Source organism: Camellia sinensis, chromosome 14, assembly GCF_055761805.1.
Source record: "Camellia sinensis isolate YWXY chromosome 14, ASM5576180v1, whole genome shotgun sequence".
Taxonomy (NCBI): domain Eukaryota; kingdom Viridiplantae; phylum Streptophyta; class Magnoliopsida; order Ericales; family Theaceae; genus Camellia; species Camellia sinensis.
The window spans coordinates 57719098-57791186 of NC_138974.1; the positions used below are offsets into that span (position 1 = coordinate 57719098).

At 35.8% G+C, this 72089-nt stretch overlaps 4 protein-coding genes across 7 annotated transcripts; 3 read left to right on the forward strand and 1 right to left on the reverse strand.

The window, feature by feature from the left end:
• Window positions 1-414: 414 nt before the first annotated feature.
• On the forward strand, window positions 415-8872 carry LOC114301597 (transcription factor RF2b). Its single transcript, XM_028246554.2, has 4 exons — window positions 415-1392; window positions 7271-7403; window positions 7587-7671; window positions 7957-8872. Exons 1-4 carry the CDS (start codon window positions 872-874, stop codon window positions 8520-8522), a joined length of 1305 nt encoding a protein of 434 aa, XP_028102355.2. The 5' UTR covers window positions 415-871; the 3' UTR covers window positions 8523-8872.
• Window positions 8873-9346: 474 nt separating this feature from the next.
• Window positions 9347-21576, reverse strand: LOC114301595 (uncharacterized). Of its 4 annotated transcripts, none has more exons than XM_082906051.1 (6): window positions 20674-21568; window positions 12633-13099; window positions 11198-11382; window positions 10748-10814; window positions 10575-10658; window positions 9347-9643 (listed from the first exon to the last, which is right to left on the reverse strand). In XM_082906051.1, exons 1-5 carry the CDS (start codon window positions 21377-21379, stop codon window positions 10617-10619), a joined length of 1467 nt encoding a protein of 488 aa, XP_082762177.1. In that variant the 5' UTR covers window positions 21380-21568; the 3' UTR covers window positions 9347-9643; window positions 10575-10616. The 4 variants fall into 4 exon arrangements, with proteins under 4 accessions (XP_082762177.1, XP_028102352.2, XP_028102354.2 ...); XM_028246551.2 differs by having other exon boundaries at window positions 11183-11382; XM_028246553.2 differs by lacking the exon at window positions 9347-9643 and adding an exon at window positions 9718-10196 and having other exon boundaries at window positions 20674-21576.
• Window positions 21577-22650: 1074 nt separating this feature from the next.
• On the forward strand, window positions 22651-42244 carry LOC114301594 (Insulinase (Peptidase family M16) family protein). The gene is made up of 19 exons (XM_028246548.2): window positions 22651-23222; window positions 23340-23415; window positions 23989-24035; window positions 24242-24354; window positions 26941-27014; window positions 27144-27239; window positions 27324-27443; window positions 28721-28954; window positions 30767-30915; window positions 32385-32541; window positions 33422-33574; window positions 36556-36929; window positions 37479-37628; window positions 38065-38247; window positions 39028-39231; window positions 39347-39453; window positions 39780-39933; window positions 40619-40740; window positions 41383-42244. The coding sequence occupies exons 1-19, from the start codon at window positions 22899-22901 to the stop codon at window positions 41624-41626; spliced, it is 3081 nt and encodes a 1026-aa protein (XP_028102349.1). The 5' UTR covers window positions 22651-22898; the 3' UTR covers window positions 41627-42244.
• Window positions 42245-66804: 24560 nt separating this feature from the next.
• LOC114301589 (expansin-A8) lies at window positions 66805-69159 on the forward strand. Its single transcript, XM_028246539.2, has 3 exons — window positions 66805-67707; window positions 68241-68553; window positions 68684-69159. The coding sequence occupies exons 1-3, from the start codon at window positions 67560-67562 to the stop codon at window positions 68985-68987; spliced, it is 765 nt and encodes a 254-aa protein (XP_028102340.1). The 5' UTR covers window positions 66805-67559; the 3' UTR covers window positions 68988-69159.
• The last annotated feature ends 2930 nt before the right edge of the window (window positions 69160-72089 follow it).

Here is a 72089-nt window from a genome sequence, read left to right on the forward strand (position 1 = left end):
AGTCTTGTTTGGGAACATATTATTTTAATAACTTTTTGACTTTTTATGAAAAGATATACAAAAAAATAGAGAGAGTGATATGACAACTTATAGTGACTTTTTATTTTTTAGCTAAAATATATAATTGACAAACGAGACCAATTTAAAAATTATATATACCATTGATGGAAATAACTCTAATAAAATATCTATCGATATCCGATTAATATGATTTTTTATAAGAATAACATACCCAACAAACTTTACAAATTGAACGATTTAAATTATCAAAAAAAGGTCCAAATCAAGGCCCACAATGACCACACAATGCCATCCAATTTAATAACTGAATGGAGAGAAGCCAATTTCAAAACACACCACAACCCAAAGGATGCCATTGTTTAAATAGAAATTGTACTCACAGTTGTCCAATTTAGAACATGAAAAAATGCATAAAATTATTAAAAATTATTTTTGAAAACGACTAATCCTCTTTTTCCTCAAAAAAAAAAAAAAAAAAATTAAAAATCAGAGAGTCAAAAGTTAAATATGGAATTAGAGTATTTTTAGTGTATTCAAATTTCCTTTTTTAGAAAAACAAGGTCCCCCAAAATTGTCCCTTTATCATTTCTTTTGACTCCGTTTTCCCTCTATCCAAACAAAATCTCAACGTTGATGCATCCCATTCGTCTCTCTACCAAAACTCCACGATTGTGATGTAAAACCGCCCCGCCCCAGTCCTTCCCCTTCTCCCTGCTCGTCTTCTTTCCCTCCCATCCCCCCCGCGCAGAGCAAGAGGGGGAGCTGCGCGGGGGCACCAAAAACCTCTCTCTCTCTCTCTGAGCCCATTCATTTGGGTCGCCGACAATCTACCATGTGATTGCGATCCTCCATGGAAATGCAAGGCCCACCAAGCCCTAACCCCACTTCCATTTCTCCTCAGCATGCTTCCAACAACAACCCATCTCCCACCACACCCTCATCCCCGTCAATCCCAGTTTTGTTCGGAAATTCTGACTCCGAAGAGCCCTCCTTGTTCAAGGGGGTTCACCGGAGGGCTCTCTCAGATGGGAATTTTCAGACCACCGGAGACGACGAGGTAGGTCTCTCCGGCGACCCTGTCAACGGGTCGATTGTAGGGAGTATGGATGAGGATGATCTATTCTCTGCATTTTTTGATCTCCAGAAGTTTGCGAGGAGTGAGGATGATGGCGGCGTTAGGGATTTTATGGATCAGGAGGACAGTGGCAGCGGCAGTGGTGGTGGGGTTGTTGAATCGGAGAAGACGTTAAAGTTTCGGCATAGGTATGGGAGTTCGTTGGAGGGGTTGGGTGATGCTAATGAGGTGAAGAAGGCTATACCTCCTGAGAAGTTGGCTGAGATTTGGGCTGTTGATCCCAAGCGTGTCAAGAGGTCTGAATTTTTTATTTTTATTATTGTTATTTTAGTTTCCATTTTTCATAAGTTGTTTCGCTCCAAGACAAAAGAATTACATTTTTTATTTTTATTTTTTAAATCCGATTTGGATCATCACCATCCTTTATACCGCGTTGTTTAATTGGTTTTTAGTTTTTATGCGTTTTTTTAATTTTTTTTTTCTATCATAAAAAATCAGAACTCATAGTTTTTATGGGTTTTTTTTATTATTAGCCTTCAATTTTTATTTTTATTTTTTTTATTATTATTACCAAAAATCAGAACTCAAAATAAGATGATTGGTTTTAATGTTGATATACTCCTCATCATCCTTTTTTTTTTTTTTTTTTTTTGTGGGTTTTTTTTTTTGTTTATATTAAAGGAAGCCGGTAATGTAAAAATTAAAATTTGTTAAAGTATACAATACAACACACACCAGCACACACCCACTAGCATCACATGTTCTGTTAATACAACACACACCAGCACACACCCACTAGCATCACATGTTCAGATCACACTGTAAAGCACACACCAGCACACAAGAAAGCTTAGTTTAATGTATTGTAATATACACTTCGGTCACCTTCTCCTCTCTATAAATAGAGAGAGCTCAGTCTCTTGTAACATATAGAAATACAACAGACACTGAATATACATCACTGTCATTTCAGTCCTTCTCCTCTCTTTCATTTTAGTCTTTATTTATCATGGTATCAGAGCACAGAAATACAACTCTGGCATTCTTCAATTTTGGTGCTTAGTCCCATACACAGTGGAACTACACCAAATTGTTCGGAATCTCCTTACGATTCCAACGGCACCAAGCCCATCACCAGAAACCATCACACGTGCCCTCACGCGCCGCTCTTTTGCTCGGCGCGTCGCTGCTACCGTTTCCACGCGCACACGCGCCCTCACGCGCCTTCCATCCTGCCCTTTCGTGCGCCGCGCCTGCTACCGTGCACTGACGTGCGCCATTCTGCTACCGTGAGCCGCGCGTGCGCCGCTCCGCTATTGTGCACCCGCGTGCGCCGTTCTGCTACCGTGCGCCGTACGCCGTCTCTGCTAACGTGCGCCGCTGACATCATTTTTCACCCTGCTGACATCATCTCTACGCAGCCCACCTTTCCTAGCTATTTTCGACCTTCCGGACTCACTGGTGCACTCTGTTTTCCCTAATTTTGCTCCTACAAATCTATCCCTATCAATTTAGCCCTACTCAACTATATTATGGATCGTCCTGATACCTCTCATCCCATTTCCGTTATTTTGGATGGATCCAACTATGTTCTATGGGCCCAAGCCATGTCTTCCTTCCTCAAAAGAAAGAAGCTCTGGCGAATTATCTCTGGGGACATGACTCAACCGGGCAAAGACACTGCTGAAACCACTGTTTCTCATGCTACTCCTACATATGAAGATCGCCTTGAGGAATGGGACAGTAAGAATTACCAAATCATTACCTGGTTTCGGAATACTTCTGTTACCTCTATCAGTCTTCAGTTTGGCCGCTTTCAACTTGACTCTGTCACTACTCCTGCAAAGGACATCTGGGAATTTTTGAAAGAACGTTACCAGACTATTGGTCTTGCCCATCAATATCAACTTCAGAGCCAACTTCATCAGATGCGCCAAGCAACTAGTCAGTCCATCAATGACTTCCTTTCTCAAATGTCTTCCATTTGGGACCAGCTTGCTCTTTCCGAACCACCTTGGCCTCACCGAGAAGATGCTGTTTTATTTACTGCTTATCGTAATCAGCAAAGGTTGGTGCACTTTCTCATGGCTCTCACTTCCTCTTTTGAGCCCGTTCGTGCCTCTCTTCTTCATCGCCATCCCTTGTCCACTCTGGAACAAGCTATTTCTGAGTTGCTATCAGAAGAGACTCGTCTTGGTACTCTCCAAACTCATCATGTGGACTCTGTTCTTGCCACTCCCCCGTACCGGCCATCATTCACCCAGCGGACCACTGCCTGCCTCTATTGTCAGAATCGGGGCCTTCCCTCAACACATCTCCTGGTAAATTGCCCGGTCCGAACCTGCCGATACTGCAACAAACTTAGTCCTGGTCATCTGCAACAGGATTGTTTTCGCAATCCATCCCGCTCATCCTCCACCAGCCACTCTTCTCGCGGTGGTGCTTCTCGGGAGAGCTTTCCTCGTTCCCGGAATCAGTCTCATTCTGGGACTCAGTCTCATCACACTGCCACTGCTGCTGCTGCCGCTGAGGGTTTTTCTGCGTCTTCTGCTCCGTCTTCCCCTCTCTTTTCTCCAACGGATGTCGAGGCTATGTTCAAACACCTTCTCTCCCCTTCTGGTACACCTCCTCCTACTGCTTTGTCTGTAATTCCAGGTAACTCTTCTTGGTATTTTGACTCTGCCTGTTGTAATCATATGACTTCCTGTTCAACTATATTTTCTTCCCTCTCTTCATCTTCTCATATTCCCTCAATTCAAACTGCTGATGGTTCTCTCATGACTGTCCGTCATATTGGTACTGTTTCCACATCTTCTTTAACTTTACCTCAAGTTTATCATATCCCTGCTCTCACTTTAAACCTTATCTCTATTGGTCAATTATGTGAACTTGGTCTAACTATCACCTTTTCCGCTACTCATTGTTTGATGCAGGACCCTCAGACGGGGCAGACTATTGGGATCGGCCGTAAGCAGGGACGTCTCTATGAGCTCATTCACCTTCATGTTCCTGACTCTCCTCAGATCGCTGCTCCTGCATCTGCTTCCTCATTATCTCCTTTTCATCTTTGGCATTGTCGCTTAGGGCATATTTCTATTAATCGCTTAAAGTCTTTGGTTTCTAGTGGACAATTGTGTCATGTCATTCCAGATACTTTCGATTGTATACCCTGTCAACTTGCCAAACAACCTGCTTTATCATTCAATAAAAGTACTTCTGTTTCATGTGCACCTTTTGATCTTATACATTCGGATATTTGGGGCCCTTCCCCTACTACTACTATGGGGGGATCTCGTTATTTTGTTGTTTTTATTGATGATTTTTCACGGTTTACTTGGATTTTTCTCATGAAAACTCGGTCTGAACTCAAAACCCTTTATTATTGATTTGCTCAAATGATCCACACCCAATTTTCCAAAACCATCAAACTTTTTCGCTCTGACAATGCTATGGAATATCGGGATTCAGATTTCCTTTCCTTTCTTCAGAGTCATGGTACACTGCCTCATCGTTCCTGTGCTGGCACGTCCCAGCAAAATGGTCGTGCTGAACGGAAACATCGACATATTCTTGACACTACTCGAGCTCTTCTTCTCTCTTCTTCCTGCCCTGAAAGCTTTTGGGGGGAAGCTGCCCTCACTGCTGTCTACACTATCAATTGTGCTCCTTCCCTTGTCATCCATAATCAAACTCCCTTTGAACGTCTGCATGGCACTCCTCCACCCTATACTAATCTTCGGGTTTTTGGCTCTGCCTGTTTTGTTCTCCTTCAATCTCATGAACGCACCAAGCTTGAACCTCGTTCTCGTCTTTGTTGCTTTCTTGGGTATGGAATTGAACATAAAGGTTTTCGCTGTTGGGACCCTCTCTCTAAACGTCTTCGTATCTCTCGCCATGTCGTCTTTTGGGAGCACCGAATGTTTTCCTCCCTATCCTCCTTTCACTTACCTGCACTTTCCTCTACTGTACTGTTTACTAATCCTTCCATAGATCTCTTCTCTGATGAATTTGATACAGGTTCCTCCTTCATTGAGCCGCCCTTGCTCACTTCTGCTCCCGACCAGACTGCTCTCCCTGAAGGTCCACCTCTCCCTGCACCACCTTCTTCTCCACCGGTTCTTCCTCCCACCGATCCTCCTGCGGGTCGACCACACCGGGTAACTCAACCTCCTATCCACCTTCGTGATTATATTGTTGGATCTGCTGCCTTTTCTACTTATGAGCCTACCTCCTATCGTGAGGCTTGTACTAATCCTCTTTGGCAGCAAGCTATGACTGATGAACTTCAAGCTTTGGACAAAACTCATACTTGGGATCTTGTTGATCTTCCTCCTGGCAAAACTGCGATTGGCTGCAAATGGGTTTACAAAATCAAGACCCACTCTGATGGCTCTATTGAACGCTACAAAGCTCGTCTTGTTGCCAAGGGTTTCAACCAGGAATATGGGATTGATTATGAGGAAACCTTCTCTCCTGTTGCTCGGCTTACCTCTGTTCGCAGTTTACTGGCTGTTGCTGTTGCTCGCCACTGGCAGCTCTTTCAAATGGATGTCAAAAATGCCTTCCTCAATGGTAATCTTCTTGAGGAGGTCTACATGCAACCTCCACCTGGGTCTACTTTTCCCCCTCATAAAGTTTGCAAACTACAGCGTGCCCTCTATGGCCTCAAGCAAGCACCCCGCGCTTGGTTTGCTAAGTTCAGCTCTACTATTCATGACTTCGGGTTCACCTCTAGCTCCTACGACTCTGCTCTTTTTATACGGACCACCCCTCATGGTATCACTCTTCTCCTTCTGTATGTGGATGATATGATTATCACTGGTAATGATGCACCTGGTATTCTCCACCTCAAACATTTTCTCCACCGTCAGTTTGAGATGAAAGACCTTGGTACTCTTAACTATTTTTTAGGCCTTGAAGTCTCTCATGATTCTACTGGCTCTTATTTATCTCAGGCCAAATATGCATCCGATCTTCTGGCTCGTGCTGGTCTTACTGATTGCAAAACTACATCTACTCTAGTTGATCCTCAGATTCGTCTCACTCCTCTCGATGGGGCTCTCCTCACTGATGCTACTCTTTATCGCCAACTCGTCGGCAGTCTTGTCTATCTCACAGTGACTCGTCCTGACATTGCCTATGCTGTTCACATTGTTAGTCAGTACATGTCGGCTCCTCGCACTCCCCACTATACTGCTCTACTTCACATCCTTCGATACCTCAAAGGCACTCTGTTCCATGGCCTTCACTACTCTGCTTCCTCCTCCCTGGAACTACGTGCCTTTTCTGATGCTGATTGGGCTGGAGATCCTACAGATCGACGCTCCACCACAGGCTTCTGTTTCTTCTTAGGGGATTCTCTTCTTGCTTGGCGTAGCAAAAAACAATCCCTCACTGCCCGTTCTAGCACCGAAGCTGAATACCGAGCTCTTGCTGATACTACTCAGGAACTTCTCTGGCTTCGCTGGCTCCTCACTGATATGGGTGTTTCCTCTTCTGGCGCTACCTCTCTTTATTGTGACAATCAGAGTGCCATTCAGATTGCTCACAATGATGTTTTTCATGATCGCACCAAGCATATTGAGATTGATTGTCATTTCATTCGACAGCATGTTACCCGTGGTACTGTTCATCTTCTCCCTATTGCTTCCGCCGATCAGCCTGCTGATATTTTCACCAAGGCTCATCCTCCTGGGCGCTTCCGTGATCTTGTTTCCAAACTCAACTTGGTCGATGCCTACCCTCCTTGAGTTTGCGGGGGGCTGTTAAAGTATACAATACAACACACACCAGCACACACCCACTAGCATCACATGTTCTGTTAATACAACACACACCAGCACACACCCACTAGCATCACATGTTCAGATCACACTGTAAAGCACACACCAGCACACAAGAAAGCTTAGTTTAATGTATTGTAATATACACTTCGGTCACCTTCTCCTCTCTATAAATAGAGAGAGCTCAGTCTCTTGTAACATATAGAAATACAACAGACACTGAATATACATCACTGTCATTTCAGTCCTTCTCCTCTCTTTCATTTCAGTCTTTATTTATCAAAATTGATGCTTGCATAGCATATTCTACTCATTTTATGAAATGTTCTTGCTCCATTTTGATTTCAATCATTTTGGAGTTTCCATTAACAAAGTTAGTTGTTAAATTCAGGATTTTGGCAAATAGACAGTCCGCTGCTCGCTCAAAAGAGAGGAAGGCTCGCTACGTAGTAGAACTTGAGCGAAAAGTTCAGTCTCTTCAATCAGAAGCAACAAATCTCTCTGCCCAACTCACAATATATCAGGTTCGTCCCAATGGATTTCTACTTGCATTTTTGGGCTCTAGTTATTTATGCGTGATCTATCTTTGATTGCATGAGCTTTAAAGTAAGCAAGGAACATCCGTTTTAAACATAAATATATGAAACACATTTTTATTAGCTACACAATAACGTTATGATCCGATTCTTTCTTGTTTTCCTATTTAGAGAGACACAACGGGCCTGATTACAGAAAATGCTGAGCTCAAAATTCGGTTGCAAGCTATGGAGCAACAGGCTCATTTGCGTGATGGTACGTTTCATCCTGGTTTGTTTTGGTTGTCGATGATGGTTGTCTGAGTATGTGCATACGTAATTAATTAATTAATTACTGCTAATATTTTATGTGTATGAAAAATCACACTTCAAATTGATATTCAAATGCTGACCTTGCATAAGTAAACCTAATGAATGGCATTTCACTTTGAAATTTGATCAAATTGTTCGTGTCAAAGTATTTTTCCTCTACTTAATCCTAATATGCATTATTGGGTAGTCTTGATATGACTCGTGCTTGTATGCCATTTGTTCTGTATAGCTCTAAATGAAGCATTGAAGCAAGAAGTCGAGAGGCTCAAGATTGCCACCGGAGAAATAAAAACTCCCTCTGAATCGTATAGCTTGGGCGGGTGGCGTATACCATGCAGCCCAGTGGCTTCCCCATCAACGATGCAACAACCCATGCAGTACAGCCCATTAGCCTCCCCGTCAACAATGCAACAACCCATGCAATACAGCCCATTAGCCTCCCCATCAACCTTGCAAAGCATGTCTTACACCTCAGTAGCAGCCTCCCCCTCTCCGTCAACCATGCAACTGCAAAACATGTCTTACAGCCCAGCGGCCTCCCCATCTCCATCAACGACACCGAACCTTTTTCCACTTCCGAAAAATTCAGTTCCCGTGCTCTCCCAGGTCCCGCAATTCCATAATTCCCGGTCTAGCCTATCAAGTCGCCGGCTTCGTCCTGGGCAGAATGAGTCTCTCGCTCGTTTACAGGGGTTTGATATGACCAGTAACAGAGGATCAAATCTTGTGAATATGGAAGGTCCTCCAGTTTCTGGCAGTGACAGTAGCTCCCCAACACAACTGTTGACTCCCTGATTTGTCAATGATATGGACCTGCATGGTATGTTGTCTATGAACTGTCAAGAAATTCAACTAGAAAGGCTCATAATCGGTTATCTAATTCTTTTATTTCATTGGTATCCTATTGGGAATTTATTCTTGATTGTTTTGTTGATAGCGTAACCCCAAAAATGACACATATTCACGGAGTCCTTTCCGGTTTTCAACATGTAAATTGTTGTCATAACATAGAGGTATGACAGGTCAATGTTAATGGATGCAGAGATGCTGTGTTTCCATAATGCTGAGCCTTGTGTATCTCATTATGGCTAATTTGTATATTTTGCATTGCCAAAAATCAATCACATGTTATTTTTGTTTTGTTATTTTCTTGTTGGTCTTTGGTTGTGTTCATTACATGGGGAATGAGTTTACTCTGTATTTCGAAAAGTGTTTATGATGATTGACGAAGGTTTAATTTTTATGTTTCTCTCTGTATGGTCAATGTCTCATTTTAGAGTTAAAAAGAGTCTAAAATACATTTGTCAGTTGCGTCATTGCAGCCACTGAAACCTTTCTATTTGTCTAAATCCTTCCCATTCCCATGTTTGAACACAAGAACCAGAAGAAAAGGCATTCTGTATAGTGAAGTGGTATGTGCTACATCGCTGGAATGTGAATTGAAAGTGATATATAGCAGAAAATATCAACTAAAAGCAGGTCCACTGCAACATACCGATTGCAGTGATTTGTAATCTAAATCTCTGCTCAGTGTCCCTTCTCCTCAAGTACACCCTCCATAAGACAAGTTAAATGTGCTTGATGGTCTATATGGATTAGCACACTGATGAAATACCATATTGGTCCTCATAATCTAATCTCTTTATTTTGACATTTTCTCTATAAAATTCTTCCACTAAGCATTGATACAAAAATGGCCTTACTATCTTTTGCTCATAAAAAAATAAAATATTCCTTCCTCTTTTTGAGGTCCACAAGAAAAGAAAGACAGGAAATACTGCATAGCTCTCTCTGAAAATGTTATTTCCTTCCAAGCATTATTGTTGAAAAACATTACACTTGAAAGTCACACCACCACCACCACCAAACAAGGCCTAATTAGTCCAAGCACTTTGAAAGTCCTGCAAATTGCATGTCTTTGTAGAGAGGGGTGGTAAGTGAAATAGAAGGCAATTGCCAAATAAATTTAGACAAAAAGAAAAAAGTCCAATTGTCAATGCAACACGCAACAACATAACACAGTCCTATAACCCATAAAAAAAAAAAAATTGTACTATATCAGTATATACATAGTAAAATTTTAACTACATCAATGGATATACAGAAATTTGCCAAAATAATTCATAATTCTAATTGCAAAAAGCTACATATTGAGCCAATGAGAAACAAAAGCTCAACTTCTGCTTTGGTTATACAGTTAGCCTGGTTAAGGAGCTCAGAAAAGCAACCATGGACTGGATCAACAGCTGCTAGAAATAACTTCCCTGCTAATCTAGACTCAACAAGCTCGAGCTAATTTGATTGTTGAAATGACTTGGACCTAGCTATATAAAAGCCTCAGCCAAGCTACCCATAATTAAGCATCCAAAAAGTTCATGCCAGTACGCTACTTCGGCTTCTTGATTTAAGTTGACTGATAATTTGATGCCATGCCTGTGGATATAAGACCTAGCATAACTACACTCCAATCTGCCCACCCCGCAGAACACATTCAGCATATGCCAACAAAATAGAAATGGAAAAAAGAGAAATAGAATATATAAAAAAAAAAAAAAAAAAAAAAAAGCCTTGGGTTAGAGTGTCTGATGCAAAGTTACTGTGTTCAAGCAATGAAGACAAAATCAACCTTCAAGAACTATCCTCCCAATCATTCTTTGAATATTAGCATGTCAGGATATTGACTACAAGTATAGAACATGATGTACAAATATCATATAAAGTCTACAGAAATCTTTGAAACGACTCTTTAAATAAATTTGAATTTATTGCCAACCCTTTATGTTTTAAGAACCTCACTTAAATGAACTCAGGGGTATGCAAGGAGAAAAGCAAGATAAAAGGGCATACCTCAACTATAATACAAACAACTGCAGAATCCTTTTATAAGAGTCAATATCGTATCATGTTTCTCCACTTGTCCTTCAAATCAACCTAAACAATATAACCTCTGATATTTAGCACAAAGAAAAAGAATGCCAAACCAAACAAAGACACTGACAAATGATCATAACACTTCTCACCTCGGTTCTCTGTTCAAATATGTCACGATATGAATCTAAGATAAGCTTCCAGTTCCCCATACCGTACCTTCAGAAGAAAGATACACAAATGTATAAGGAAATTTAATTACTGAAAAAGATTATTATTCATTTCTTAATTTTCTCGGAGGACATGAAAACACCCTCAAAGAAAACAAAAACAGAACATTCTTCCCCAATAGTTAACTCATATCCCTTTGGGTGGAAAAACTGGTGAAGTGTTTCCAGACCAAAACAGTCATGGACCTACGAAAATTGATGCTATACCATAATATTACAATTTTTGCTTTTTGCTATTTTCATTTGAAGACTACAAGAACAAAGATAATACAAACCTTTACCGAGGTGAAAACTCTGATGAATATAATTAAACAAACTGGATAAAATACAAGTTCTAGAATAGCTTGCCCTACATACAAAAGAATCACATACTTCTGCACACCAGTTCTCAAGGTGTCTTCTTCCAGGGTACTCCATTTCTTATGTTTTCTCCTCATTCCAATTTTTTTAATTTCGTACTTCTTCAAAGGAGAAACAAGCCTTCTCTTTGGGGTAGGCAAGTGAATACTCCCACGGCCAGGTGACCCTTCAGATAAGCTGTCAATAGAATCGTCCCACTGCAAAGACAGATTACAATTCATGATGCATGTGTAAAGTTACATGTAAACACAATATTGAAGGGGAATTTGTTACATTTCTCCATCGTCATTAAACTGGAGAATTAATCATCACATGCTTTCCAGAATACATACAATCATGAAGTCAAATGTAATCGAAAGTCTCTGTAATATGCTTGTGAGAAATCAAACACATGGGCTTCAAAAGTTCCATGCTGACAATTCAATATTCAAACAAGTGTTTGACAATGGTATTCAAAAGGACACGTAGGGGAGGCAAGCAAACCCTTTTAAATAGAAACAGGTGACCACCACACTTCTTCCGTGGTGACCTGTGAAGCACTGGCACTCCATCTCAGTCACTGTACCCGTGTTCAATACGTGACGGATACAAACACGCCTCGAACACACCAAAATGTGTCAAGCATGCCACGCAGTGCGCCAATATATATATATATATATTGCACAGTTAATGTTTTGGAAATTAGATCTTCTATTCTTTGCCATTTGGTGTCTTCTATTTCCAATAATGGCTTCTCCGTCTTTAATCTCATAATGACTGAAGGTCCATCTTTGCCCAATCTTCTGCCATTCAAACTATAAACCAGCTAGGTGAAATGCCACAATTTTTTGGGTATTTTAAAAAGTTAGAATGATGCATATCCAAACTATGTAGCTGATTGAGATCAAGGCACTAGTAAGCTTGGTTACTTGATGGGATTCCATATATGCTACAATGCAATCCATCGTGTTTCTATTATACCATTGAGGTCATAAAATTAAGAATGCTTCTAAAGAAACTGAATGAGTGGTTCAATTCTTCTCCCTATGTTGCTTATGTGAAGATGAGCCCATTCTGTGGACCCATACTTTCCCAAGGACATGTAAATGGACACATGAAACGCACATGCAAGCAGCTATAGCCTAAGATTTTGCTTATCTCTTGGAATCAAAGTCCAAAAGTTCAAATTCAAACAGAAATGTAAACAAAACTGAGATCTGTATACATGTATGTACTCTAGAAGAAATTAGTGCCAATTGGACAATCTAAGGACATCAAATCAAATCACAGCAATCAGAAAATGACTAACATTACACAAGCAAAATATAGCCATATATGATTATTGTGTACTTCTGTAATTTTGTATGCTTGGATAATAGAAAACTAAAAATCACCTTGAGAACCCCATTTACCATTAAACTTAACAACTAATTTAAGAGATAAGAAAAACATAACATGAAATCATTACCTCACAAGTGTGGGCGGTACTATTGCGTGCCATTAGGCTGGGTTTAGGCACATTATTCTGATGCCTGGAACATTGATTTCCGAGATTAGCCTCATTGGCCTGAGCAGCCTCAGCACTCCTGTCAACAGAATGAATGGATATTTCCACATCTACCTTCTGTCCTTCCACGGAAGGCTCCTGATTCATATCTTCTCTTCTCATGCTAGATATTACGTTTTCAGCAACCTGTAGTGCATCAGGAAGGGGATCTTTCACTGCTGCACGTAGATCCAAACGACTGGTTCTGAGTGCTTCTTGTACTTTATTAATTTCAGGAGTAGGTAGGCAGCCATAATTGTTTGATGATTTCCCTATGTCCAAATCATCTGAATCAGCAATCTTAACTCCTCTAGAAGTCCCAGAGCTCACTCTACCTCGTTTGACAGCAACATGCTTGCGTCTGGGCAGCGCAATACCCCTCTGCATTTCTAAAATAATACAATCCTTAATTAAAACAGACAAATACAAAACCCATATGTTTGACCTTTGAAAAAAACTTGAGCAAACAAAATGTTTAGTCAACTAATTGCATAAGGAGAACGAAAATAGATAGCTGATTGATGTAGCTTTGACATGAATGGAAGAATTATATAACCATGAAAAAAGAAGAAAGCAAACCCTAAAGAGAACATAACCTTTTCCTTTTACTTCCCTGCAAAAATCTATATCCAGAAAAATATATTATTGTGTAAGAGGGATTAACTTGAGCCTACTAAATTAATTGGATCCAATCGAAGCCCAATTGGAAAGCCCAAAATTTGGTGAGCTTGGAGAAACTATTGTCAAATGGGCCAAGTGAATTATATTAAACCAGCCCACAAGAAAGTCAACAAATAGGGCTGAGGAGGATACATTTCAAGCATATATCTCCAAAGAAAGCCCAACAAGCCCATTAGAGGAGGTCCAGATCATACGAGTGTCCGAGGAGGTTAACTGTTGCTTTCAGAAGATATGAAACTCTCAGAGGAGATCTATTCTCCAAGGTATTTGCTTAGTCTTGAAGGGGTTCGAAACCACGAACCTAGAGACCTATTTGAGCTCAGACTCGAAGGGGTTCGGATCTATGAACCTAGAGATCCAAAGCGCTTGGCTTCGAACAGATTCGGACGAAATCCAGAAGCCGTTCCATTAATGAATCCCAGAACACTTGCGAGCTCGGAATTTTCCGGAATCTACGTACCAGAACTATAGGTGTGACTGAGTCCGAACAAAGGACTCGATCCCAAGGACGGTGAGTGGAGATAAATTCACTCTTCCGTTAAGCTAGCATATACCCGAGTCGAGGTGGCACGATCTAAGGGGTCCCTGAGACTCGGCAATATTTACGGCAAGGCGTTCTCTTGAACTACCCCTGACCCTTCTGCAACAGGGCGTCCTCTGGGACTATCCCTGACCCTTTGAGATGATTGGGGATCATTGGTTAAGTGTGACCAAGAAGAAGGGTTCGCCGAGAGGTTGATCTCCTCTTCAGGGTTTTCCTCATCCTCGGAGAGGTCACCTCCTCGAACAAGGTGGTTAGAGAGAATATTCCCCATGTGCCTTACACATGGGCTCCATCCTACATCATGAGGTGCTTATAAATAACACCCACCCATAGCTTTACAAGGAATGGATTTTGGAGAGATAACTCTTGGGAAAGAACTAATTTCCCTTCTCTATTATGTACCTTGCGAGTGAAAATGGAAGATCCATGAGAGAGTCTTGCCATTATTCTCTCTCTAACTACTTTGGCGCCTTCTCACTCAATCTCTTATCTCCATCATCTCTTTGCTATTGTGTTCCTAGTTATGACTATTAAAGAATCTAAGCCTCTCATCATTTCTAGAGAATTCAAGTGTTCTTTAAAGATCTTCGAATTTCTAGACCACATTTTTGAACCCTTTCATACATTTGGCGACTCTGCTAGGAAGGCATATTGGTTAATGGTCTTAACAAGATCCGGAATCTACACAACTCCGGAGAAGATGGCGGGAGAAGAAGTTCATCAACAAGGCTCTTCCAATGGTGGTGATGAGAGGACTCAAGTTCAAGACCCACTTCTCATCCTTGAAGCCATTCAAGGACTCCAACACACTCAACAAGAGATTCTCATGACCGTTCAAAATCTCACCCACACTATGTTGGTGATAGGTTCAAATTCGCACCACCAGCAACAAATGGAGGTCAAGTCAAAGCCGGCGCCAACGCCAACGCCAACAAGCATCAACAACTTCATAGTGATGTTGGAAATGCTCAAAACCATCAAGACCCACCCCCAATTCTCCCTGAAGTTGCTCAAAATGGTGTGCAAAATCAAGTGGTAGGAGAAACAAGTCATGGCCAACCTGTGGCCCATGGAGCACAAAATTACTCACCTGGAGGATTGAGCCATGGTCCAGCGATGGTTGGAGTTTCCGGCGCAATGAATGGTGTTCCAGCGGCTACGAAAGTTCAAGGAAGGCCCATAGAAATTTCTTTACAAAATGGTGCTCCATCCATGCCTAATTTTGTTCCACCGATTGTAAATTCTACTCATGTACTGAGCGGGTCTCCTTTGGCTCCGACAACGGCTTTCCAAGCTCAACTCGGCATACCCATGGCATGTAACGGAGTTTATGGAACTTAATTTAACGCTCTATCACGGAATGTCATATCCATAGATGCCAATGGTCAATATCACAACGTTTCTACACGGATAGTGAATTCTTAACACCCAAATAGCCAAGTCGCTCTAGCCTCGGTCTTCAAGTCTACAAGCCAAGTTTCGGGAATACCACTATCAAGTTCTCTCCCTCAACAATCTCTCACTCTCGCCGATGTACAAGTCATGTTCGATCTTGAACGGGGCAAGAGGACTTTACTCTCTTTGCCTAATCCGGATGCCAGGCCACCATACCCTATCGAGATGTTGAGTTATTCATACCCGGAGGGGTACACAATGCTGAAGTTCATCAAATTTGATGACAAACAAGGAAATGCTCAAGAACATGTTTCGTTCATCGAGACTTTGGGGATTCATAGTTCAAATCATGTCCTTCAACTGAGAGAATTCTCCAAGTCCCTTATCGACCGAACATATAGTTGGTATGTTAACTTGGCCCCAAACTCTATCCAAAATTGGGAGGAAATAGTCAACAAATTCCATGCCAAATTCTTTTAGGTGGCCGAGAAAGTGACCACACTTACCCTGTGTAAGGAAAAGCAGCGGGAGGGTGAAAACATTCTTGAATATATGAAGAGGTTCCAAGACAAAACCGTGGACTGTCACGAGGCAGCCTCGTGAAAACTACTTGGTCCAAATCTGTGTCGAAGGGGCATTGAACGAGTACAAGATGCTTCTTGTTAATCACAAGCTACCCACAATCTCGGCACTAATTGAAGCATCTCGGAACATCAACATACCTCGGTCTCAGGAGATTGGGTTCGAGACTAGTTATAAAACCAGCTTCAAGACATCCCAAGGACCTTCTGTCACTACGGCTTCTACGCCTTCTACCCGAAAGTAGCAGGGGGAGGAATTCAGAGGTCAGAAGAGGAAAAACTGCGAAGATAACACTCATTTTCCGTATAGTGTTGAGGAAGTGAAGGCCTTAGTTAAAGAATGGGTGGCAAACGGGGAACTAAAGTTGCCTCGTATCAAAGAGCTTTTACCAAAGAAAGACTGCAAGGGCCCTAATTATTGTGTTTTCCACCGATCACTAGGACATCTTACAGAAAAGTGTTGGACGCTTAAGAAGATCTTTAGAAAGAAAGTCGAAGCAGATGAGCTAGAGTTCAAAGAACAAGGGCCCCAGGATATCTTAGAAGGCGTGGCTATGATGGCGTATGACGGCCACAACCTGAGCAACTAGTGAAAGTTTTCCGAATGACCTTGCAACTCTAGGGTCAAATGTCGACATTCCGTAGAAGTCTATCTGTGACATTTACATTGTATTTACTGCATTGTCCAAGAAGTTCTATCTTTCTTATGTTATGAAGAAATTTATTTCCTCCATATTGTGTATCTCCATTAGAAGTTTATTTTCTCTATATTGTGTATCTTCATTGTGTTATGTTGCTTGAAGACTGTTTTCATTTGTCACCACTCGACGAAGAAAGAGAAGTAGTAGACTCGATTGCCCACCAGAAAGGATCTTTCTTGTTAGAGTAGAGTGTGTGCTCCCACTCGGACTTTTGAAGAACAACCTTGTTTCTATCAATGCGAGCTTCGAGGATCTATCTTGTTGAAGTAGAGTGTGCACTCCCACTCAGACTTTCGAAGAACGGACCTCGCTTCCATCAATGCGAGCTTAGAGGATCTTTCTTGTTAAAGTAAAGTGTGTGCTCCCGCTCAGACTTTCGAAGAACAGGCCTTGCTTCCATCAATGCGAGCTTTGAAGATCTTTCTTATTGAAGTAGAGTGTGTGTTCCCACTTGGACTTCCGAATAATAGCCCTCGAGACTCGATTGCCTGTCAGAAGGGATCTTTCTTGCCGAAGTGGGGTGTGTGCTACCATTCGGACTCCTGAGGGACAGCCTTACTTCCGTTTGGATTTTCGAGAGACAACCCTTGCTTTCATTAGTGTGGGTTCTGAGGACCCCGGGGTCGTGGAGTTTTCTTTTTTACAAGAATTCATTCACCTCAAATAACAAAACCGACAAACAAGATGAACAATATCAATTTTAGATCATGATTCAAGCATTATTAGAATGAGACAACATCAACAAATAATAATGATCTACTTAAGCCACAACAATTTTATGCCTCCGAGCAAGTTCATGAAAATGTAACAATCAAGATCTTGTTTATTCGGGTCGATTCCTCTCGAGCCGACGTAAAACAACAATGTGCAAACATAATTTCAGCATCAATTATTTATTTCTTTAATTATCCACTTGATCAACAAATTCATCCCCTCAAACATCAAACTCAAAGGTTGTAATATGCAAACAACATTCAACATTAGTGATTCAACTTATGCATGATTATTAACTCCGATTTTTACTCTACAAAGTGTGTAACGACAAGCTCAGAAGTTCGACTGTCAAAGGTTCATCTCCTTTGAATCAAAGAAAATAAATAACTGAGTATGATAATGCTTTATCATTCCCAAATCAACAAAACAGTGCTGTGAGTACTAATAGCAACAATAAATCAGTGGAGATAGGCAAGATTGCAAAAAATTCCAATTATGTATTTCACGAATCTAAGCTCATGAGCATAAAAGTCCATCAAAACAAGAAGGGAAAGTGGGTTTGAACAGAGCTAACCCACAGATCTGAAAAAGCAAGATCAAATTTGAAGCAACAATGAGCAAGAAAGAAATTGAGAGTAATGTAAGCCGGAATGGGTGCGGGCCACGACTGGAAACAGCGGCAACACCGCAAGTATGAGACGCACAAACCCAGGATCGGCGCGCGCAGTGTACACAAGCAGTAGGCGAGAAAGGTGCTGGGCAGGCCAACGTCGCACTGCGTGGGCGACGTTGTCGGCTTTGGTTAGTTGCAACTGGAACCAGTGGCAGTAGATTTCAGTGGATGTGAAACAAGACTGAGATATGTGTGTTCGAAGCTCTGAAAAATGCAGCTGAAATGGAACACCGATGGCGAGCTGGGTTGGTGTCGGCGCAAGATGATAGGGCTAAGGGATTACGCCGCTGGGCCGTGACACCGACGTCGCTAGGTGAACTGGAACCACAGTGTAGCTATGGCGTGATATGCCGTTAGTGGTTTCTGGAGTAGGATGGAGCTTTGGTTCACTGATTGCAGAAAGGAAAATGCTGAGCTGTTGATTTTCAAAAACAAACAAATGGGTTTCAAATTTCAAGGAAGGAAAACAGTGAGTCTCCATTTATTTTACAGAAGAGAAAGAAAGGGGATAAGGGCAAGGGTTTTTGTCCTTGGCTTGGAGCAAATAAAAAAAAAAAAAAGTGTAGTTCGGTGGTCTCTCAATTATTCTAAGAGCATATATATATATATATATATATATATTTATAAATGGGTCTGTTGTTAGTTGATTTTCTTTTGACTTGGAAGAGAAAAGTTTGGATTGGTGAATCAAATAGTAAAAGGATTTGAAAAAAACTGGAATCAAAATAATGAAGAAAAGTTGTGTGGGCCCAGGTAATACACAAGGAATTATCCAATGCATCTAGGGCATAACACCTACACATTTCACCAAAGCCAAGTTTTTAAATATTTACTGGAGAGAAATATAACACAAGGTTGACGCAACATGATGCAGGCAGATATTCCTAGGTATTGGCGAAATATTCTCTATTTTTTTTTTTAAACTATAATATGACTCCGAATTTTTAGATAATTATGGTATGACCCACCTCTCAGGAAAGTATTTCAGTAAGGTTTCCAAAAATGCAGCAAAGGTTTATCCTAACTAAACGGACCGTTCAGGACGCAACTGCAACTGCAACGTAGGAATGGTGAAATTCTAAACAATTTTTTAAGATTTCAAAATAATCTAATAACACATGCCCGAGGAAATGAAGCAAAGCATAACTGAAAAAGTGAAAATATGCATGTCTGAGAAATTCAAAATTTCCCATACATGCACGGGCCAAAATATAAGAGGAGTTAACTTGAGCCCACTAAATTAATTGAGTCCAATCGAAGCCCAATCGGAAAGCCCAAATTTGGAGAGCTTGGAGAAATTATTGTCAAATGAGCCAAGTGAATTCTATTAAACGAGCCCACAAAAAAGTCAACAAATAGGGCCGAGAATGATACATTTCAAGCATATATCTCTAAAAAAAAGCCCAACAAGCCCATTCGGGGAGGTCTAGATCATACGGGTATCGAATGAGGTTAACTATTGCTTTCAGAAGATATGAAACCCTCAGAGATCTATTCTTCGAGGTATTTGCTTAGTCTTGAAGGGTTCGGAACCATGAATCTAGAGACCTATTTAAGCTCGGACTCAAAAGGGTTCGAATCTACGAACCTAGAGATCCGAAACGCTTGGCTTCGAACAGATTTGGACGCAATCCAGAAGCCGCTCCATTAATGAGTCCCAGAACACTTGCGGGCTCAGAACTTTTCGGGATGTACATACTAGAACCATGGGCTTAATGGAGTCTAAACAAAGGACTCGATCCCGAGGACGGTGAGTGGAGATAAATTCATTATTCGGTTAAACTAGCCTATACTCGGGTCGAGGTGGTACGATCTAGGAGGTCCCTGAGACTCAACAATATTTACGGCAGGGCGTTCTCTTGAACTAACCCTGACCCTTCTACGGCAGGGCGTACTTTAGGACTATTCCTAACCCTTTGAGATGATTAGGGATCATTAGTTAGGTGTGGCTAAGAAGAAGGATTCGCCGAGAGGTTGATCTCCTCTTCGGGATTTTCCTCATTCTCAGAGAGATCACCTCCTCGAACAAGGTGATTAGAGAAAATATTCTCCATGTGTCTTGCACATGGGCTCCATCCTACATCATGAGGTGCCTATAAATAACACCCACCCATAGCTTTACAAGGAATAGATTTTGAAGAGACAACTCTTGGGTAAGAACTAATTTCCCTTCTCCATCATCTACTTTGAGCGTGAAAGTAGGAGATCCATGAGAGAGCCTTGTCATTATTCTCTCTAACTACTTTGCCTTCTTTTTCACCCAATCTCTTATCTCCATCATCTCTTTGCTATTGTATTCCTAGTTGTGACTGTTAAAGAATCTAAGGGTTCGTTTGGGATGTTCTAAAAAAATGCACTTTTTGACTTATTGGCTTATATGGGTTGGATTTGGGTTAGGTTTAATGTGATGTGTTAGAGAGGTGATGTGATTTAAATAAGATGATGTGACTTAAATAGGATAGTGACTTTTTAACTTTTTGTATTATTTAGGTTATGCCAAACTTGGCCTAAGTCTCTCATCATTTCTAGAGAATTCAAGTGCTCTTTAAAGATCTTCAAATTTCTAGACCACATTCTTGAACCCTCTCATACATATTGTAACTTGAAATATTTGAAAACTGTAAGAAAAAGGGACATGACCAATATTCATATGAACAATGAGAATGAGGTTTACCATTATTGCCTTTACCAGCAATCAAATCATGACTCGAATCCGGCATACAAGCTGCTATCTCTCCAACTCCGTTGCATACTTGGTTATTGCCCAATCCCAGCACTTCCTTCATTGTGTCATCACTCACTGTCTCAGCCACCAAGTCAAGAAACGACGGACCCATAATCTCCCAAACTTCAGCAACATAGGTTCTAACCGCCTCCAATGCATCATTCCGTCTATTCCTCATTTGCACATTTTCACAAACACTTGCATCCCAAACCACCGCCTCAATCTCGTCCTTCCAACTCCGCAATTCATCCGAAACCAATCCCACCGCCTTCTCCGACCTCTCCATCTTCCATACCCTACCCCTCCAAATTCTCTTCACGGCATCAAAATACTTAGCTTCTTTGTCCTCACTCTCATCAAGAAACCTTACAACACAATCCACTGCCACTGCGCAATACGCCCCTTTCATTGCCTTCGAAGCCTCAACGCCTTCTTCACAATCCAACTCTTCGATACGTTCCAATAGTTCGAGAATTTTCTCGGAAACCAAACACTTTGCAATCTCCGACTCTATTCTTCGCAGTAGCATTGCTTTCTTCAAACTCCAATTGTCGTTCGGAAGAGGAAGAACTCGAATCAGAGCGTTCAGCAAGCGGTCGTCCACCGATTGCCGAAGAATGAAATCGAGAACCCATCGAGCCACATCAATGTCCATTAAAACTGAAACCTTCAATAAAAACCCTAACTTGTGAACAAATAAAGTTGAATTGGGGTTAGGGTTCCAACTCTTTTGTTCTACGCAATTCTAGGGTTCTGTAGTTCCATGTCTGATGCTGTGTATGAATCGATGCAATCACCTTGCTTGGTCTAAAAACAATTTTTCAAAAAATTTCCTTTCTTTTTCGTTTTTTTTTTACTCAATTTTTTTAATATTTTAAATAATTTTTAAAATTTTTAAACATAACTAACATAAAGGTCTATTTTGATAAGTGAGTTAAAAGTCATTTCTTAATTTTTAATTCAATTTTCTTTTTCACAAAAAAGTCAAAAAAATAATTTGTAATTATCTTCTCAAAACACTCTAAACACATTTAAAAAATATATATATATATATATATGGTGTGTTTGATTTGTGTTTGTAGAGCAATTTTTTAGATAAAAAGTACGAAAACTTGTTTGCTTCCCTTTTTTCAGAAATAATTTTATAAAATTATTTTTGGGAGAGGATTTTAAAAAAAGTGATTGATTTGATATGTATAAAAGAGAGAATGATTTTAGAAAGTAAGTAACCAAACAAAATTTTGAAATTTTTTTTAAAAAAATTTGTTTGATTTAATTATTCTTGAAAATTTATTTATAGAGAATTTTTTTTCAAAATTTTTTTCTGAAAAACAAACCAAACAAACCTATAACTTTTATAAAAAAAAAATTTAAAAAATTTACTAAATATCAAAAGTATAAAAAAAAATACAAAAATTTAATATATTTTTATGTATTTATTAATTTTTTAAAATATTTTTTATAAATATTTTATTTTTTAAATATATTTAAATAAAATATATCTAAAAAATAAAAATACTTAAAAATTTAAAAATATTTACTAAAAATAAAAAATAATAAATTTAATTTTCAAATGTTTTTTTAATGGTTTTACACAACAATACACAAAATCTTTCGGTGTAGACAGATGCACAGGTAAATATCTGAGCACCCAATATATATTTGACACGTCATTAAAAGGCATCGCGTGAATGTTACGTGAGGGCGTAAATTTACAATTACGTCCATATCATATATACCTAGCTTAGTTTTATGAATTGGTGGACAAGCTATCATTCGGTGTAAACAGCTACACACATAAATATCACAGATCCAATATATATTTGCCACGTCATCAAAAGATGTGGCGTGAATGTTACTTGAGAACGTAAATTTACAATTATGCCCAAATCATATGCCTATTTTATGAAGTGGCGGACAAGCATTGGTTGTCTGGATGTACGAAGAGTCATGAACCGGTCTTTGTTCGGTGAACTGTAGACGATCGTCCCGGTCTGCAAGCGAAGCGAAGCATCATCTATAAAGAAGAAGAAAGAAGCCCTATTTCGAGTGCAGACACCATAACAGACCTGAGGAGAGAGAGTGAGTGAGTGAGAGAGAGTTCATTTATATATATATATATATATTCGATTGGCTTTCTCTCTCTCTCTCTTCAATCTGATACTATAGAAGGAATGGCAGTGGGTGGTTGTACTTCGTCGTCGGACGATATCGTGATAAAGTCGCCGACTGATAGGCGGTTGTACAGATACGTACAGCTTAAGAATGGACTCTGTGCTCTGCTCGTTCACGATCCAGAGATTTACCCTGACGGAGCTCTCGAACAATCTAAGATTGCCAGTGAAAACGAAGACGAAGAAGTAGAGGACGAAGATGAAGACGATGATGAAGGTGAAGAGAGTGAAGAAGAGGACGAGGACAATGAAGAAGATGAAGATGAAGATGAAGCCGGTGAAGCAAAAACAAAGGCGAAGAAAGGCGCTTCTCAGACTAAACAGGTTTGCTTTTTGTTTTGTAATAGTATGTTGCTTTGGGATAATGAGATTGAGATTACATCGGAGTTGCAATTAGCATTGGAAGTTGAAAGCTTTCTTCCAATCTGTTAATGTATGCAGGCAGCAGCAGCATTGTGTGTTGGAATGGGTAGCTTCTCTGATCCTTTTGAGGCACAGGGTCTTGCGCATTTTCTAGGTCTGTTCACCATCAAATCCTGACTTGAATCTGGCAAACTTAATTTTTTTAAGTTTCAACTGCTTACATTTTATCATTACTGTTGTGATGTCTTCAATGGTTAAGAAATCCTAATAAATTACTAAAACTTCATATGAGCGGAAAGGTGATACTAGCATTAATTTAAGTACTATATGTTTGAAGAGGTCTGTGGGGTGGGATTTGATTAAACTTGCCCTTAACTTAATGGGCTTTAATGTGGTGTTGCTTGGTGTAGCTCTTTGGATTGAGCCTCTTTTCTTGTAAATACAAATCAGAACAAGAGATAGAATGCTTTGGTGTTTTAAAAATTCTTCTTCTTAATCTAAATACATATTCACAACAAGAGTGGGAATGTTTTGGTGTTTAAGAATTCTTCTTCTTCTTGTTCTTTAAGTGGTCATTTTACTTTTTCTTTTCTACACTCTACTTTCTTATGATTTTTTTTTTCTCATGAATGTATAAATACATATTCAGAACAAGAGAGGGAATGATTTGGTGTTCTAAGAATTTTGATATTGAATCGTTATTACCTAAATCCATATATTTTTGCAGAACACATGCTCTTCATGGGGAGTACTGATTTCCCGGATGAAAATGAGGTATGTCAGTCTTTATTTTCTTTAACATTCTGCGTACAAATCATGCAAGAGATGCTCATAATTTTATGCAGCTTTATGTGTGTTTCACACTAATGTTCATCATATTTGTGAAATCATATCACTGTATGGATTAAGATGATATTGATATATGTAGGTGGTGACTTAATGTCCATTCAGCCTCCCATTTTGACTTTTTTCTTTGCTAGTATGATAGTTACTTGTCGAAGCATGGAGGTTCCTCAAATGCATACACAGAAGCTGAGCATACCTGCTACCATTTCGAAGTTAAACGGGAGTTTCTCAAGGGTGCCTTAAGAAGGTAAACTTAGATATTATTTACGTGTACATATGAAGTGTGTCTACCTAAGTCCTGTGTATCCAGTTGCCAGTCCCTTTATTCTTATGTTAATTAAATATGGTTGAACTATATATTGCTGCTGTGCACTTTTGCCTGAAGTCTTATTGTTGTCTCTTTGCCTGAAGTCTTATATTAATTATGGTTGGAACTATACATGGGAGTTTCTTATTGTTGAACTATAGAAATGTTCAGGATTTATGAATCTACATTTGGAATAGACATGCATTTTGGTAATGAGAAAATCAACTATTTTGTTTTGGAAAAAGGTATTGACACCTAATCTTTTGCTTCATAAACTACTCTTCGCTCACATGTGGAGTGATGCCCACATCATCACATGGTGTTGGTTCCACTCCCATGTGAGTGAGGAGTAGTTTATGGAGTAAACCATTAAGTATTATCCCTGGCAAAGTTGTTTTGTTTTTCATGTCTAGGCCAACAGTGTTTGATTAGCTACATCATTAGGAAATGTTTTGACAAAGGCAAGACTTTTAATTCAATGATTTTTTTTTTGTTATTTATACTTTTAATCTTATTGAACTAAATAAAAACACTCCATGAATACCAGGGTCAGTTGTTGGAATGATGGTAAAGCAAGAGGTGTTGAGCTTGTAAGATCATAGATTTTATTGAAACAGCACAACATGGTGTCCTACTTTTGTTTTAATTACTTTTGAATTTGAAGTTCATGGCTCAATAAATTTCAATTTCCATTTCATATAGTAATTGTCATTTAGGTCTAATTAAATATATAGTACTTAAACTAAATGAAAATTTAAGGTAATCAAATACTTTTCCACATTTAGTTTAGGGGTATGATAAAGGGGTGTGTGGGATTAAAGACTAAATGGACAAAAATTCCTTTTAAACCATTTACATAATTCTAAACAAGTAATTATCTATACTTTATTGCCAAAAACACTATATATATTTACATTTCACATTTATATCTTTTTGGAATTTTGGATTAAATTTTCATTTTATATCCAATACGTAAACCTGAAAGGGTGTTTCAGCCCAACATTAAGGCTTGCCTTTAGTGTTCCTGGTGGTGCGGATCCAATTATGACGACAACCTCTCTAAAATGGAAATAAGGCTGCTTACATCTTGCCTTACCCAGACCTCGCTTTAGCGAGATCCTCTTGCACTGGGTTATCCTTTTTATCCAATATGTAAACTTAAACTCACAGTTGGTTTCGCACTACTGTTTAATGGTCACTGTATTATTTCTTCTTAAGCAATAAATAATCCTAAATAGGTCATAAAAAAGATGAAATTACCATAAATTTTTATTATTTGTTTATATCTATGCCTTTAGTTCTGTATTGAATTATTATCTATCTTATTTTTAAACTGGAATGTAGAAAATACAAGTATTGAGAAAAAAAGTGCTAATGGAAGGGCTGGAATCAAATTTGCTTCTTCTTTTGGGTGGTCCTTGTAAGATTTCCTTGGGGCCCCATTTGTTTTCAGAGGTAAAATGGAAGAGATTGCTAGTGAGGGGATTGTTAGTGAGGGGATTGATTGGGAGGGGATTAAGTAAAATTGTATTTGTTTTGATAATAGTTGTTAGCAAAGGAATTGTTAAATTATTTTTATATAAAATAATAAAAAAAATACAAAAAATTAAACATTAATGTTCAAAAAAAAATACCCAACATGTAAAAAGTAAAAAATTTGTAGTCCGGCGGATTATTTTTCTAATACCACATCCACCTCCTCCATCCCAATCCCCCCTTCCAACCTCCATCCTAATCTCCTCCTCCATCTCAATCCCTTCCCCAACTCTACAAACAAAAACAATACTAAATGGATCCCACCTCCATCCTAATACCATCCCACCCTCTACACCCCAAAACAAACGGGGCCTGAAATGGAAATACAAGTTTACCCACTGAAAATCAATGCCATTTCAAAATGTACTTTTTTGTGTGCTTTGTATAGTTAGGAGTCGGGTGTTGTTAGTTAGTCCAGTCCTCAATCAATTTTTGGACTTTTTTAGGGTCTTTTGATTCACAAGGAGGTTTATGGGTGACTTTTATGATTTTGTTAATTTTCTTTGTACATGGGTGGAGCCCCTTGGATGTGTTTTTGAATAAATTTTACTTGTTAAAGGAAAGATATATTAATTAATACCATTGAAATGCACGATTAACATCTATAAATTTTATTGCTCATAAAAGCAAACAGGTAGTTCTACTTGACCTTTTTATTTCTGTTGAATTTTGGAATGCCTGCAATGTGGTTGAGAGAATGAGAATAAACTCATAATCTTCGAACTTGAAAACCCATAAGACTTGAAGGGGAAGTTGAACAATCAAAGCAGTGAATTTTGGGTTGCTGGTGATGCAAAGGATGTTGGAGACAAGATTCAGTGGTAACACTACACCCTAAAAGTTGCTTGCTTGATGTGTATGGCAGATGATGTGTTGCAACTTGCTAGTGGAATGAGAATTGCCAAAATCTTAATTTTATAAGCTCTTTTTCCCCTTCCTACGTGTATAAAAAATGGCGAAGATATTTATATGGTCCATTTTGTTCCGCAGATTTTCACAGTTTTTCATTTCACCTTTAGTGAAAGCTGAAGCCATGGAACGAGAGGTTCAAGCTGTGGATTCAGGTGTGTCAAACTAAATTAAACCACTGATTTCAATTGTTTCACTTAGCAAAACACCATGCTCCTTTTTCATGCTCTCGGTTCAAGCTTGTGGAATGTTATTTGACAATGTGAAACGAAAATGAATCACAGAATTTAATCAGATTCTGCAAAATGATTTGTGCCGTCTTCAACAACTACAATGCCATACATCAGCACCTGGCCACCCTTTCAACCGATTCTTTTGGGGTAAGTTTGCATAAATCTTAGCTTCTTTCTTTTTTGACCTTGATGCATCTTTTATACTGAACAACTTCTTTCTTTGATTGGAAGGGAACAAGAAAAGCCTGGTTGATGCCATGGAGAAGGGAATTAATCTGAGGGAGCAAATTCTAAAATTATACAGTGATAATTACCATGGTGGGTTGATGAAGCTAGTTGTGATTGGGGGAGGTATGTTCCTTTTGTAGCACATTTGATGTCATTTAATTGCATTGTACCTCTTTGCAGGTTTGCATCAGAGAGAGAGAGAGAGAGAGAGAGAGAGAGAGAGAGATTAATTTGTTGAACTAAGTCTGTTAAGGTATTGATTTTGTTGTTCCAATAACTATGTTTGAGTCAGTCCTGTCCTCTTGTAGCATGGTGCTCAATGATTGAATTGATGCAACCCACAAGGTTAAGGTTCAAAGATGCGCAATCATGGATCCATCACCGAAAGAGTTGGCAAAGGTAGTGATAGAACATGGTTGTGATGGAGAGAGACTGAAAAGTGATATGTTGGTGACGACACAGTTGTGGTGGTGATTGCATTACCAACTCAAACAATAAAATAAAATAAATTAAAAAAAAACTGAAGGTTGTGATTGTCGCTCTGTGTTTTGGAAGTAGCATACAATTGTATGCTAATACTTTTGTTAAAATGCCGGTGCAGTTGCTTCAATATTAGCTGATGCAATGATGGTATCATGGTAGTAAAGGTATGTAGTGATAGGTGGTAAAGTTGATGATCAAGTTGGAGGTGGTGGAGGCTGTTGTTGTGTGTTGGCATTTGCTCTAGGGAGAAAGGTGGCTAGAAGCAATCAAAGCTAATAGTTTATGTAATGAAATGTTCTTCAAGGGTATTTAAGTGACTATTTCTGGCAAATTTCCTTCAATTCAGTTGTTTAATCAACAACTCTTTCTGCATCCTAGATATCTCCAAAGTGAACACCTCCTTGAGAGGATTTTAAAAATGGAACTTCACTTCATACTTGTTTCTACTTGAGATTTGAAATTCATTTGTGCATGTTTTTTCTTGTTTGTTTTTCAATTTGAAGATTTTATGAGAACCTTGTAGGGAAAGGAATTTTTCCTCGTATATTGAAACAAACCTCTGGGATTCTGTTGCTGAAATCAATTTGATTGGATAATGACAATCTATGATTCACATTTTGAATATTAACAATTGTCTCAAATTATAACAATTGGCATGATCCAAAACTTGTTCAACAATAGTCAAATTATTTCGTTATATACCAGTAATGATTAATTGATTAAGAATTTCACTAATCAGAAATTATGTTTGCTGCAGTTTGTTGAATACTCAAATTTGAAAGGCTTACAAATGAACATTGTTTGTATGAGTTTTTCCAATCAGTTTTGTGACAATGATGTAATTGACATTGTGACGGAAATGAAATATCTATGAATGTTATGTACTTATGTTAATGTTGTTCTTTCAAATGTTGCAGAGACTCTAGATGTACTTGAGAGTTGGATTCTCGAATTATTTAGCAATGTCAAAAATGGTCCTCCCCTAAAGCAAGAGGCTAGGATGGAAGTTCCTATCTGGAACGCTGGTAAACTTTACAGGTTAGAGGCAGTTAAAGATGTTCATATCCTCAATTTGTCATGGACATTGCCATGTCTTCGAAAAGATTATTTGAAAAAATCAGAAGATTACCTGGCTCATCTCATTGGGCATGGTAAGATATTATGTGCTCACATCTTTTCATGTTTCATTTGAATGAAGTAAAATGTGTCTTTTATTTAGACAAAGGTGGACATGCTTCTTTAATGGTTATTTGGTGAATGTGTGTGTGTGGTTTTTTTCTATTCGATTTGGTTGAGCCTGCCCAACGTATGACCAAAGTTTTATCATCTGACATTTGTCCTATTTAAATTTGGACACACTTCTAAATTCCACCAAATTTACTAGAGAATTTGGAAAATTTTAGAACATGAAAACAATTCATCTATCCTTGCATTGCTTCTTCACTATAGGAGGTTGCTGTGATTTTCTCCCTCGTACCTTTTTTTTTTATTAGGTCTTTGCATTTTTATTTTTTTTTATTTATATTCAATAGCACCTTTTGGAGATTTCCTTGTTTTTTAGTGATCTCTCAATCTTAGGACTTGTTACATTTTCATACCATTCCTCGAGAAAGTTTGCTTAAGAATTAGGTTGAATGCTATTGGTCTGAACACTCTCTTTGATGTAAGATTTCAGTTGTCAATAGATGTCGCAATCCATGTTTCATCTACACCTAAGGCTGTATTTGTTTTACCGAAGAATACGGGAAAATTAATTTCCAAGATATTCATGTAATAAGGTTGTTTGTTTAGTTTGGAATTTCAAAATTTTAGGGAATGATATTCCAAAATTTAAGACATCCAGTCATAAAAAAAAAATAATAAGAAAAATATTGGAAAACAACTTCCCATACTTTAATCCAAATGTTATTTTTTAGATTTAGGAAAAAGTTATATAAGGAGTATCAAAACAAGAGTCATTGTTGTATTATGATATTTATAAAAACGAGACTTGGTTGAAAATTTGCATCTGATTAATTTCATTATCTAGCTCATGCTTCATACTTTCATAAGTCAATACAAAGGTTGCTATAAGCATTGTTAGATAATTTTTTTGTTTTATACAAATAAATGGGCGAAGTTGATCATGTTATTTACATTTGTAACAAATTTAATGTCAATAAATTCTAAAAACTTGAAAAATTAATATTAAAAACTAATTGCCCTCTCCAAACCCCACTTCAGTGAGAGCCTCGTGCATTGGGTTGCCCTTTGTTATTGATGTCTTACAACACTTGAGAAAATCCAAACTTGCCTGTAGACATAGCCCATGAAGCACAATATTTGCATAGGATACATTGCAATTTACAATATCTTGTTTCACTTAATATTCTGATTTTTTAAAGAAAATCACTCTTGTATCCAAAATACCTCAACGGATCCCATCTAAGTGATCTTTACAATCATGCCCCTATTACATTGGATCTGTGTTCCTGTTTTACATACCAAGGCAAGTGATCTTCTAGGTTGTATTGTTTGCAAAATAATGAAAGGCTAGAGGCTTTGGGTGGAAGAGTGCAAATTCTCTATCATAGTTGAGAAATTCAATGGATCTTTAGTTATTGGGCCATCTCGTTAAACAAGGATTTTGATGGGGATGTTGCTTAGCCATTGCACTCATTCTCCACTTTGTTTTGGGCCTCGTTTTCCCCCTACTTCTATTGATTGATATTCTTGTCAAATGAGAACAAATAATACAGTTAACTTTCATTGATTTTGATAATTATTATCTTTTAGGATCTTGTGCCATGTTTTAGTGTAGTTGGTTTATATCACATGTAAAATGGTATACTTTCAACGCATGTCTTGTAAGCCAAAAGGTCTCTGACAGTATGGTAATTGCTTTTTCTGGTCCATATCCATTGCTTGTCAACATGTTTAGAGCATGAGTTTTAATATCTGAAGACAAGTTAATATTTTTCCAGAGGGCAAAGGGAGCTTGCACTTCTTTCTAAAAGCTAAAGGGTGGGCAACTTCCATATCAGCTGGTGTTGGGGATGAAGGAATGCACAGATCTTTGATAGCTTATATTTTTGGCATGTCTATACACCTCACTGACTCTGGCTTGGAAAAGGTAGATACTTGTTCTTACCCCTTACTGATTTTTGTGGTATAGTCTGCTTTCCTTTGTAATTTATTGCAACTCTTATGGATGGATCCTTTGAACTGATAGAAAATTGCTTTAGAGTTGTGCACATTTAAGGTTACTGCATTCCAGAATTCGACTTATGTCGATGATTGGTTCTTAATTCTTATCTTTTACATAATGACTATCTTGGAGAAAGGAGAATTATTGGAAATATATGGTCAGTGTAATACATATAAAATCAACCACCTTTTTCAGGGAAGGAAGAAAGGTTGGTATGTGTTCCACTTGTACATTTTCCCTTTAAAAACACCTTTATCTTAATATGTGGAAGATATAATCGTAAGCATGCAGTTGTCTCTCTTTCCTTCCCAATCTCAACCAAATGTACTTGGGGAAATTTTTTTCTCAACCTTGCTTTTACCGTTTCCATCCTATCTTTCAATTGCCAAACCTCTTACACATCAAATAACTACAAAATCACTCTAGTGGAAGGAAATATGATCAAGCATTGTTATTTTTTATAGATGGAAAGCACTCACCAAAGGAAACTTTTGTTCTTCTTTTCTCTCACTTTGTTGTAAAGGTTAGGTTTGTACCTAGTTCCCCTTGATTGATAGTGACCAGTTTTGACTAATGGCACTTTTCATGATGTTTTTTGACCAAAGAATCTAGTTGACATTTTACATCCAAATAAAATAGGAATAGGATCTACTATAGCAATTGTCAGCTCAAAGATATAAATTAATGATGGGATGTATAATATAGCAATCAAATGAACAAATTAAGGCTCAAAGATTTGAGGACCATTTACTTCTTTTAACCTTACTGCAAGTGTAGACTAGGAAGCATGAACACTTCTAAGAAGGTGGTGTGGCTTATCGTACACCAAATGAAACTTGTCGGATACTTCCCCACACTTTTTAGACACGTTTAAACATATCCTACTATTTTTAAAAATTTCTAAACTCAAACACGCTTAAGGCATTTGGGAGATATGTGTTGCTTAGACACAAATGAAACACTTTATAAGTTTGAATAAAATGACTTTGAATCTAAGGATAAAAGAAAATGTAAATTTATACATATTCTTTTCTCTTTGCCTACGGTGTTCTGCATCAGCAACGTTTTTATCAGCCTCGGAGAATCGATGGGGATTAGGGAGGAGATTCCTTCATGCATATTATAGGTGAAGAAAATGGAAAGACAAAATCACTTTTAACGCATGATTGATGACTGAGAATTTTTAAGCATACTTGTGTTCTCTCTTCAGGTTTCTCTTACTTCTCATCTCTTCTTCTTCTCCTTCTTTTAAATTGTCACCATTGCCTAGCTAGCACAATGATACTCAGTCGTCACCCATTACATACCTGCATAAATCTTTTTTAGATGTACTTTTTCTTTTTTCAACCTGTTTTACTGATGTTTTTGCTTTGGTATGTAATGCTGCTATGCAGATCTTTGATATCATTGGCTATGTTTATCAATACCTTAAGTTATTGCGTCAAGTTTCTCCCCAAGAATGGATATTTAAGGAACTCCAGGATATTGGAAATATGGAATTTAGATTTGCAGAAGAACAACCTCAAGATGATTACGCTGCAGAGCTTGCAGGTTATATTCTTTTTGTTCTTTTTACCTCTTGTATCTGCTTTTTGTATTCAATTGACAGTCCCTTAGTTTGAGGTGTTTAAATTGCTTGAGTGCAATTATTTGCGATGAGCTTGGCCTCTTGCTGCTAGCTCATAACAGACTTCATTCACTAATTCATTTGCTAGCACTGGTGCCTTCTTCTATCATATGTGGTCCATCATTTTGACATCCTAAGTGCTTTTGCACTAGGAAAGTTGGTGATGGAAGTTGTTTGGTTACTTTCGAACCAGAAATGAGATCAAGAACATATATTTTGCCAATGGCAGAGATAATTATTATGGAGAGCTTTGACAATAAGCATGAGATTAGCCTCTTGCTGCTAGCTCAGAACAGACTTCATTCACTAATTCATTTTCTAGCAGTGGCGCCTTCTTCTATCATATGTGGTCCATCATTTTGAAATTCTAAATGCTTTTGCACTAGGAAAGTTGGTGATGGAAGTTGTTTGGATCCTATCGAACCAGAAATGAGATCAAGAACATATATTTTGCCAATGGCACAGATAATTATTATGGAGAGCTTTACAGTTTGTTTCCTAAATCTTGTGTTTTATCAAATTCAAATAAATTTATGGAGTTCTCAGAATCTCGATGAACTAATTTTCTTCTGTTAAAAAAAAACAATGGAAAAGGACTTTCTTTTCACCAAAAAAAAAAAAAAACACCAGAATAATAACAATAACAATGGAAAAGGACTTTTTTTCTATTTTGTGTTTCTTTTCTTTGAGGTAGTTTCCATGTTTAGTGTCAAATAATCTTGAATGTTTTGATTTATTTATGTAATATAGTTAGATTTTTTTGAATTTTCTCATCAAGCTAGCAATGGATATTGTTTCTTGCAGATAATCTGCTGGTTTATCCGCCTGAGCACATTATTTATGGGGACTATGCATTCAAGGTATGGGATGAGGAAATGATTGAATATGTTTTGGGTTTCTTCACACCGAAAAACATGAGGGTTGATGTAGTATCAAAGTCTTTTGCTAAGTCACAAGGTAACTTGCAATTTTTTTTGTTTTTTGTTTTTCCAGTTATCACTTTGTGTGTAGCATCATATTTATTTTCTTCAATTTTCCTATGCAAGATATAGAATTGCTATGACGGTAAAGGATCTTTGGATAGCTCCTGAGGTCATGGTAAAGGATGAAAAGATTTGTACAGATTGATTTGATTCACACAATAGCCATGATTTATTCTTTCTAGATAATAGCGGCACACACGACACACATGTTTTGAAACACGTGTGCCCTAGGGGTGGCACCAACGAGGTCAAGTGCTTCTTGGGATTCTAACTCGTGACTAGGGATGGCAATGGATAACCTACCTTGTGGGTATCCATGGAGACCTATGAAGCACGGATACTTCAAAAAGGGTGACGTATCCGTATCGGATACTTATCGGATACTGATACTCTTCGGATACTCGCGGATACGTATCGGATACTTCTTAAAAGTATCAGATACTTCTTAATTAATTTTTTATTAATTTTGAAGTATCGGATACTTAATTTTGAAGTATCGGATACTCGAAGTTATATATTACTTATAATATTTTGTTTAGTTCTTTGATAAGAGGAATCTAGTGAGAGTTAAAGTAATAGAATTTGTCAAATTGATGTATCCTTGTTGTCTCTCTCACTTCTCTCTCGCTTTTTCACTCTCTCACGTTTCTTCTCTCTGCTCTCATTCTTTTTTTGGTGTTGGCATATAAGGATGATGTTTAATTTGCATTTGCATTTGCTTTTAGTTTTGGATGTTTTATGAATGTTTGAGTACTTTTAGGTTAATAGGAATCCCTCTCCTTATTTATTAATTTACTTTAAGTTTTATTTTCATACATATTACATTATTAAAATTATATAAAAAAAAAATTATGAATGTATCCCCGCTGTACCCGTATCGTACTTTTTCAAATTTTGACATATTGCCATATCCACATCCCCATATCACCATATTCGTATCCGTGCTTCCTAGGTTATCATTGATGACTTAAAAAAGTATATTTGCTGAAATTTTTATTTAAGAATGGTTTTTTGGTTTTAGCTAAGGTCTTGTGATATTTAATGATGAAGGGGAACAAGTTGAAGCTATTGACCTTGAAGACTCTTAGTTTTATAGGAATCTTTCTTCTTGATCAAGTTGTCTTTTGCTTTAGGTTTTATTTTTATGCATACTGCATTACTAAAAATTGTTAAAATAATATTTTTTACGAACGTATCCCCGCCGTACCCGTATCCTAGTTTTTCAAATTTTGTCGTATCGCCGTATCCGTATCGTATCGTATCCATATCCCGTATCCGTATCCGTATCCGTGCTTCCTAGATGGAGACCCAACCCAAAAACATGGGTTTTCTCCTTTTTTTTCTTATCCATTGGGTAAGATAAGTGATATTCTTTAAATATCCACAGGGGATAGGTTGGGGATGGGTACCCACTAATTTCCCCATATGTTTTTTTTTTTTAAGGATTCACAACCAAAACTAAATATACATTCAATCCCTTTTCTTTTATTTATTTTTTTTTTTTTTCAGGTTCACAATCAACTTTTTTTTTTTTAGACCCACAACCAAAGCTAAATATACATCCAATCTTTTTTTTTATTATTTTTAAGGTTCACAACCATTTTTTTTTTAATTTTTAAGATTCACAACCAAAGCTAAATATACATTCAATATTTTTTCTTTTGGTTTTTTTTTTAATTTTTAAGGTTCACAACAAAAGCTAAATATCATTCAATCTTTTTTCTTTTGTTTTTTTTTTAATTTTTAAAATTCACAACAAAAGCTAAATATACATTCAATCTTTTTTCTTTTTAGAGGTTTTGCCTATTTGACTATTTTAGTAAACTATTTTAGTTTTTGCATTTAAGAAGATGGGTTGGATTTTTTGTTAGATTGATGTATTGAAAAATGTGTTTGAAATAATGTAGAGATAATAAATGACCAAAATGTCCCTATGTGTATTATCGTTGTTGTTGTGAGTTTCTCAAAAATTAAAAAGGCAAAAGCGTCATTTTACCCTTTGTCCGTTACAGCTGTGTATCATGTGGGAAGACAGCAACAATACTTTTTGAATTTTTTTCTTGAAGAGGCTAAAGTGATCTATAAATTTCATTTCCAAACGCTGCCATAATTAAATGCATAAATCAATTTTATCTTCATCATTTTGTAATTATTTTTATTTTTGATTTTTTTGATATTCTCCAAAAAAAAAAAAGAAAGAAAAAAGTGAGATCTTAAAATTGTTTCAGTCAATTTTTTTTTTCTTTTATCAATAATTTAGTTTTTAAATAAAAAATAAAAAATTAGAAAGAGAGAACATGAGTGGAACGAGGCCGGTAGAGGTGGAAGAATATGAGAGAGAGAGAGAGAGACTACATTAGTAGGCGTCATGCGTATTTTGACCTTTTTTGATACTTGAATTTTAAAAAAAATAAACACATTAATAAATTATTTAGCTTTTGTTGTCAATCTTAAAAAAAAATAAAAAAATAAGTTGTTAACATTAAATATATTAAAAAAAAAAGAAAAAAGATTGAAGGTATATTTAGCTAAAACCTTAAAAAGAAAGAAAAAAAAAAGTTGTTAACATTAAATATATTAAAAAAGAAAGAAAAAAGATTGAAGGTATATTTAGCTTTTGTTGTGAACCTTAAAGTGGTTGTTAACATTAAATATAAAAAATAAAAATAAAATAAAAATGGGGATTAAAGTGGGTTGGGGAAAATCCAAACCCATTAAGAAATGGGGAGAGTGGTACCAATGGGGAATGGGGAATGGGAAAAATTTATTATAGGGGAATGGGGATGGGGGATTAATATCCACCCCATTAACCCCCATTGCCATCCCTACTCATGACTTACATTTCCTAAGGCACTTATCACTCAACTTGCCACCTGGCTAACCCTTGGGGTTTTTTATGCATGTCTTTGATTGAACTACTTCAAAATTTTCTCCCTTGTTTTCTTACTGTTTCAGATATTCAATGTGAGCCATGGTTCAAATCAAGATATACAGAGGAAGATATTTCTCCATCACTGATGGAACTGTGGTACGAACCGTCAGAAATTGACATATCCTTGCATCTTCCTGCAAAGAATGAGTTCATTCCATGTGATTTTTCCATTTGTGCTAATAAGGCGTCCAGTGTAGATACATTTTCTCCAAGATGTATACTTGATGAACCATTAATGAAGTTATGGTACAAGCTTGATAGGACTTTCAAACTTCCTCGTGCAAATACATATTTCCGCATTACATTAAAAGGAGGATACAATAATGTGAAGAATTCTGTGTTGACTGAATTATTTATTCATCTTCTAAAAGATGAGCTGAATGAGATTATATATCAGGTTTGTTACTTCTCCATCTATGCAAATGATTTTGTAACTTCAGTGAGAGCAACAATTTTGTTTGATCTAATCTAATGCATATTTGGTTGGTAGGAAACAGTAAATTTTTATTCATTTTTGAACTTATTTGCAGAAGACTTCATTTTTTTGTATAGAGACTTGGTCACCCATAATGGGTTCTCATAGGCCATAGCCCTGACCAGAAAAATTAGTCTACTTGATTGAATTAGTTATCTTTATTTACAACTGAATTAATAGATTGAACATTCTGCATATTCGAAAAATGGTTTATTCTTTCTTCTGTTTTTTGTGTCAAAGGATTAAAAGACACATTTATTGTAATATATTTACCAATAAAATATGATTATGCTTCATTCTATCATACCATTCACAGAACTAGTGTACTATTTATTAGTTCTTTGGTTATGTAATGCTACTTCTGGAATTATGTACATTTCCAATCTGTAAATGGCTGCACTTGACATGTTTGGTGCTTCACTAATAACCGTTGTTCTTTTTTTTTCTTTTTTTTTTGCTTTTTTTGTGCAGGCCAGTGTAGCGAAGTTAGAGACTTCTGTATCTCTTTTTAGCGACAAGCTGGAGTTAAAGGTCTATGGTTTCAATGATAAGCTTCCAGTTCTTTTATCTAAAGTTTTGGCAATCGCCAAATCTTTTTCACCAACTGAAAATCGCTTCAAGGTATGTCTGCAGCATTTGCATCTTCTACCTCTTTATTATGCGTTTTACCATATTGATTTGAAGTTTATATTCTCCACTGTCAATAAGTGATCACATTATAAGCTGTCTTATTGTAATATTCGAGTTCATGAAAAATTGGAAACCATGCGTATGCTATTTTGATGTGCAGTTTCATAATTTGCTGTAATGGTTAAATATTGAAGGCTACAGCTCATTTAGTAAGCCATGCAGTTGGAAAGTGCAACCTGGAGTTTGATATGCTTATCATTGTATAGAATGATTAAGTATTGTGATATTTGTAACTGTATTGTACTTGTCTATTTAGACAATGATGTGTAACCTATGAATCTGATTTTACATATATCTGGAGTTAAATCCCATCAGTGAGTCACTGATTTTTGGTTTTTCTATGGCACAATGGCTGTGATTTTGACAGGTTATTAAAGAGGATATGGAGAGAACTTTAAGAAACACCAACATGAAGCCTCTTAATCATTCATCATATTTGAGACTGCAAGTACTCTGCCAGAGTTTCTGGGATGTAGATGAGAAACTATGCTTGCTAAATGATTTGTCTCTCGCTGATTTGAAGGCTCTTATTCCTGAACTTCTTTCACAGGTGTGTGAGTGACTTGATAGTTGGAAATGCGATAAATATTCACAATACATAACTCTTTGCTGACAACTTGAGGACTACACTTTTTCTGTCCTCCTGTCTTTATTCTTAATCTATTTTCCCCTACCTAGTAGTTCTCTGCATTGAAATACACTTGAATTGAGGTGGTTTTAATTAAAAGTGGTAAGCTTATAGCATACAAACAAACACCATACTGCTAACCACCTTGCTCTATACTCTCTGTGTAAAGCACCCTTCAGACCATACGACTAACCAACTTGCTCTACACACTCCATATAAAGCATCATTGAGCTGCTCCCTACGATTAGCATGTAGATTATTTGAATGCCACACATCCTCTAATGGCCCTCATTTGATGTTGACTTCCAACCATAATGGCACGGTTCTTTGCTCAGTACCTGTGAACTGTTTCACTGTGGTGCAATGGATGAACTGTGATGCAACATCAAGCTAGAAAACTATGTATTGTCATATATGTTCAGAACTATGTATTGCAATTCTGTGAGCTTTGAAAGAGAAGTTCAGTATTGGAAAAACTCTAGGGAGGAACTATGGTGGCATGAACTAGTAAAATTCCTCAATCTGTTTTTTCCTATAGCATGAATATGTATTGGATGATGCTATGAGCAAGCTATAACCAGACATTGTAAGTGAACCTAGTTATGATACTTAGGGTTTTGTTTTTAGTTGTTTTTCATGTTATGGAATTCTGTATGATTGGTCGAGTAGCTATATTTTTCACTTTTAACTGCCCTTTCACAGGTATATATTGAGGGCCTTAGTCATGGCAATTTGCTGGAAGAAGAAGCAATTAACATATCTAATATATTTCGAAGCAACTTCTCTGTTCAACCACTCCCATTTGAGATGAGGCATAAAGAGTATGTAATGTGTCTTCCTTCTGGTGCTGACCTTGTTAGAGATGTCCAAGTGAAGAATAAACTAGAAACAAACTCTGTGGTTGAGGTAATAGATTAATGGACTTAATTTTTTATGTTAATCTATTTGATTCCTATTCAAGCTCTAATTTTCCTACTATTTATTGCGGCGTAATTGTTTGGTTTTTTCATCTCCCTTGCAGCTTTATTTTCAGATTGAACCAGAAGTTGGGCTGGAAATAACTAAATTTAAAGCCCTGGCAGATCTTTTTGATGAAATTGTGGATGAACCGCTTTTCAATCAGCTTAGGTACAACTACACTGAAAATTTTCAGAATATTTCCATACTAGGATTAGGTCTTTATTTTGTTCCTTCTTTTTGTTGCGGGGAGAGGGATGGTTTTGTTTATTTAACCCTTGCCTCGAATGTTTGCTGTCCAGAAAACAACTAGAAAATGTCTCTCTAGTCACATTGTTAAGCATATTGGTGCAATACTGTCTTGAAATGAAAGGGTTAATTAAGTCATCTGTCATTTGACTCGTTTTCAATATAATATATATATATATTGAGGGTTAAATTAAGGTATCCGTCATTTGACTCACTTTCAAGATGTTTTATTTTTTGTTTTACTATAGGACAAAAGAGCAGCTTGGTTATGTTGTTGAATGTAGCCCACGGGTAACGTACCGCATTTTAGGGTTTTGTTTCCGTGTTCAATCGTCGGAGTACAACCCTGTCTATTTGCAAGGGAGAGTTGATGATTTCATAAATGGCCTGAAGGAGTTGTTGGTAAGTAACCATTTTCTTTCTGTCTGTCTTCTCCTTCTCTCTTTTTTCCTTTTCTTGTTTTAATCTGATAGAGTTTGGTTCTAGAAGGCTTGCTAATTTTTTTGTGAGCATTTAATGGGTTGCACTGTTTTGTTGTTCTTGAACTGTGTATTTCATCTCTCTAATAAGAAAGTTTGCAATTGAACTACAATTAACTTCAAGCAATCTGTACAACGGCAAATGTATGCTCAGGTGACATGCATCCTGGAATTCACATATTTAACATACTGATAAATGTTCCATATGGAATATTAAGTTGATTGGTTGATCCTGACGTCTCTTGTCAGATCAATGAACTATAGATGCGTTGGGCATTAAAAGAATAACCATAAAATATAAGTCACATTACATAAATAGGGCCATTTTGGTGGGATTTCTTGTTCACCCATTTGATGGTAGCCCAAGCACAGTTAATTGTGTACATTCTACAGTAATTCTCTGGACAATCCTTCTAATTAGCTATAACCAAAACAGTGTCTCTTATTTATCTTGTTCTGTTCTCACCCTTAGGATACTTGTAGAGACTGCTACAGGCACGGGAAATAATATGATTGTTTTAGTCCTTTTCTTTTCAGATGACTGCTTTCTATATGGTTATTTTTTTCTGCACAAGCATTTCTGTGTTGAAACTTCATTGGCACTGCAGGATGAACTCGATGATGAATCCTTTGAGAATTACAAAAGTGGGTTAATTGCAAAGCTGCTGGAGAAGGATCCATCTCTCCAACATGAAACGAATCGGTTTTGGAGTCAAATTATAGATAAAAGGTACTATCAATATTCTTTGTTCTTTTTTTCAGTTGCACCTTGGTTGTTTTTTATGTCCTGACATGAGATCTTTGAGATTTTCTATGTTTGTAATCTGGTTGTATCACAGCATCCAGTTTGAATGAATCTTTCCTTACCATTTAGATTTTTATTTTTGCTTTTTGGCGTAATTTCAAAGATATTATGGGTGACTGATCAGCTCATTTGTAGGCTGATCATGCATGCGAAGAAAGTATTGTTTGCCAGCACCATATTTATTATCCATTGCATTTTGGTCCTAATAAATGTAAAAGATGAGATTTTCTAGGTAAAGATCTAATCGTTTAGAATTGTTGTCTAATTGGTGGAATGCAGTTGGACAGAAGCATGATCATCAAATGATAAAATGTGTTTTCCAAGAGTTTCTTTGTATAAACTTAGGTGTTACTTTTTGGCTATAACTGCATGGTCTGAATTCAGGGAAGATTTTTCATAATCTGATCAATTTTTAGATTTTTTTTTTTTGTTCTCTTAGCATAATATTTTATGGGTAAGGTTTCTTCCGTTTGAGCAGTGATGGTTATCATAGCTTAACCTGTTTTGCATACGCTTAGCATCTCTTTTTATGTATCTTACTTTTAAAATACATGGTCAAATTTTCAGGTATATGTTTGACTTTTCTGCAAAGGAAGCAGAGGAAATAAGCAGCATCCAGAAGAAAGATGTTATTGACTGGTACAGTACTTATTTGAGACAATCATCTCCAAAGTGTCGAAGGCTTGCAGTTCGAGTATGGGGATGCAATGCTGAGTTGAAAGAAGCCAACACGCAAGCAACGTCTGTGCAGGTCATTGAAGACCTCACATCCTTCAAGATGTCATCTGAGTTCTATCCAAGCATTTGTTGAAGATCGGTAACCATTGGTGAACATGCCATAAATTAGTGTGTACCTTAGAAACATAGTGGACCTTGGTTTGATCAAAGGATTATTAGGTTGTTCCATTAGATTTACCTTTGAAACAAGGCATAGATATCAAAAACATGAAAACAAAAATATGGAAAGTTTAGTTATACTCTGCCAAAAAGACATTCGTTTTTAATTATTGATGTATCATTGATGAAGATACCATAAATGGTCATTCTTTTCTTTGAGGTTCACTAATGCTCAGAAGCTTCTCTTGCTGAATTTTTGGGTTGATGGGCATGTAACTTGGACAGACATTCTTTCTCGGCAGAATGTTCTCTGAGGAAATAATAAAGGGCCTGGCCTGTTTTCTTCTGATCAGAAATTAGAGAGGAAATTGAATGGCAGTCGCTGCAACATGCCGGTGCTATAGTGCAGGTTCAACCTCATCTTACTTGAGAACTTTGTCATTCTTTCCAAACAATATAATTGTTACTATCATTATTGATTGTTAACTCAGATTTGTTAACACCATCTAGCCTTATTTATGCATTCAAAAAATGTATTTTCATCTGTTGTTCTAGCTGAATGAAGAATACCTAGAATATTCAATTTTACAAACTAGAGTCTGGTATTTACTATCCTTATATTATGGCCATTCTCATTATTTCTGATGTAATATGTAATGATTACTTTGCATCATATACTATGAGGTTAAAAGGTAATTGATTATGTAACAATCTGTGTATGCTTTTATGTATTCTATGCCTTTACACTTAGTTCTGTAGTAATTCTCAACTTTTACAATGTAAAATAATAGTTAAGCTCAAAATCCACATTTAGGGCTAACTTCAGCCGTTTGAGGAGTTGAGTTAGAAATCCCTTTGAACCTTCCCCAGGATTTGATGCAGTTGATTTGGGCTGATTCATCATGAGTCACTGGAGGCGGTAGTGCTGCTCTCATTTTGTTTTCCCTCTTGTAACCAGGAAAAAAAAAAAATATATATATATATATATATATGCATAATGAAAAACTATTCAGTATTCCAAGAGTACCATCGTGGCATCTACAAGTGGTGCTCTCTTCCAATGAAGTTGCACCTTGTGGCTTAGGTTGGCTCCATTTATCTCCCACCTATTGTTCTGGGAGCACCTTGTTAGTTTGTGGAGTTGGTGCTTAGGTCCACTTGTATTAGTACACATATATAATAGGGAGGACAACAATTGATCTTGGATCGTAGTTTTCCCCATTAAGACCTTGAGCTGAAGAGCAGAGTATCTAGGAGAAGCAGTCTTGCCACAGGATGAAGAAAGGTTATTCAGACATGAAAATGCACTGAAGATGGAAATCCTTAGAACTAGGAGGTTTAAGAAGGGATAAAGATAGTTGCAAACTATGTGGAATGCATATAAAAAGCAGATTCCATAATGCCTCCAATAATTTTCAATATAGCTTTGGAGTGAAAACAGAAGTGAGTTAGTTAAGCTTGGAGGTGACTGAAGAAAGAGGTAGGTCCTCCAATGTTATTCGAGATGAAGGCATTGAGGTCGTACGAGTCTCGAATCCATGTGATTTCGGTGAGAAAAGAAAGGTAGATATGACTCAACAAGGAGGAAGTGACTTTAGTTGGACCTAAATAGTGAAATTTCAAATGTTGGCCCCCATTACGCAGCTGTTTGGCACCAGTTTTTTTTTTCTTTTCTTTTTTGGGGGGGGGTGGGGGGCTTTTAGATTAGACGGCCTAAAAAACTAAGGACCAAAATGACAATTTAAGAAGAAAATTGAATATTTGTCTTGTTTGACCTTATTCAAATTTAGTCATTTTTTATTATTTTTAGGGTAGTTTAGTCTAGTAGGATTTAAAATTTAAAAATTTTGACAAATTTTTAAAAAGTTCACGAAATAAAAAAATTAACAAAAAAGTTACTAATAAACATTTGCCAAACCCTCAATAATACAATCTTGAATATAATTGGAGAGACAGGAAAAGATAGAACTCGGGAAGAATGGAATGAATTGGGGGAATTAGTAAATGGTTGAACAAAGAAAGTTGTAGTTATGCCTTGATAAAATGGCAATAGAAATTGGTCTATAATGGATTGCCAAAAATCTCATTTAGAAGAATTTTCTTTTTTTAGATAAGAAGAGGTTTAGTAGTAAATATTATTGTAACTTCTATTTTTTTGATATTTTTGTTAGAATTATTTGTTATTTGCAACGGGGCAAGTTAAGTGGCACTTGTTAACTAGATTCATAAAATTTTATCACATTCTTATGTAGAATTCGTAAGTAAGCCAAATCCTTAAATTGCATTAACACAAGAATTTTAATATTAGTAATAGGATTTGTAATAATGAGCTTTGCATCCAAACATAGCCTTATATGAAAGAAAATGAATCACTTTTTTGTTCTCTCAAATGCAAAAAGATTCAAAAGAACATCTTGTCTGTTCATAATCACTTAACTGAACTTCATGAAGAAAGAACTCCAATGCAAAATGTCATTGTTGGAAAATTAATCCAAAAAATAAAAAATTGAATAGGAAGTGATACTTGAGGAGATGGGGAGGGCCAAGAGATTAAGTTTTGTTCCCACAACCACCACAGTGATTTATTATTTTCTGTTTTTAAGCATTATCTTTGAGTTATGAACAATAGATGTTCTTATCTACCAGATTTAAAATTAAATGGCAAGAGTTTGGTAACTTCCAACATATAATGGACACTACAATATTTCCTTAGTTTAGTGACATTTGAAAGTTGTACAAAGCTATTCTTCTAATGACATTTTTTGGTCTTGTGGTATTTTGAACAAGTGCTACTTTTATCGGTGCCACGGTAGATACAAGTAGGAATGGCAACGGGGCGGGGTGGGGCCGGGGACCACCCTCCCCGTCCCCGATCCCCGATAGTGAGAAATTCCCCCTCCCCGTCCCCGGCCTCGATCCCCGACGGAGACCCTATCGGCCCCCCCACCCCCGCCCCCGATTGGGGTTCGGGTTTTCCCGACCCCGAAAATCCCCGACCTGTTCGTTTTTTTTTTTAAACACAAAAACAACAATCTGTATATACATAAACATATATATATATATATGAATTTCAATCATCAACTTAAAAATATATATATATACATAAACATAAACATATATGAATCTATATATACACCGAACCTCTCACTGCCAGTCTATCATCATCAATCATCATCAACCATCATCAACTTAAAAAAAAAAATTAAAAAATCTGAACCTGTATATATGAATCTTTAAAAATATATATACATAAACATAAACATATGAATCTGAACCAGATCTATCCATCTTCAAATCTGTTTCGATCGGCGGCGGGGAGCACAGATCAACATCTTCATCTTCATCATCTCCATCTTCCAGATCTGGGACGATCGGCGGTGAGGAAGCACATCTCTGTCGTATGTGTGAGAGAGAGTGGGACGATCGGCGGTGAGAGAGCAAAACAGCGGTGAGGGAGGAGTGTCGGTGAGAGTGAGAGTTGAGGGTGAGATCGACGGTGGCTGTGCTGTGAGAGACATAGAAGAACGAGAGGCGACTGCTGTGAGAGGGAGAGAGTTGAGAGAGAGAGAGAGAGAAGGACGAGAGTGAGAGTGAGAGAGTGACGCACGGGTTTAGGGTTTGATTTATTATATATATATATATATATAAGGGGTATAAAAGTAATTTAATTTTAGGGAAATTCAGGGATGGGGTCGAGGACGGGGCCGGACCGGGGCTTGAACACTGATCACTGTCCCCGGCCCGAAACAAATCGGGGATTGATTTTCAAATACCGTCCCCTCCCCGTTGGGGGTATTTTTAAGGGAAAAACCGCTTAAATCGGGGTCGGGGTCGGGGATCTCCGTCGGTTCGGTTTCAAATTGCCATCCCTAGATACGAGTGCCACGGTAGATACTTGCAAGTGCCACTGCACTATCATGGCTGAAAACTTTCAATGACATTTTAATGTCATGGTAGGCACTATTCGTGACGCTATCAAGTGTCATTCATGACAATAATTCATTATAGAACAATTTGATCCGCTCTTGCGGAAACTCGAACCGCCAACCTTCCGCACCATAAACCTTATACACCATACTCTTCCCACTACACCTCTATACCACCACATGATTATATATACAACATATATTATTTATATAGTACATACATCCATATTAATATAAAAGTATATGTATAAACATAATTATTTTATTGAACATAATTTATGTAAAATAAACTATTTACTACCAAAATAAAAAAAAAGATCACTTTTGGCGACTAAAAATATTTTTTAGTCGCCAATTCTATATTTTTGGCTACTAATTGTTTTTTAGTTACTAAAAAACTTAACTTTTGTCGACCAAAATCGGATTTGGTCGTCGAAGATGCACTTTCAGCTACCAAAATTTTGGTCACCAAAAAATTTTATTCCCGCCTTAGAATTTTAGTTCTCCCACGCTAAAAATGACTACTTTTGGCAACTAAACTTATTTTTTAGTCACCAATTGTAGACTTTTGGCTACTAAAATTTTTTTTGGCACCAAAAAGCTTTACTTTTGGCTACTAAAATTTTTTTAGTCGGTAAAACCCATATAATCAGCGACCAAACTTATTTTTAGTCGCCAATTGTAGACTTTTGGCTATTAAATTTTTTTAGTCGTCAAAAAGCTTTACTTTGGGCTACTAAAAATTTTTCAGTCACTAAAACCCATATAATCAGAGACCAAACTTAGTTTTAGTCGCCAATTGTAGACTTTTGGCTACTAAAATTGTTTAGCCGCCAAAAAGCTTTACTTTTAGCAACTAATGCTGTTTTGGTCGCTGAAAGCTATACTTTCAGCGACCAAATTTTTTTGGTCAGGAAATTTAGTCGCCGAGCTTTCAGCGACCAAATTTTTTTGGTCAGGAAATTTAGTCGCCGAATATGCTTTTTCCTGTAGTGTGTATTAAGCTTAATTCATTTATTTTTAATCATTTATTGCATTTTAAAAATTTAGAAAATATATTGGCATTTTTTGTTTTTTCAAAAATGTCAGTATAAGCTTGGAAATTTTTTGGCTTAGTGGCATTTCTCAAAATACTATAAAATATTTGTTTATGACACTTTTCACCTAAGTGCCATAAAAAGTAATTTGCAGTGTCCTGACATTTTTTAAAAAATGCCATTGCAACTAAAGTTTAGTGGCATATGTTGGTAAATGTCACGAACATAATTTTTTGTGTCATTATTTTATAAAATGTCATAAAATTGATGTGACATTTCTTTATTGAAATGCCACTAGAGCCTTATATGTTTGTGGTTCTATGGCTTTTTCTAAAACATTTAATGCCAATTTTTATTTTTGTGGCATTTTCTAAAAACATGCTACTAGTGTAGTGTCACTAAAGTGTAAATTTGTTGTAGTGACATTTTTGTTGTAGTGAAGTGACACTTTTTTTAATTGAAATGCCACTAGAGCCTTGTATGTTTGTGGCTCTATGACATTTTTCTAAAAAATGCCACCAAATATTCTTTTTGTGACATTTTTTAAGAACATGCCACTAGTATGGTGTCACTAAAATATGTTTTTGTTGTAGTGTTGTGACACTTGTTCATTGAAATGTCACTAGAGCCTTTTATGTTTGTCGTTTTGTGGCATTTTTAAAAAACGTGCCACTAAATATCATTTTTGTGGCATTTTCTAAAAATATGCCACTAGTGTAATGCCACTAAAGTATGTTTTTGTTGTAATTTTGTGACACTTGTTCATTGAAATGTCACTAGAGTCTTTTATGTTTGTCGTTTTGTGGCATTTTTCAAAAACGTGCCACTAAATATCATTTTTTGTGACATTTTCTAAAAATATGCCACTAGTGTAATGCCACTAAAATATGTTTTTGTTATAGTGGGAACTAAAAATGACCCAACCTACCAAACACTAATGGTGTGCACCCATTGCAAACCTGCCACATTTGGAAGTCAGTCTTTGTCATTGAATTTACATTAAAGCGGTTGGTTTTCCCTTTAAAGCAAATGCTTGGTGAAGAACCTAACCCCAGACCACATTTGGCTTTCCCCAACTTGGCTTTCCCTTTAAAGCAAATGCCACATTTGGCTTTCCTGAACTTCCCTGTCATTGAAATGCAGATGGCATGGTGGGGTCTGTCCTATTCCGACCAATGTCAGAGCCAGGATTTTGGCTCAGAGGGACAATAATAAGATAAAATTTTATGCCTACAATAGTGTCCCTCACCCCCGCCATGCCTCGTCCCTGATGTATTTTAACTTCTAACTTTAACCATGACACCAACTTGGACCGTGATGATCGTCTCACGAGAAAACGATTATTTTATTGAGAGATTTTATCAAACAAGCATTCTATATACTTGAGCGCATATTAATCACCCAAGGGGAAAAAAATTACCAACAAGAATAAATAAACAAGCATTATCAAAGAGAATAAGAAATAAACATTTAAAGGTAGACTTTACAACATATTTGAGGCTTCAATGAAACATTTAAAGGGAGTAAATTATAGGAAATTTATTTAAAATAAAATATAAAAATAGGAGTATATATTAAAATTTAATCATAAATTTTATAATGTCGAGGGGCATGTGCCCCTCTTGGGCCCATGATGTCTTCACCTCTGGCTAATGACCAGGGGTGGTGGCCAATAGAGGAGGGAAAAGAGAAAAAAATTGCTTACAAATCAAGTAAAAAGACCTTTTTGTTTTGTAGAATTTAGTAAATTTGAAGAACTTTATTTGTCAAACATGTATTTGTTTTCAGTTTTCATAATTTTTTTAAACAAAATGGTTTGAAAACCTAACACCAGACCAGAAAGATCAGTTTGTTAGACATGGTAGGTCTGTCCCACAGTGTGATTTTAAAATTTGCATTTGCAATACCAATGCTGGGGACTGCCTACAAGTTGGTCTTTTAGTTGGTTCAGTTTGTGATTGGTGTTCTTCCAATAGCTAGCATCCACTGAAACTGTTAGGAAGGTCCAACCCCAATGGCTTAATTTTGGTGTGGACAATATCTTGTGGAGGTCATTGTCTATGGTCCCCAACCAATACCACAAATTGGATAAAAACCCTCATGCCTCTTGGTGATCTTTGAGAGAATGATGTGTTGGGGTTTGAACATCACAAGATTAGTACCCTTTCTTTTGTTTTGTTAGGAAAATGAAAATGAAAATATGAAAACTACTTGTATGCTCTTATGGCCCAATCACAAGGTCTCATTTATTGTGCTCTGGTTCCTGTGGTTTTTGAGTGTTAGGGACTTGAGAGACATGGCATGCATTGCATTTTCTTAATTTCATCTCTCTCTCTCTCTCTCTCTCTCTCTCTCTGTGAAAAAGAAGACATTAATTTGAACTAATTGTTGCCATAACAGGTTTAGATATAGGCATTGCCTAACAAAGTAGCAATTTGTCCCCCCAAAAAATAGTCACTAGACTTGTGGCTTATATTTGAGGACATTTTACATCACATTGGTATCCACAAAACTGGATGGTGGAATAAGAGTAGAAAATTAAAGTTACGCGAATTAAAGATACCACAAAACTGGATGGTGGTATCTACTAATTTTTTTACACAAATATGGCTATTTTAGTGTATTAACTAGACCAAGTTGCTCTGTTCTGCATGTTCAAGTTACATGAATTAATCTCTTCATCAAAAAAGTAGTGGTAAAGTTGTCTACCTATTACTTCTTTCAGAGTCTACTGTAGGAATCTTGTGCAGTGTACAAAGAGGCCTTCTCGGATGAAACTTTAAACATCAATATATGCAACATGTGACATGTCCATTGAACCTTACTTGAGAGTGTTGGATTTTTGTACAAAGAATAAAACCCACACATGTCATTTTGTTGATCTCTATCTAGCACAATGTTGGTTTGAAGTTTATTTTTATTCATCTACCAGGAGGCAGCCAAATGGAATTTCTATTATTTAGTAACTTTTTTAACTTTTTGGCTAAAATATGATATAAAATATAAAAAAAAAACTAGTATGTTTGGGATGATTTTTTGATTTTCTACGAAAAGATGTGCAAAAAGTAAAAAGAAAAAGAAATCTTTGACTTTTTTATATACGTTGTCGACTTTTTGATTTTTTTAGTGACTTTTTGACTTTTAGGTTAAAAAGTGATATTACCAAACGAGGCCTTAGTTCCTTCTACTTCCATGGCAAGTAGACATGACCATCAACTGAGAAACTTGTATTGCTGAGCTTTTAGACAACAATAGATTCTACATATCAAAATCTTGACACAATCAGGAAAAAGATATGTTATATGCTTTAGAAACTACCTCATTAGTGAAGACCAAATTAGAAATTTTCAAAAACAATGTGGTTGTTACAGTTGGTTAGGAGGGCATATTTAGGACTATCATATGAAAAGTCATGTTATCGAATCTTAAGAGGTGGATCAATGGTTAAAAGTGTCATTTCCCACCGCCCCTTGGGCCACTCTTAGGGCTTTGGCCTGATAATTGCCTGATATATGTGAGATAGAAGATTATATATGCATCTGGAGATTAGTGGGAACAAAGCTCTAGACACCCTCTGTAATTTAAAAACTTAGAAAATCTGGATGCGGTATATTCTCTTCAATATCAGACAAGAATCAAGCCTTGCCCCCAAGTATAATGAAGATTTGATGTTGTGAAAAAAACAATAAGAAAAGAAAATAATTGTGGGGAGGAATTTTAATCAGAGTTGTTTTTCTTTGTGATAATACGGTTGCTTGAATTGCATGATGTCCTTTCCTTTGTCACTATGTAATATATGTTTGTTGACCATATATAAAATTTTCTCAGGTTGGAGAGTACTTCCAAATTTGATGAGAATGATGCATGAATTTAGAAATCCGCAAAACCAGAAGCCGCATGTGCTCCTAACATGGTAGGACCAGTCTCTACAATCCTCCTCAGCTTTCTCATTCTGTGAGTACTTGTATAAAAATTAAATAAAATAAAGAAAATATTTTGTTGTTACACGCAACAGAATATAAATGAGGACGGGGAAAACAGAAAGAGAAAATACCAAAGTTGTGATGGTTTTCCTTTTCATTAAGTTATTTCTTAGCTATTCAGTATAGGGATGTAAAAAAAATCGAAAAAATCGATCGAACTGATTGAACCGGATCGAACTGACTATATTTGGTCTATTTTTTAACAAGAATCGGTCTATGCGATTTTTAAATTTGATTTTTTTCGGTTTTCGGTTTGGTATCGATTTAAGCACCTTCTGCACCGATTTAAATCGAAACTGACCGTTTCAACATATATTGTATTTATAATATATATATATAATCTAATAATATAATGATATTAATAAGTATAATAAATTATTAACCTTAATTAATTAACCTTGTCATCTTGTAAACTCTTATTATATATAATATTAACTGTAACTTATTATTCTTGAAACCTTAGTATTTTTAAACTTTTTTTTGTTTTTATTTTTGTTAATTTAGGAATTAAAAAGTATGTATTAAATGGATGGATTAGATATGTTTGAAATGGTAAACAAATAACTAATTTAATATTTTTATATAGATTAATAATTATATTTAAAAGTGGCTCAAGTTTGAAAAATTCTAAACCAATTAAACTGCACGAAACCGAACCGTTTCAATTAGTTCGGTTCAGTACGGTTTGATAGGAGAAGCGGTCTGTATCAGTGTTTAAAATAATAAAACTGACATTATCAATTCGGTGTAATTTTTTACCTAAATACCGACCATACCAAACCAATTACATCCCTAATTTAGTATTACTAGAACATGATTTAGTATCGCTTACGATGTGTTTAAATCATTTATATAGTAAAAAAAATTACGAGTTAGACATGGTATGCTATGACTCACTTTTGTTTGGTTGTTATGAGGCAAATAACGACTCTTTTAATATATTTTGCAATTTTAAATTAGTCAGGGATATGACATGTAATACTTTTCCAATTGGCGCACATAGTAATAGTATATCAGCAATATGAGATCAGTTGGGAGTTGAACCTTGTTAATTTGGTTGATTTTAGGAAAATGTTTTTTGACCTTGAAGATCTCTTCTAATTTGATTAATAACGACAAGGTATGCTACATTTCATCTTTTGATTTGTTATAAATGCAACTATATAAGCCCAACTTCCTTGTCACGTCATTAATTATTGATGAAAATTTAAATTATAAATCTCTAATATTTTTGTTAATTTTATTGGCCAATGCCGCCCAATATTTGTTCAATCACTTGGAGTGAATGAATTCCAAAAGAAACTAGAGATAAGGAATTTCTCTTGTAAAATATGAACTGGATGGTGCTGTCCAAGTAGTGAGTCTCACTTTGATAATTTGATATGTTCATTTGGTAGATCTATTTGTGCATCACCTATGAAAATTATATTGACCGAATAACAATGGAGAGGTAATTTAAACATATTTGTGTTTGAAAAATTGGACAATTGGTATAAAATTTGAAATTATACCACCTATTTTTAAAGAAAGGCATGATGAAATCGGATAGCTGTACAATTATAGGATCACTGAATTTTATTTATTTATTTATTTATTTATTTATTCAACGGTTCAGATTATTAAAACGGGATCTGTGGTGGGTCTCCACGAGTCCAACAGCACGGTCCAGTCTAATTCCAAACTGGACAGAAGCCATACCCATAAAAATACTGGTCCATGTCACATAAAACTCTAGGATTTGAACTATCAGAGATATAATAATAATAATAATAATAAAACTTGTCTATAATCTATTTTTATCGGATATTAAGGAAACGCATATCCAATGTTGTGTAGATAGACAATCTTGAATAAAAGTGACATGTTTACATAATCTAGTGGAAAGAGCACTCTGTTGGATTACTAATTTTCAAAGTTAATTAATTATTATAATTTTTTTAGATAGAAAAGTTAATTAATTATGTGCAAGCATGGCAAACATGTAGGCATCATTCTCAGCCACACATGTGTTTTTTTGTGTTTTGTTTTACATTTATGTGTTGGTATTAATTTAACTCAAAAAAGGAGGTTATCATTCACAGTAAGGACAAGACTAGTGTACCTTTAATCCTAACTTTATATTGTCTATTCATGGGCTCTAATAAGGTTAAAAAACAAACATAAAAAAAATAAAAACTGAAATGACTTGTGAGTTTGAGTAGAAGTCACACGCGGCCCTTTAACTTTCAAACAAACAAGAGTAATCATCTCCGTGTGTTTTGTTGAATAACTTTTTCAAAAATAAGAATAAAATCTGAAAATTTTTTACTATGTACAATTCATTTATCATAAGAAAGTTATAAATTTTTGTGATGTATTTTGTAGTAAAAATTATAAATGATAAATCAATGGTTTGTACTTATAAAAGTTCAATAATGATAGAGGGCCCTAATTTCTGTGGCTCAAATGGCTCGAATTTGCCAAAACGACGTCGTTTTGAGTACAAAACAACATCAAAATTGCCAAAACGACGTCGTTTTGACAAATTTGAGCCATTTGAGCCACAGAAATTAGGACCCTCAAACATTTTCCATAAAAGTTTTAAACTATTATGGTTATGTTATGAATAAAGTGGTGTAAATATTACAAATCATTTGTAATAAAAAATGTTATGAACTATTTCGATGAGAGAAGTTACAATATTGTTATGAAATATTATGTTGTAATAAGATATATACGGCAATGTCTTTTTAAGAATGTTCACCGTAAAAACTCTCTAGAATCCAACAAATCTAGGCCAATAATATTTTATTTTCTATCTTGAATACATTTTTAACTATAAAATAATGTGAATTTCGAGAAATAAAAATTTCAAAAACATGATTTTACAAACCTAAAAAGATTTTAGTTTCTCTCAAATTGTCATCTCAACTTGAAAGAGCGTTTAGAAACCTAATTCTAAAAAAAAAAAAAAAAAGTATTGAAACAAAAAGTAAAAGGATTTAGAGATAGAAAATTCTGAATAATGATACATGAATAAAAAAATTCATACATTGTTTTTGTATAAAATTATATGACTCAATATTAACCTTTCATTTTAAAAAAAGCAACACTGATGAAGATGGTTTTTATTTACAAAAAAATATTTTCATATTATTCTTATAAAAATTTTGGTATCGATAAGATTTTCCTAAAAATTTTATATTTACTCACAAATGCATATGAATTCAGGTAAAAAAATTCTTAGGAATTCTTATTTAGGTATAGAATTGACAGCATGGCCGCATAGATTGACCCCTTGGTATAAATATTGGGTTTGATATGCAAAGTCGATGTTTACTTATTCAGATGCTTGCAATAGATTTCCCACTTCCCACTAGATTTGTTGATTTTCTTAGGTCATGAACCCGTAATTTAAGGCGCAAAACCGATGAATTGACAACAAAGATCTTTCCAATTGAAAACTTATTAGCCCATTTAGATGCATTGCTTACGTGATATTTTTTTGATAAATAAAAAATAGTAAAATTACATTTGTGATATTGTTTGTCTTTTGATTGCATATTAAAATTGGGTCAATATTATTTTGCTTGTAAAAGAAATTTGACACCTGAAATTACTATGCAATTATTCATTCTATGAGCAACTCCAACCGTTATTATTCAATGGTGATATTGTTAAAATTTGGTGTGATTGGCACCAAATACACACTTTAGCAATGTGATTGTGCCAAATTTAGTATGATAGGAGGATCGTGTCAAATTTTTACACAATTAATGATTGACTATTAACTTCTTTAAATTTACTATGTTGCTTTAAAAAATGTAATATCTTCCCTTTTTTATATAATTTATAAATTAATATTGATTATACTTCTAATAAAAAAAATACTAATCGTCAAATTTAAATAATTTTATTTCAAAATATAATTTGAAGTCCTTCCATCATAAAATATTAGGCATAAAATTGTATTTAATTAGTTGATGTAAATTTGAATTAAGCTAATGAATTTGAAGATTTTAAATTTGAATTTAAAACATTATAAATACTTATAATTAGTCCTATGTGAACGGATCATATGATAGATATTGAATCATGCTAAAAACAATTGGCGCACATTGTTAAGGTAAATCCCTTAGGGCAATGATTGAGAGCTCTAGGTATAGAGCTCTAAATGGAGCTCTATACATGTGGCATTGAAAAAAAAAAAAAAAAAAAAAAGTCAAAACATCACATTAATGGGTGAACCCTATTGGAACAATTAGTCTTGAATTCTTTAGTTGGAGGTTTTCGGGTTTTCAAAACTTGGCAATGATCTTGTCTATGAAGAATAGAAATTTCGTGTTTTAAGTCGCGTTACTTGGTCGCTTACCTAAAGACAATATTTGCATCCACCAAAAGGTGTGCGGGGTTACAGCAAATTCGCCTCCAGGATACAATGAATACTAATCTAAAGATCAAGTCTATCGGCATCTGCACTGACGACAGTAGATCAGAATACTCTTGATATAATCAACAAAACCAAGACACTGATAATCAAGTCTGCAGAATTTGATTATCAATAAGAAAAGCTGAAACTTGCTTAAGAAACTCTTGATCAAAAATTCTAAATCAAGAGGAAGAGAGAGAGAGAGAGAGAGAGAATTGCATCAATGCTTTCTGAATTTTTTGGATGGATTGAAATGACTGATTTCGTAGCCTATTTATAGGCCTTGATGCATCTGATCGAATGGTCATGTCCCTTGATCTCATCCAATCAAATCTGATCGTTGGATCGACGATCTATGGTGCAGATCATTCTCACACCGAATAGATGCCTTAACTGATCATACTTGATCACAATCGGGTGTCATCTCATCCTTACGATCATGCGCATCTCCAATCAACGACTATAATCAAACCGCTCCAAATCGGACGCACAACTGTTCGATCGGTTGATTGACTCATTGCCAACGGATGCCACATCACTACCACGTGGAGCTGATTGTATTCCACGTCGTTGGATCCACGTCATCGCTCCAACTTGTCCGATGTAAATAGAAAAGCGCCCTCATGGCGCCTTGTGCCGATGCATCCGTGCTAAGTACAAAGTGTGTCATCAAACGCAACACAACCTACTGTCCACTCCACACGCACACATGTGTGCATGTGCGGATGATGCAAAGCACCATCCTTGCGACGTGAGTGCATGCACAGCATCTATCCCATAATTCCATATTCAAAGGAGTATTCCATGTAGCACTTTATTAAGTGCTCCATGTTTTGCTTTCTTTCCAATGTGGGACAAAGTCCCCAAACTTGTTTCAAGCTTTCCAAAGAAAAATAAGAAATGTTTTGAAAACACCCAAAAATTAAACTATAAATTTTGAAAACAATTTTGAAAATTCTTTAGCATTCCCCCACCATTTTCAAAATACCAAATAATGACTCTTGGTTCACTTGGCAGCCTTATGCATAGGTGAAGATATCTTATGATTTGAATTATTCACTTAGTGAAGACACCTCAAAATTAGTCAAGATGGCATAGCAGACTTCTCTTTGAACTAGCGATCTTATACGACTAACCGGACATATCTCACGTACAGTACAGGTTACCTCAAGTATTCAAACAAACCGACACATGGATTGGCCTTGTATCTATATCTTGTTTCATGAGCCCTCTAAAGTCAAGCCCTTGGACTCATAGGAAGCAGCACCACCTCCTACACTCACATAGGTAAGCTTATTGAGAGTACCGCTATAATTTACAGTACCCTAACAACCCAGTTGTAAGCCTATTAAAAGTTTGCTAACTCGTCCTTTTCTTTTCACATTACAAGTACCAAGCACTTCGACCTTGGGATAAAAATGAAATAAAACTAAGTGCTTGCAATCACGACATATGGTGTACTTAGGCTTATTGAACTCAAGACTTGATATTTCTTCAAGTGTTGAGTCGAGTTTCCACGAGGAGTGATTATGTTAAGTGGGTTTAAGATCCATCCCCTTTGATGTTTTCCACACCAAACCCCTTGCAAGTCCCTTTGTTAAGGGGTCAGCCAAGTTTTCACTTGACTTTACATAACTAATGGTAATCACACCTTCTGTGATTAACTGCCTGGCACAGCTATGTCTCAGTCCTATATGCCTGGACTTTCTATTATAGACATGGCTATAGGCCCGTGATAAAGTTGTTTCATTATCGCAATGCAAAGATATTAGTGGCATAGGTTTTGGCCATATCTTAATTTTTAACAAGAGATTCCTTAGCCACTCAACCTCTGTGCTACAAGAAGCCAATGCTACAAACGCTGACACCATGGTTGAGTTTGTTATGCATGTTTGCTTCTTAGAACCCCAAGAGATAGCTCCTCCTCCAAGAGTAAAAATCCAACCACTCGTGGACGAGTGATCTTCACAGTCAGTTATCCAACTAGCATCCGTGAATCCTTCCAGCACTGTTGGATAGCCATTACATACTATTCCATAATCTATTGTTTTTCTCAAGTACCTAAGTATTCGATTAACAACATGCCAATGCACACCACTAGGATTACTAGTGTATCTACTAAGTTTTCCAACTACAAATGCAATATCAGGTCTAGTGCAAGTCATGGCATACATCAGGCTACCTATCACTCTTGAGTATTCTAACTGATTAACAGCTCTTCCAGTATTAGGATACAATTTCAAATTTGAATCAAATGGTGTAGACATAGGTATACAATATATTGATTAAATTTCTTAAGAATTTTCTCAATATAATGCGATTGGGTAATAACCAAATTATTGGCCTTGTTTGGTTTGTTTTCCAGAAAAAAGTTTGGGAAAAAATTTCTACAAACAAATTTTTGAAGAATAATTAAACTAAACAAATTTTTTCAAAAAAAATCTCAAAATTTTATTTGGTTACTTACTTTCTAAAATCACTCTCTCTCTCATACACATCAAATCAATCACTTTTTTTAAAACTCTCTCCCCAAAATAATTTTCCAAAACCATTTCTGAAAAAAGGCAAACCAAATAAGTTTTTTGTACTTTTTATCTCAAAAACTACTCTACAAACACAAACCAAACACACACATTGTCTTCTCGTTTGATCTTAATACCTAGAATTATATCAGCTAAGCCCATGTCTTTCATACTAAAGCTAGACGACAAGAAACTTTTAGTACTTTTAATGACATCATTGTTAGTACCAAAAATAAGTATGTCATCTACATATAGATATATGATTACACCTCTATTGCTAGTAAACTTACCGTACACACACTTATCAGATTCATGTATCTTAAAACCATTTAACACCACTGCATTGTCAAATTTCTCATGCCACTATTTTGGAGCTTGTTTCAGTCCATATAGTGACATCACGAGTTTACACAGTTTGCGTTCTTGACCCTGTACAAAAAATCCTTCTGATTGTTGCATGTAGATTTCTTCATCTAACTCTCCATTTAAGAAAGCGGTCTTAACATCTATTTGATGGATTTCAAGCTTGTGAATTGAAGCTAAGGCAATCAACACTCAAATGGTGGCGATTCTGGCCACCAGAGCATATGTATCAAAATAATTGATACCCTTCTCTTGAGTAAAACCCTTAACAACTAATCTTGCTTTTGTCATGACCCAAACCCGCCCCTATAAGTTTAGCATCGTAACCGGCCAATAATCCTTGGATTACCGAAGGCGTCTGAACTGATTAACAAAATTAAGGGGCTAGCGGAAGCAAATACATAAATATAGTTGTCCAATGAGCTGTGCTGACTTATATGCAACAGAATATTTAAAACTTTATATACGTATCCAAAAGTCATTCATACATTATACCCACACACATAAAAGTATCTTAAGTACAGAAACAAAACAAACAAGTTTCATATAGGGAAACAACCGGAACTTTAACACATGAAACACTTCGAGAACCTCCACGTGAAGTGCAATGGTTGGCTGACAACAGGACACAGCTCCAGACAAAGCCTTCAGGCTCGATCTCCAGAATGCCCACCTATATATATATATATATATATATACACACAGTAAGCTAAAACCCAGTGAATAACATCAATGTAAAGGGGTTAGTGAACGAAATCTGAACATGTCATAAGCATAAAACTGATCATAGCATAAACATTCTTGTATCTGAACATAATAATGGTACATCCCATAGAACACATCACCTAACGTCTTCCGACTAGAGTAATCGGTTCCGGATACCGATTAAACACATATCATCACAATGAAGTAGTTAACGAGATCTCGTAATCACATATATGTCATGGACCCGCATTAACATGTCGTCCCCCATGACTTGGGACTATCTATGGATGCCATAATAGATTTCAAACATAGGACATTCGTTCACATAAATAATCATTTCAGAAATCATAACTTGTCATATCTCGTTTGGAACATAATTCATATCAACATATCTTTACAGGAATGTTACTCACAGTGGTTTCCTGTAAACGGTCAATCAATCTTCGAGACATTGACTTGCAAACACAAAAGTACATAACACTAACATATCTTAACATTACGCATTCATGTGGCCATCACGGCTTAGCTTTCGCTACATAAGTTTCTTGTTCTTTCTTATCACATTGCTTAAAACACACTTGTAATTTCTTAACTTAATACATTCCTTTCTTAGAGTGTTTCTAATCCATAACCTCATTACTATGGCTTAATTAAGGCTTAGGAATGCCTAAGATGCCATGAGGATGCCAAAACATGAATTGAAACACTTGGTAAATTTTCTGGAAATAAGGTCCCCGCTCGAGCGTAGCTTTCCTCGCTCGAGCGGACATGCAAACATGAGAGGGGTCGCTTGAGCGAGACTTCCTTCGCTCAAGCGGTGTGCAAACTTGGAAGAAGTACTGGTTGGTCTCAATCTATGCTCGAGCCACCATTCCCACACTCGAGCGGGTCAATAATATACAAAGGGTTCGCTCGAGCGTGACTTTGGTCGCTCGAGGGGAGCGCTCATGCCTGCAAAAAAAAATACTGAGAGCTCGCATTCTCCGCTCGAGCGTAGAATTCCTCGCTCGAGCGGACTGCGAAATTCTGGGTTTCCAAAAACAGAGTTTCGAGCTTCAAATGAAATTTCAATGGCTACACTCATGCATAGCTTGATCAAAACACTTGAAAAGCCTTTCTAAAACACAAATACATGATCATTCTCAAACGCTTAGCTCAAAACTCATGGATTTAGCAAATTTGAGTTCAAAAGCTCATGCATGAAAGATTTTCCAAACTATTTTCTTGATTTCTTCAAAACATGCAAATGGTGATCAACAACTCATGAATTCTGAAACCATGGACATGATTAAAGCTCACATGCATGCAAGGACTTTAAAACTCGAACTCAAAATGATAAAATCAAAGATGATCTACCATGAATACACATGAAGGTAATCTACATGTTCAAAGACCCATTTCTTGCACTCTCTTGAAAGTAGCTTAAAGCTTGATAAAATCATGCTACATGGAGGAATAGCTACAAAAATTAGACATAGAATCCTTACCCAAGGCCTTAATTTTAGAAATGTGAGATGAATTTCCTAGTTTTCTTCTTCTTCTTTTAACTTTTGAGCTCTCACTCACTAAAGCCAAACTCTCTCTCTCTCTCTCTAGCTTGAACTCTCAACTTAGTGAAGTATAATGAGCCAAAGAATGTTGCCTACATTCTCTCATATCTCATCAGAAACTACACAACACACACTCTCACATTTGAACACAACACGTGCACACACATGCATTATTCCAACACACCCACAAGAGTTTTAATCCTCTACCTTCTATATCACCAAATGCCTCAACACATTATACACTCAATCACATCTTGGATCATGGATAGGATTAGATTAGCTACCAATCATGCATCATTTAAATCAAACACAAGTAACCTTAATTAGTCAAGGTTAGCACAAAATTCAGTTATTCAAAAATAGTTGCAATTAAGGCTTAATTTAATCACATGCGATTTTACTAAACTGAATCAATTTTTTTTAATTAAAACTGCCAAATGATTCTATAAATTCCAAATGACACATCCATGTAATCAATTCAGGTTTCGGACACCGGTAAGGCTTTCTATTTTCAAATTACTACAGAATTCACAACAGATAGAAAATCAAATAGCATGCAAAATTACACAATTAATATATAATTATTTTAATCACTTGATTAGTGCCCTTAATCACGGATTAGCAATTAATCATGGATCGGGGTTGTTACAGCTTTGAACTTGTCAATTATGCCATCAACTTTCATTTTCCTTTTAAAAATCCATTTACAACCAATTGGTTTGGATCCATGCGGCAAATCAACAAGTATCTAGATATTGTTACCCATGATAGAATCCATTTCATCGTTTATTATTTCTTTCTAGAAAATAACATCTTAAGACAACATAGCCTCCTCAAGGTTAATGGATCTGAATCCATATTCAAAGAAATCATTGTTGTTGTTTGGGAAGTGGGTTGGCTTTTTAGCTTTTTGACTTTTTTGGCTATTTTAGTCTGGGGCTAAAAAGCCTAGTTTCGGAAGGACTTTTGGCTTTTTTGACTTTTTTGTGAGAGAAAGAATATAATAATTATAGGTTGGATGTGTTATTTTGTCTTATTGGGCTAAAAAGCCTATTTTGTTTTTTCTGGCTATTTTAGCCAAAACAACCCTAAAAGCCTCTTCCCAAACAGAGGTTGTTTGCTTAGGCTTGGTTTGACATAACAAAAAAACTCAAAAAGTCACTATCCTATTTAAGTCACATCATCTTATTTAAGTCACATCACCTCTCTATCACATCACTTCAAATCCAACCTATACTCAACCCATATTTTATAAAAATTCAAAAAATGCACTCATTTAGGACACCCCAAACAACCCCTTACAATAAGTTTTCCTAATTCCTTCTACAAGGTAAATAATGAAATCAAGGCCAAATGACTTTTCAGTCCTAGCCTTCTTACTCCTTCTTAGCTCAATAGGTTCATTAGGTTCATTAGGCTCAATGGGTTCATGTCATTCACTTTCCTTTGTAGACATCAAATGAGTTGATTCATTTCTTTGATTAGAATCCAACCTTGGAATGATTGTGAAACGATTCTTATAAAATACCACATCACGTGATTCAATGATGGTATTTGTTTCCACTGAATCATTAGGCTCCACTACCAAAAACCAGCATGCTTTGTTATGTATAGCATAGCCAAAGAATATGCATTCAATTCCTTTTTCACCTAATTTTTTCCTTTTAGATTCAAGTAATCTGACTATTGCTCTACAGCCCCACATTTTTAAGTAACCTAGATTAGGTTTCTTGTTTTTCTAAAGTTCATAAGAAGTAACATTTTTTCCCTTGAGATGAATTCTATTGAGTATGTAACAAGCAGTGAATAAGGCTTCACCCCAAAAACTAGAACTTAAACTAGGGTAAGAAAGCATAGCATTAATCATTTCTGTTAATGTCATATTCTTTCTTTCAGCTACTCCATTTTATTGCGGTATGTAAGGTGCAGACTTCTCATGAATAATACCAACATTTTCACAATATTCTGGAAAATGGTATTCACCGCCTCTATCAAACCTGAGTCTCTTTATTTTGACATTACACTAATCTTCTACTTCTGTCTTAACAATCTTGAATTTATCAAGCACCTCTTCTTTTGAATGCAAAAGATAGATATGATAGTACTTAGAAAAACCATCAATAAATGTTACAAAATATTACTTACCACCTTTAGTTGGGGTACTATGCATATCACATACATCACTATGCATAAATTCAAGCAAATATGTGATTTTATCTACTTTAAGAAATGGAATGCGAGTAATTTTAGATTGCACACAAAATTTGCATTTTTCAAACATATCAATGTCATACTTAGGAATTAAATCTAAATTAACCACATCATGCATTTTCCTAGCATTAACATGACATAAAAGAGCGTACCAGAAAGAAAGAAAATCAACAATATAAGCAAAAACAAGCGTATTATGGATAACGTTAAGCTTGAACGTTCCCTAATACATGTAGCCCTTCCCAACAAAAATCTCACCCTTAGACGGAACAAATTTGTCCGATTCAAATACTAAATTGAACCATGCTTATTAAGTAAACTTCCAAATACAAGATTTTTCCTGACATCAGGTACATGATAAACATCATTAAAACTTAAGACTTTTTTATATGTTAACTCTAGATCCACCGTCCCTTTGCCTTTGATAGCAACAATTGAAGAGTTGCCCATGTAGAGAACTGTTCCATCACTCACTTGTTCATAAGTAGTGAAACGGCTCTTGTCGTTGCAAACATGCCTTGTTGCTCCTAAGTCAATCCACCAGTCACCAGCATTTTCAAGCATGTTCACCTCAAATACAACAGCCACGAACTTGTTCTTAGCATTTGATGCTTTTAGTTTCTTCTTGTATGATCGACATTCATTTCTAAAGTCCCTGGCTTGCCATAGTGCCAGCAAGTGCTTTTCGGTTTCTTAGCATCTTTCTCAGGTTGGGGGTTGCATTTATGCTTCCTTTTGTTAAATCTATTGTCATCATCTACCATGTGAATCTTGGAAGTCTGCGTCAATTAGTTTTCTTTACTTTCAAGAAGTCTTGACTCTTCCTCAACTTAGAGGTGTTAATTCAATTCCTCTAAAGTTAAATCTTCTTTTTTGTGTTTCAGAGTTTTCTTAAAATCCTTCCAAGAAGATGGCAGTTTCTCTATTATAGATAAAACTACAATAGATTCATTGATGTTCATATTCTTTTGTCAAAACTGACTCAAAATATGTTGGATCTCATGGAATTGTTCCATAATGAGCTTTGTATCATAGTAAAACGCATAAGATTACTAACAAGAAATTTCTTACTAGTGGCATCCTCGGAAAGGTACTTTGGCTGTAATATGTCCCAAAGTTGCTTTACCATTTTCAGATGTTGATATACATCAAACAGAGAGTCTAACAGCGCATTCAGAATGTGTCCTTGGCAAATGTAGTTGTCATTCTCCTATTTGGCTCTAGTACGGGTTTGCTCCAAAGTCTCGTCTTCTTGATCCGCCGAATAAAGGGTAATCAGCACATAGACCACTTTGAAAGTAGTGAGCAAAAAGTGCATCTTCTTTTACCAGCGTCGGAAATTTCCTCTATCAAATCGATTAAATCTCATGAAATCTTGAGTCATTTTCTGAATAACTATCACCATATCTAAATATTGTCTTTAGATTGTTGGAACAATTTGTCTTGAATTCTTCAATTGGTGGTCTTTGGGTCTTTAAAACTTTGCGATAATCTTGTCTATGAAGAACAGAAATTTGGTGCTTCAAGTCGCATTACTTAGTCGCTTTCCTAAATATAATATTTGCACCCATCAAAAAGTTCGCCTCCAGGATACAATAAAGCCTGATCTAAATATCAAGTCTACCAGCGTCTGCATTGATGACAATAAATCATAATACTCTTGATACAATCAAGAAAACCAAGGCACTGATAATCAAGTTTACAGAATTTGATTACCAATAAGAAAAGCAGAAACTTACTTAAAAAACTCTTGATCAAAAATTCTAAATCAAAAGTGAGGGAAGGGGAGAGAGAGAGAGAATTGCAAGAATGTTTTCTAAATTTTTTTGAATGGATTGAAATGGTTGATTTTGCAGTCTATCTATAAGTCTTGATACATCTGATCAAATGGTCATGTCCCTTAATCGCATTTGATCAGATCTGACCATTGGATCGACGATCTATGGTGCAGATCATTCTCACACCAAATAGATGCCTAGACTAATCATACCTGATCACAATCAGGTGCCATCTCATCCGTATGATCACACACATCTCTAATCAACAACTATGCTCTAACCGCTCCAAATCGAACATGCAACCGTTCGATTAATTGATTGACTCATTGCCAACAGACGCCACATCACTGCCACGTGGAGCTAACTGTATTCCACGTCACCCATGTCATCACTCCAACCTGTCCAATGCAAATAGGAAAGCACCCTCATGGCGCCATCAAATGCCACTGCCTACGCCATGTAGGCACGCATGTGCGAAAGGTGTGAGTGCATGCACACTAGCATCCATCCCATAATTTCATATTTAAAGGAATATTCCATGTAGCACTTTATTAAGTGCTCCATGTTTTGCTCTTTTTTCAATATAGGACAAAGTTCCCAAGCTTATTTCAAGTTTTCGAAAGAAAAAAAAACAAGAAAGGTTTTGAAACACCCTAAAATGAAACTATAAATTTTGAAAACCATTTTAAAAATTCCCCAACAAACCCCACCCATTAGAGTTTCATTAGAACTCTTATTTTAGAGCTCTCAAATATTTTTGATCTTTTATTCATCAAATAAATAAATAAAGCTGTTAAAATATGATATTTTGACGTTGTAAGGTATTAAAATATGATATTAGCACGATTAAAATAATACTATAATATTTTCTGTTATATATTAATATTGTATTAGAGATAAATATAAATTGTGAGACTCATTAAATGATTTACTAAAAATGGTATAAAAATAAAAATAAAAATAAAAAATATGATAAGAATAGCCAGTATATCGGATTATATGAGGTGTTCGGACCAATCCAAAGAGTCTAGGCCAGCCCCCAACAAGTTTAACGGGAGTCATCCATCTGTGTGAGTCATCATTGCTCAACACGAAAGCGACGCATCACGTTTTGATGTCTGCCAGTCTTTGCCTGCATAGAAAGAGACCCTTTTTTATCTGATTATTAATTTATTTTTTCATGATCAGATATTCAGTTTAATTTTGGCGCATCTCAATTAATTTCACGATTCACGTAAAACGTCTATCCCATATACATTTGGCGAATCTCGGCCAACACTCACAAGTATAATCCCAAGAAATTGATGAATACCCAATAAAAATTAAATCTGAAATTTAAAAAGGACACATTTAGATCCCAAACTACATCCAGGATGTTTTATCATTAATCTTGGATTTCATTTTAGAAATACAGAGTTTCCAATCACGTCCACATCTTCCATTTCGGTGGAAAATAAATTAATATTCACCCAAAAAAAATCAAAAAAAAAAACAAATAAATAAATGAACTCAACGATAAAGAAATTAAAGTGCACCAAAAAAAATAATTTATTAGTTGCACCAATAGAATGGCCACTAAAAGGTCAAAAGTAAAATGCTTTTGAAAATTACTATGCAAAAATTTCCTGTCCTAATATATATATATATATATATATTTGGTGCAACTAATAATCTTCTTTCTATTAAAGCTTGGAAAAGGTTTTATCATTGTAGGTTTGTTTTCAATATCAGTGTCGACTAGTTTACAAAATTAAAGGGCTCTTCTTTAGATATTTAATTTGATTAAAAAGAAAATATTAATTATCTAAAAACTAAGAGATGAGTATTTTTAGTTTTTTTTTTCTGATTATTAACTTTTAACTTATAATAAATTATACCAAATGATGTCGAAATTATTGTTAAATGAACTTTCTTAGTTGCAAAACCGAATTCCGCAAAGAAATTGATGTTAGAAAAAGTTTCGTTCACATCTTTTATAATATTACACTTGCATACCCCATATTCAAAGTGACCGAGAGCGACATTGGCCCTGTTTAGTTTTTCAACTTAAAAGTTGATAATCAGAAAACAAAAATTAAAAGTATCTCTATCTCAGCTTTCAAATAATCAGCTTTCTTTAGCTTATTTAAACTATTTCTGCCTAATAAGTTATAAGCAGAAACTGCACCAAACAGTTTGACACAAACTCTCAAATCAAAATAAGTTATAATCACCCCCAAAACCTATAACAAACAGTCCTATTGTGTACACAAAAATAATTAAGTAGTAAATTTTATTCTACTCAAAAACTGACAATAAACGTTAGTTTAAAAAGCAGCTGTGGATGTGTAAGTCAGGGAGAACTTCTGGAAAAGAGTATCATCCTAGTCAAAAGCATAAATTTCAAAGGCTACATTGCACTCAACCTGGTTCAAATCTTGGAATATAGGGGTTAAAGGCCAATTTAGTCAATGTCCACACCCACAATTACATCCTATTTTGGTGTGAACTTAGACCCAAATTTTCATTAGTTCATGCTGTTACACAATAATTTGAGTAGTATTTCAACTTTGCTACAGAACCTTCTGTATCTTTCTCTCACACTCTCTCTGACTTCATTGTTTCTTTAAATTAAAAAATAATAATAATAATACGATATGTATATATATATATACAAAATTCAGCATTTCACGGCCATTAATTTAGATGGGTTGCCCTCTTACCTAATGTCCTCTTCTTTATTTTCTTTTTAAATTGAGCTCTTATCCTTTGCCATTTAACCCCAATGGAAGCATTGTATTACTGTTATCAAGTTTATATATATATATATATATATAATCTACGGATAAGATATATTGACTCATTTTTGTATGGTAGTGATGAAAAAAAAGATGACTCACTTAATATATGTTGAGATTTCTTAAAAAAGATTACGTAAATAATATGATATAATATATATTAAATTATGATAAATTTTCTTTATTAAAAGGAGTAAACATATATGAGTGACAAAATGTTCATCATGTAACTCCAAACTTCCAACAGTTTAGTAATAATGAAAAAATAGAAAATAAATAAATTGACATTATAGAAAATTAAATGTAGTATTTAGTGGCAGTTGCACACGAATGTTGCAAAAATCTAATGTTACTAATTATAAGGTGATTGAAAACAGATTGAGAGGTGCATGTGGAAAGTCGGACCCACGGAGTTAACGGTTGGTAGCCCAACCAAGGCCATTGCATGTGCCAATTTGATTTCCTCCTTTATCTACTTTGAATTCTCTCTCTATCTCTCTCTCTCTCTCTCTCTCTCTCTCTCTCTCTCTCAGTTCTCTTATAAATAGCCATCATCTTCACCTCTCTCAGCTCAAGCCTCAGACAAAACCACCACCTTATACACTTTTGGTGAAGAAAAGTGTGCAAGTAGTCTTCAAAAACATCCAATGGCCACTAAGCAATTCTCTTTTGGAACACTAGTTCTTTTCATTTTGGTGATCAACCTACACTTAGAAGGCACTACCGCGGATAATGGAGGTTGGCAGAGCGCTCATGCCACCTTTTATGGCGGCGGTGATGCCTCCGGGACAATGGGTATGTCCAAGCTTGTACATACTTCTTTAGTTGCATCTCTACCTTCTCAATATCTAAATTTAGCTCAATTATACGTTATGTTACACTATAATTCTCAATTTTTTAGTTATTCTACTTTAATCTCAAAAGTTTATGATTTGTTACATTTCAGTCACTAATGTCAGCGAGAAGGGATATTCTTAAAATTTTATACGAAAACTCAATATAATCAAAATGACTAAATACGTACAAATATGCATTTTTATTTCATTTTAGTCTTTAAAATATTCACTTTCTTGCATTTTTTTACCACTAATATTTTAATTTTATTATTTTCAGTGAAATTACATAAATACCCATTCTCTCGTGATTTTGAACAGTATTAATATCATCAAGGAGTAAAATATAATATATCACATATTTTAAAGAAGAAAATGGAACAATTAAACGATACATACTTTGGGACCATTTGTGTAATTGACCGTCATAATTTTCTTTATTTTCCAATAGACGGACTTGGTCTTATATATGTGGGTTTTGGGGGGGTTTTGCAGGAGGAGCTTGTGGGTATGGAAATTTATACAGTCAAGGGTATGGAACAAGTACTGCAGCACTAAGCACAGCCTTGTTCAACAATGGGTTGAGCTGCGGGGCTTGCTACGAGATGCGATGCAACGACGACCCCAAATGGTGCCTCCCTGCCACCATCACCGTCACCGCTACAAACTTTTGCCCACCTAACAACGCTCTGCCTAACGACAATGGTGGCTGGTGCAACCCTCCCCTCCAACACTTCGATTTGGCCGAGCCTGCTTTCTTGCAAATTGCTCAATACCGTGCTGGAATCGTGCCCATTGCCTTTCGCAGGTATAAAATTACAATAAAAATGTTACTTCCAAAATATTTATATAGAAAAAATGTGATTTTTGTAATTATAATTTAAGCCATATTAAAAATATTTGATTGATGAGATGAGAGTTGTGTTGGTTTGTAACAGGGTGCCTTGTGTGAAGAAAGGAGGAATTAGATTCACCGTCAATGGCCACTCTTACTTCAACTTGGTTTTGATCACCAACGTCGCAGGTGCAGGGGATGTTCATGCAGTGTCAATCAAGGGGTCCAGGACAGGGTGGCAAGCCATGTCAAGAAACTGGGGTCAGAACTGGCAGAGCAACTCTTACCTCAATGGCCAAAGCCTGTCTTTTCAAGTGACTGCCAGTGACGGTAGAACTGTGACAAGCTACAACGTGGTGCCTGCTAATTGGCAATTCGGCCAGACTTTCCAAGGCGGTCAATTCTAGATTGCTATTGATACATATTTTTTTCAAAGTATATTTTTCATGAGCTTTTTTACATGTGTAAGAAGGGGATTGGCAAGCTGTGGTGGCTAAGTAAAAGAACCCGCGAGACCTTTCATATTGATTGTAACTTTCAGAGTTATAATATAAATATATAATAATTTGTGTCCTACCACTCTCATCTTTCCTTCTTTTTGTTTTTAACCTTGGGTCTACCCTACTGTTTTATTCTAGATTTGAAAATGTTTCAATTGTCACAAACATTTGCATGGATACAGACAGACAATAGGGTCAATTACTACAATTTTACAAAAATAAGTCCCATTATACAAGAGTTTATGGCTACTTTCTGCTTTTTGCAATGACCCTCTAATTTATACTAGTTCAAAAATCAAAATAAGGTAAATAAGTCAATTCAAAATGTCACCAAAAACAAAAAAAAAAACGCCCCTCGTTTTTAAATACATACTTTCATTATGATTTTCCAAACAGAACAATCGAAAAATAACTAACATGACTTGTTTTGGAAAGTAGGAAAAAAATCAATTTATTGACTTATTTGTGTCACATCACATTTCTATTTTATTTTATTTTTTTGATATGTTTTTTCAAAAAAAAATTAAAAAACTAGTTTTTTTTTTTTCTACTTCTCAAAACAACCCTATGTTATTTTCCCGTCATTTATTTCTGTGTTTCTACATTTTGTCATGAACTTTGTCTTTTGTGTAAAAGTATTGACAACCCATAAAAAATGTCCAGAAAATTATTCATAATTGTAAATCGATAGTGTATATTCAAATTTGTTTGGGATCAAACAATGAAAGAATCTTGGCCATTGGTTACAAATTTTGATCAAAAATCTGAATTTTTTTCTGAGACCCTGCTCAATATGACTAAGTATAGTGGTTGGTGTTATCTTAGATTACAATTTTGCCCATGAAAGCATATATTAAGGTGACAGTGTTTTACTCTGATCCTAAGCAGTACTTGAGATGAGAACAAGCTCACTATGGATTTCAACCTGGCAAATGGTTAAAATTACCCTATACCTACTCTTCTCCTTTAATATAAGTATATTATTTAATGATAATTCCTCCATTTAATATTCTTTATCAAGTCCAACGAATGGTCGGTGCTGTGAAAAGCTGGCAGAGTATGCATCAACAAAATAAAAATTTTATAGCCAAATTAGATTTGTAATTCTTATATCTTATCTTTTTATGTCGATTGGATCTATGTAGTTTCAATTATATATCGATTTTATTTCTTAATTTTTCATAGTGTCAATCTAGTTTACTTGATAACAGTCATTTAGAAATTAGAGAAAAATTAAGAGCAAAATGACTCAATTCAAAAGAGAATGGGCAATTTCAAATTGAACGGTAACCTCTCAATTACTTTATGAAAAGTGAATAAATTGTTTTGTTCTTTCATTTCAGTCCAATTTTTAAATGACAATTATCGATCAGACAAAATTCACACTGAAACATTCAAAGTTAAAATTGGTATAAAATCAAATTGGCACCAAAGATAAATTAACCAAACTTGATTCATAGAGATAAATTTACAATTTACAATTGGCATAGTTGTCCAATTTGTATGAGTGGTAGAGTAATGTTGGCCAGATAGCACCTACTCTTATCATTGATTCATGTTGTATATATTCACTGGATTGGAATTGAAAACTAAACTTAGCCCATCTTCATTTTAATGGGCTTTAGAAGTTACAGATTTTGGCCCATCATCCCAAAGGACCCAGTTTTGTTTATGGCCTGGCCTACTTCTCCCCATGAAACAACATAAAAAAACGTGATCAATGAGACATAATTATAATATCGCCATCTAGTAACATATTATTATACTCAAGGAGTATAATAATAGTTAGAACTTTAAAATATTTAATTATTAGACTCCTTGAGTATAAAAATATTTAATTTTTAATATACTTCTATTATTTTAAAATATTTAATTTGTTTTATTAAATATAAAAATTCAAAATGTTTACACTTCTACACCTTAAGGTTTATGCCTTTGCATTTGCTTTTAAAAATTTGATCATGGACGATGAGTTTTTGACTTCAGCATTGTGGATGAGTCTCTGTTTGCTATGCTTCGATTACTACAAAAATAAAAACAAAAAACAAAGAAATAATAAATAAATAAAACTTGTATAAGAATTGTATACAAAAATAATTGCTACACCAAATTTAAACTCGTCTGAATTGCTCGAATTATGTAAATCGGACGACCGCTTAAATGATCGCCTAGATAATTGGCGTCACTCTTGTCAACCATAGATGTCACCATTGTCAATCGGCATCCTCCCGATGATCGGCTAGACAATCTCCCAAATGATCGGCATGCACAAACTCGAGCGATTCAAATGAAACCAAATTCAATAGATATAACATTACTAAATTGTATAATCATTCAACAAGAACGCTTTTTCTTGTCAAGGAACCACAAATACTCATCACACACCCCAAGTTTCAGTCATTAAATGGTAGAGTTGAGTAAAGAATTCGTAAAATCTGCAAATCAAACTAATTCAGTCCAATCCGATAGGCTTGGTTTATTTTTTGAATCTATGGTTCGATTCTGAATTGAAAAATTAAGGAACCGTTTCTCACTAATCAATTCCGATTTTCACTTCACAATTCCAGATTATAACTAATCCGGACCGTATGTGACTTAGACTATGTACATATGCATGTTTATGTTTTATGCTTGTTACATGTTGAATAATATGTTTATTTAATAGATATTATGTTTGTGTAAGTAAATAATGGAATAATATACGTGTTTATGATTTGAAAAATCATGAGCCTATGTTGAAATGAAAATGTTATATAATTTTTCTTTCTAAATTGATTATGTGAAACCGTAGTTCTAAAACGAGCTGAATTGTGTTTAAATGGTTTGGTTCGGATTGGTTCCATGATTTAAATAAATTAATTTGGTTTCAATTTTTATAGAACTATAAATAACAAATTAATCCTAACTTTATCCCAAACTGAATCAATTTAGACCATGCTTACCCTACCGAATGGGTTTGCAGTTTGTGTGTGCGCTTTTTTTTTTTTCTTTTTTCTTTTTTTGTATATA

What these genes read in the sequence shown, in the direction of transcription:
- LOC114301597 (XM_028246554.2), top strand. Translation starts at nt 872, where the DNA reads ATGGAAATGCAAGGCCCACCAAGCCCTAACCCCACTTCCATTTCTCCT. An exon ending in GATCCCAAGCGTGTCAAGAG is followed by an intron (nt 1,393 to 7,270) that starts GTCTGAATTTTT and finishes TGTTAAATTCAG; the next exon opens with GATTTTGGCAAATAGACAGT. An exon ending in CCCAACTCACAATATATCAG is followed by an intron (nt 7,404 to 7,586) that starts GTTCGTCCCAAT and finishes TTTCCTATTTAG; the next exon opens with AGAGACACAACGGGCCTGAT.
- LOC114301595 (XM_028246551.2), bottom strand. Translation starts at nt 21,379, where the DNA reads ATGGACATTGATGTGGCTCGATGGGTTCTCGATTTCATTCTTCGGCAA. An exon ending in CAGAAGTATGTGATTCTTTT is followed by an intron (nt 10,815 to 11,182) that starts GTATGTAGGGCA and finishes TTTCTTCTGAAG; the next exon opens with GTACGGTATGGGGAACTGGA. An exon ending in TATTTGAACAGAGAACCGAG is followed by an intron (nt 10,659 to 10,747) that starts GTGAGAAGTGTT and finishes TATATTGTTTAG; the next exon opens with GTTGATTTGAAGGACAAGTG.
- LOC114301594 (XM_028246548.2), top strand. Translation starts at nt 22,899, where the DNA reads ATGGCAGTGGGTGGTTGTACTTCGTCGTCGGACGATATCGTGATAAAG. An exon ending in GTCTTTTGCTAAGTCACAAG is followed by an intron (nt 33,575 to 36,555) that starts GTAACTTGCAAT and finishes TTACTGTTTCAG; the next exon opens with ATATTCAATGTGAGCCATGG. An exon ending in TGAATGAGATTATATATCAG is followed by an intron (nt 36,930 to 37,478) that starts GTTTGTTACTTC and finishes TTTTTTGTGCAG; the next exon opens with GCCAGTGTAGCGAAGTTAGA.
- LOC114301589 (XM_028246539.2), top strand. Translation starts at nt 67,560, where the DNA reads ATGGCCACTAAGCAATTCTCTTTTGGAACACTAGTTCTTTTCATTTTG. An exon ending in TGATGCCTCCGGGACAATGG is followed by an intron (nt 67,708 to 68,240) that starts GTATGTCCAAGC and finishes GGGGTTTTGCAG; the next exon opens with GAGGAGCTTGTGGGTATGGA. An exon ending in GTGCCCATTGCCTTTCGCAG is followed by an intron (nt 68,554 to 68,683) that starts GTATAAAATTAC and finishes GGTTTGTAACAG; the next exon opens with GGTGCCTTGTGTGAAGAAAG.